General features: G+C 52.4%; 1 protein-coding gene across 1 annotated transcript; it reads left to right on the top strand.

Moving 5' to 3' along the window:
• The first annotated feature begins 14,022 nt into the window (after positions 1-14,022).
• LOC133362458 (prostaglandin E2 receptor EP2 subtype-like) lies at positions 14,023-64,209 on the top strand. The gene is made up of 3 exons (XM_061581410.1): positions 14,023-14,454; positions 17,056-18,313; positions 63,471-64,209. Exons 2-3 carry the CDS (start codon positions 17,405-17,407, stop codon positions 64,203-64,205), a joined length of 1,644 nt encoding a protein of 547 aa, XP_061437394.1. The 5' UTR covers positions 14,023-14,454; positions 17,056-17,404; the 3' UTR covers positions 64,206-64,209.
• The last annotated feature ends 7,880 nt before the right edge of the window (positions 64,210-72,089 follow it).

The following is a 72,089-nucleotide window of genomic DNA, read 5'->3' as shown; positions in this document are numbered from 1 at the left end:
ACGCACCTAAGGGGGTGGGGGGTCACACATTTGTGACGATGTGTGAAGAAGGGGGGAGGGGGGGGTTCGAGAAATGTGACGTCACATCAAAATGCGCAACTTTAAATAAATATAGACAAAACGTTCTACTTAATTAAATAAATCTTTTCTCCTACAACATCAGAGTGCAACGCCGCATTAAATACGCACTACAATGACAATAGTTTAAAGCGATTTGAAGCATGTTTTATTTTTTTTGTGACGTCATATTTGAGGTGGAGGGGGGGGTCTGACTTTTTGTGACGCCGTGTAACGAAGAGAAGGGGGGGGTCAAAAATCCTCCAAAATCGCGTGACGTCATTTATGGACGCCCCTAAGCACGCAACAAAGACACCACGAGTCGAGGATTGCGGTGCCGACAATGGAACCCGTCTCGTCGCTCCACGTTCCCGTCATCCGCGCGGGTCCGTGCGACTACAAAGACCCCGACAGCACTCGGACAGACCGTCCGGGGCGACTGCCACCCGCTGCGAAGGCCGGCACGGCACACCAAGGGGCGGGAACACCGCCACGCCCAACCGCCTTTGTCTTCCCTCGGTGGCGAGATGTTTACACATCGCACCGGGTGCTCATTCAGGGCTCTATACACACACGCGCGCGCACACGCGCAGACAAAGATCCCTCGTTATAATAGCCTGTAACAGGCTGTTGGGGCGAGTGGTTGTTAGCGAGCACCTATGAAGGCCGGCACGGCACGCAAGCGGGCGGGCAGGCGGGTGGATGGGCCAGCACCACGCCGGCCGTCTTTGTCTCCCTAGTGGCGATGCTTACACACCGCATCAGGTATTCAATTTGATGCCGAGTCGATCTAGGGGAGGCCCAAGAACGGGTTCAGATAATCGTCACCGTGGTTTTGGGTGGCCGTGAGCGGGAATCGAACTCGGGCGGCCCGGGCTCGTAACGCAGCGCGCTCACCACTATACCACCGCTCCCATGACACACGACACACACACACCGCGATATACAAAGCCGCATACAAAGCAGTTCAATCGCTCCATCTCTGGCTGTGGTCTCCCACTCGGGCGCGTTTCTCTCCTTTCCTCCGTCACCAGTCTCGTCCATCACCAGCATCATTGTCGCCGTAGTAGGCCATGTTCAATCCACTGCTGGATGAAGGCCTCCTTCCCCAGAGGCGATGCCACCAACGGCCACCTCCTCTCACGATCCTGCCGTGTCAATTAGCTCGCCCTGCATGTTAACTGTAAACTAAACTACTTCATATTTTTACCAGGTAAGGCCCCGACTGAACTACGTAACTGTTTAATCAGAAGCCAGATGGATACAAAATGATATCTCAACGAAGTGGACGTATCATCACGTGGACATTTCTAGCAGCCAAACACTCTAAACGCGTGATGTTGATTCTAAATGTGGAGGGAAAACCCCAGCGGGAACCGGAGAAAAATCCAAGCGACCACGGCGAGAGAGAAAGATACACCGCAAACTCCAAATATACAGCAGCAGGCGTCAGGGTCGGAATCGAACCCACGACCTCCTGGACACCAGGCGAGGTAGTTAACATCTCCTAGCCACCGTGATGATGATGATGAGAGAGAGACACCGCAAACTCCAAATATACAGCAGCAGGCGTCAGGGTCGGGATCGAACCCACGACCTCCTGGACACCAGGCGAGGTAGTTAACGTCTCCTAGCTACCGTGATGATGATGATGAGAAAGAGACACGCAAACTCAAAATATACAGCAGCAGGCGTCAGGGTCGGGATCGAACCCACGACCTCCTGGACACCAGGCGAGGTAGTTAACATCTCCTAGCCACCGTGATGATGATGATGAGAGAGAGACACCGCAAACTCCAAATATACAGCAGCAGGCGTCAGGGTCGGGATCGAACCCACGACCTCCTGGACACCAGGCGAGGTAGTTAACATCTCCTAGTCAACGTGATGATGATGATGATGAGAAAGATACACCGCAAACTCCAAATATACAGCAGCAGGCGTCAGGGTCGGAATCGAACCCACGACCTCATGGACACCAGGCGAGGTAGTTAACATCTCCTAGTCACCGTGATGATGATGATGATGAGAGAGAGACATCGCAAATTCCAAATATACAGCAGCAGGCGTCAGGGTCGGGATCGAACCCACGACCTCCTGGACACCAGGCGAGGTAGTTAGCATCTCCTAGCCACCGTGATGATGATGATGAGAAAGAGACACGCAAACTCCAAATATACAGCAGCAGGCGTCAGGGTCGGAATCGAACCCACGACCTCCTGGACACCAGGCGAGGTAGTTAACATCTCCTAGCCACCGTGATGATGATGATGAGAGAGAGACACCGCAAACTCCAAATATACAGCAGCAGGCGTCAGGGTCGGGATCGAACCCACGACCTCCTGGACACCAGGCGAGATAGTTAGCATCTCCTAGCCACCGTGATGATGATGATGAGAGAGAGACACCTCAAACTCCAAATATACAGCAGCAAGCGTCAGTGTCGGGATCGAACCCACGACCTCCTGGACACCAGGCGAGGTAGTTAGCATCTCCTAGCCACCGTGGCGATGTCATCGTCATCATCACCGCCCCGTATCCGCAGTGGACGTTCTCTCTGACGCCTTCCATCCCTTGACTGCCGCTCTGGTCTCGACCGTGAGGCATGGGGTCCACACGATCTCTGTCACTCCCTCTCACGGTTAAACTCCACCTACGCGTCTCTCCAGCGGCATCTTTGCTCACTTTTCTCTATTGGCGCTAAAGCAACAGCAGCAGCCCGTTTGTGATGAGTTGGATTCGTTTAAAGAATGCCTGCTAAAATCTACACCCCCGAGCTGAGAGCATCTGTCTTGTCCTATTTACCAATCTCTACGGACATATTCGTGGTGTGGCAGCGATGTGTGTGTGGCTAAGACCAGGCAATTGGAGCTGTATGGATAATCTAATTGAGCGTCGGGGGTCTAGTATCCACTTCGCTGTGAGCAAATTTACCATATAATTACCATACGATTGAGGTCTCGAAATAGCGCGTGTGTTCACGCGATTGGTTTCCAACAATGCAGGTCTTCACCATCACACTCTTGTCCTGATTAAGACGAGTGTTGGCCCGGGAGAGCCTCACTCGTGACTTGTTGTTGGAGTCGTCGTAGTGGGTGGTTCAGGTGGCGACGATGATTGCTACCGAGAGTCATTTGCGGTGTAATCTTTACATTCTCCGTGTGAGTTTGTGGGTCTCTCTGTGTGTGAGTCTATGAGTCTCTCTGTGTGTGAGTCTGTGGGCTCTCCGTGTGAGTATGTCGGTCTCCGTGTGAGTCTGGATCTCTCTATGTGTGAGTCTGTGGGTCTCTCTGTGTGTGAGTCTGTGGGTTTCTCTGTTTTGTGAGTCTGCGGGTCTCTGCGTGAGTCTGTGGGTCTCTCTGTGTGTGAGTCTATGGGTATCTCTGTGTGTGAGTCTGTGGGTCTTTCTGTGTGTGAGTCTGCGGGTCTCTGCGTGAGTCTGTGGGTCTCTCTGTGTGTGAGTCTATGGGTCTCTCTGTGTGTGAGTCTGTGAGTCTCTCTGTGTGTGAGTCTATGGGTCTCTCTGTGTGTGAGTCTGTGGGTCTCTCTGTGTTTGAGTCTATGGGTCTCTCTGTGTGTGAGTCTGTGGGTCTCTCTGTGTGTGAGTCTGCGGGTCTCTGCGTGAGTTTGTGGGTCTCTCTGTGTGTGAGTCTATGGGTCTCTCTGTGTGTGAGTCTGTGAGTCTCTCTGTGTGTGAGTCTATGGGTCTCTCTGTGTGTGAGTCTATGGGTCTCTCTGTGTGTGAGTCTATGGGTCTCTCTGTGTGTGAGTCTATGGGTCTCTCTGTGTGTGAGTCTGTGGGTCTCTCTGTGTGTGAGTCTGTGAGTCTCTCTGTGTGTGAGTCTATGGGTTTCTCTGTGTGTGAGTCTATGGGTCTCTCTGTGTGTGAGTCTATGGGTCTCTCTGTGTGTGAGTCTGTGGGTCTCTCTGTGTGTGAGTCTATGGGTCTCTCTGTGTGTGAGTCTGTGGGTCTCTCTGTGTGCGAGTCTGTGGGACTCTCTGTGTGTGAGTCTGTGGGTCTCTGTGATCGTTAGAGAGACAGGGGGCCAGCCAGTCACGGGCAGAGGAGAACAGTAAGGCAATGAGCTTAGACTTGGGCTGGGGCATGGAGTCAACAGCACGGATGGCTGGTGGGAGTGACGAGTGGGACAGCAGAGGAGAGTGAATCACCCCCTCATCCCCCACCCCCCGAGCGAAGGTTGTTGACTAGCACTGGGGAGAGAAAGGGGACCCCGAAATTGTGCTCAAACTAAAACTAAAATATGTTTTTTTTCCAGGTAAGGCCCCACTGAGCTGTTGAGCTCTTATATTTTTAGAAGCTGACCTGGCCACAAATGGTAGCCCAACAAAGAAGAAGTGGCTGATGACCGTGTGGACATAATTATAGCAGCCAAATACCCTCACGATTGGATGACGCGCGTTTAGCCACAACCACCGACCCCTGTGCCGTGGATACCTTAATAGGCACTCTTAGTTCTTTCGGTAAAGTCACGTAGGTAAAAAATGAAATTAGAATTAATAAAAAATATATGTTAATTCTAATTTCATTTTTTATTAATTCTAATTTCAAAAAGTAAAGTCACGTAGGTAAAAAATGAAATTTGAATTAATAAAAAAATTGTTAATTAAGTGTTTTTATTTATTCTAATTTCATTTTTTACCTACGTGACTTTACCGAAACAACTATGAGTATGAATCCTTGCAGTCACGAAAGCTTCAAATCTACCTTAATAGGTGCTCGCTAACAGCACTTGCCCCTGACAGTCCGTCGTTAAAGGTGGAACGGGGTGGGTGGTGGTGAGGTCATTGTGTACACGTGTGCGTGCGACATGTCCCGTTCAACACGTGCTCACCCACGCGCCCTTTCTGATCTGGCTGAGACCGGCTCCGGGAGGCGGAATGAGGCTTCGCTGCGCGGTTTGCGACCCAAACCGGGCCACCGCTAACGGCAGCGGAAGAGTCGGGGGGGGGATATTTGAGTTTCCCCCGCGGAAGAGAGCAGATGACATTCATTGTCACGGCAGCTGTCTGCGTACACAGAGCGGGGCTAATTTTGCAGGGTATTGACACTCACCTCTGTCAATATCAGCACAGCGTAGAGAAGAGCGAGACCGTGCCGGGAAGGAAACACGAATCAACTCCCGCACACATTAGTCACCACCCCCTCCTCCTCTCTCCTCTTCCATCATCATCATCCTCATCCCGCTAATGTGCGTGTTTGTTTACACGCCGAGCAAGTGAGTCGTCTCGCTCTTGTACACTCTGGGTGGTGATTCTCAGCGCCAGGTCGAAACGGCTTTCAGCGATCGAAAGGTTTTGCGTAAGTTCAAGGTCTCGACTTAACCCATCATCCCCTCCACGGGAGGCGGGCGGTGGGGTGGTAAAGTGAGTAGTACCATTTTTCGATTTAAAGCTTTCGTGACTGCAGGGATTCATCTTCCTGGTTCTTTCGGTAAAGTCACGTAGAAGGGAAATAATAAAATAATAAAAATAAAACATAATAAAATAATTCTCACGACGTTTCGGCCACAACGCAAGCAGTCGTCCTCAAGTGAAAACCAGGTCTGTCGAGGCGACGCTGTGGCCGAAACGTCGTGAGAATTATTTTATTATGTTAAATTTTCATTATTTTATTACTTCCCTTCTACGTGACTTTACCGAAAGAACAAAGAAGATGAGTAGTACCACTTTGTAGGGGGGTCAACAGTGGCTGTCCTATGGCAGGGGTTGGCAAAAACCCTGCAGGTCTTTAACCACTGCTGATTCGTGACGTTAAGGGACCACCACCCCCTCGTATTCACCACACAGCGCATTGCTGCTCTTGAAATATGGAGCGAGGTTGTTTCTACCAAATTCGAAATGAGTGGCTCATCTTGTTATATTTGGTTTGCGACCTCATTGGACTAGAACAAGGGGTGGGGAATCATTTTTCTGCCAAGGGCCATTTGGATATTTATATAACATCATTCGCGGGCCATACACAATTATCAACTTAAAAATGTGCCCGTTTATATTTGGTCAAACATTTAATTAACTCACCTCTAATGTGACGGCTGGAAATGCTTATCTTTGGTGAGACGCGTGATGTTAGCTGGTATTGATGATGTTGCTACTCGCAACTGCTTTTCCAGGTTTGCTCCAAGATTTATTGAATTTCGAGTCTCGCCTGCGGTTGCCTTGGCAGGGCCAGAGCTAATAATTTCGCGGCCTTATACGGCCCACGGGCCGGACACTTCCCACCCCTGGACTAGAACATCGAAAAACAACAACAACAACCACCAGCACCAGGATGTGGGTTAGCGACTGCGACAACAACCAGCAGCAACAAGACTGCAATGACAAGGCCACCACCACTGTCACCACTGTGGTTGATGATTGCTACAACCTCCATCAATAACAACAACAATAGCGGTCATATTAACCCAAAAAAAAGACAATAACATCTTCGCATAGCAAATGCGGCTCTTGACCGAATTCGAAATAAACGTCTCTTCTTCGACATGTTGGTTTGACAACCCCTGCCCCCTACGGGGAGACTCACTGTGGAGAATAGAAGACGTGGATAGGAGACGCACTGCTACTCGACGTTCGTGACCCCGTCACCGGACGAGCAGCACTGCAGCAACGGCGGATATAGGCAACGGCGAGAGGCTACACGGGGGATCTGTCGGGGTGTGTTTGTGCGTATCTCGGGACCGTGCGTGCGTAGCGTGTGCGTGCGTGTGACCTGAGTTCGATTCCAGCTGACGAACAGCAACAACAGTGGCGAACACGTGACCCGGTCCTGGGCCACCCCCTAGGTCGACTCAGCCTCAAGTGAGCTCCTGGTGTGTAGTAAACATCGCCCCTGGGGAGACGAAGGCGGTCGGGTGTGGTTGCTGGCCACCTACCACTTCAGGTACCGTTGCGGCCTTCATAGAGTGTTGCTCGCTAACAGCACTTGCCCCAATAGTCTGTGTAGGCTATACGAGTGGGAGAGGGAGGGGGGGTCTTTGTTGTTGTATGTATGCTCCTGTGAGCAGAAAGTCACACACAGCCGTGGGTCACTCCGGCCAATGAGGATCTCCATCCTGGTCTCTTGATTTCTCACCACCTGGTTTAAACAAATAAACTTGAACAACAAAAAATGAACTGCGACAAAGACAAAGCTTCCCTCCCACCCCCCCACCCCCCGTTTCGATTGTACAACATTGTGCTTGGGGCAAGTGCTGTTAGCGAGCAGCACCTGTGAATGCCGCGAACGATACACGAGGGGTTGGGTGACCAGAACCACGCCCGAACGCTTTTGTCTCCCCGGTGACGATGTTTACTCCACACCGCGCCAGCTACTCATTTGAGGCTGATTCTACCTAGGGGAGGCCCAGGACCGGTTCGTAGCGCAGCGCAGCGCTACCGTTCCCCACTTGGGGCAAGCGCGAGCCGCACCTGTGAAGGCCGTGAACGCGACGCGAGGAGTGGCTGCGGGGGTGGGTGGCCAGCACCACACGCACGCACGCGCACGCACGCGCGCGCTCTGCACAGGTACACAAGATAAAGATCCACTCCCCCCCCCGTATAACCTTAAACGACTGTTGGGGCAAGTGCGCAGCGCACGACAGGGTGGTGTGGATCAACACCGCGACCACCACGCCCGGCCGCCTTTGTCTCCCCCGTGCTGATTTTTACACACCGCAGCAAGTTCTCATTTAAGGCCGAGTCGACCTAGATGTAGGTCCAGCACAAACCGGTGCGAGACATTCGCCACCGATATTGTCCGTGAGCGGGAATCGTGCTGTGTGTGAGTTTGCATGGGGTAGTCGGCTCCGTAGCGTCGCGCAGTGCGCTAACCACTGTGCCACCGCTCCCCAGAATGCGTTCGAGATTTGCTTGGTGGCCAGGAGATGTTAACTCCCTCGCCTGCTATGCAGGAGGGTCGTGGGTTCCTTCCCGATCCTGATGCCTGGTGTATATTTTGAGTTTGCGGTCTCTCTCTCTCCCCGTGATCGCGTAGATTTTTCTCCGGGTCATCCGGGTTTTTCCCTCCACATTCAAAATCCACGTCACGCTTTTGAAGAATTTGACTGCTATTACTATCCACGTGATGAGAAGCCCACTTCGTTGAGCTATTATTAGTGATGGCCAGGTCGCTTCTGAAAAGGAGCGACATGGTTCAGTGGGCCTTATCTGGTAAAACATTTTACATTTACAATTGTTGAAGCGGGTTGTCCTGTACAGTACTCAATAGAACCTACAAGCGGAACTATCCATATGCACAGGGCCGCATCAAGGCACGGGGCTTTAGGGGCTGCAGCCCATGGGCCTCCGCCAGCTGAAGGGCCTCCAGAGATGAAGTGAAAAGTTATTTATGTTGTGAACGCTGAATTTTAGTTGTTGTTAGCCTTGTAAAAAAAAAATTACATTTTTCTTTAACTTTGTTTTCCTTTTGAAAATATTGCTGGGGGGGGGGGGGGGGGGCTCACAGTAGCTGTAGCCCAGAGACCTACACAATCTTAATCCGGCCCTGCATATGCACAATGATGTCAACACTGGCCATCGGGAAAACGAATGTGAAGATTGACTTCATCATCAGGCTCCCACGGGGTTCCGAACGAGAGCATGCGTCTAGTCGACTCCGTCTCTCGTCTGACACGTCTCTCATCGTTGAGTTTGGCGTTCATAAGTCCTGGATGCAACGGTGATGGTGCAGAGATGCCGGTAATTCAATGGAGACATTGACAATGTGTGCTGGGGGGAGGTGGGGGGGGTACGGCGAGTGTGGGGGAGGCGGTAGTGTAGTGGTCTTGGGGCGCTGTAGAAGAAACCCGGCGACCCAAGTTCGATTCGCGCTCACGGCCAACGCCAGTGACGATTGTCTGAAACCGGCCCTCTGCGACTCCTCGCCTAGGTCGACTCAGCCTCAAAATGAGTTATTTTGTTGCGATGTGCTGGCCGCCCACCCCCTCGTGTGCCGTGCCGTGACGGGCTTCATCGGTGCTGCTACTCACGAACAGCACTTGCTCCAACAGACTGTGTTTGTATATGTTATGTAAATGTTGCGTATTTGATGTTCATTTTGTACGTGTACGTTTTGCGTATGTTTGTGCGCGCGTGTAATTATGAGGTTGAGCAGAATGGTGGGTCATGATCATCAGCCATGCTCTGTCTGCTGCCGCATGGAGATCAATGTGATGATGTGTCCAACCTCTCTAATCCTCGTGTCTCTCTCTATCTCCCTCTCTCTCTCTCTCTGTCAGCGTCATTTCCAGCGTGCAGGTCTCTCTCCATGCTTCTTTGCGCAACTCTTTTCAGCGTTTTGTTCCATTTCCTTTTGTCAGTGTCCGCGCGTCTGATCCGCGTGTCATAACAAGTGCTCATTTAAACGACAGCAAAAAAAGCGAAAAGAACTCTCTCTTCAGGCAAACGTGGTGCGGTCCGCATGCGGTCCCTATCGTCGTCATTTTCCGTGTATTCCAAAAGTAATCGAACCTGTTTACGCTCCCCTCTCGGCGTCTCATCCCGGTACGCCCATCAATAGCGTCCCTGAGTCGGCGTGTACCTCTCTGCCATCTATCACCTGTGCCGTATCTCGGTTAGTACTCTTGGTTCTTTCGGTAAAGTCACGTAGGTAAAAAAATGAAATACAAATTAATAAAAATAAAACAATAAAATCACGACGTTTCGGAGGCAACACAAGATTCCGTCTTCAGGTGAAACGGTCACAGCAAAATATCTGTATATCCCACTTGATACAGATATTTTGCTGTGACCGTTTCACCTGAAGACGGAAGCTTGTGTTGCCTCCGAAACGTCGTGATTTTATTGTTTTATTTTTTATTAATTTTAATTTCATTTTTTTACCTACGTGACTTTACCGAAAGAACTAAGAGTATGAATACTTGCAGTCACGAAAGCTTCAAATCTAGAATCTCGGTTAGTCTCAAGTTTGTCAACGACCGTGCCACCACCTGGGTCTGCCCCGTGACCTCCCGCCGCCAGCAGTAGCTATCCTTCCGCACTCCCACGTGGCGGCCTCAAAGTGCACCTAGCTTGGCACAGGGCGCCGTGGTGACGTCGCGCCGTCAAAGTGAAGCAGATGTTTTCTTGTTCATGTTCATGTGTTTTGTTTGTTGCGGTTGCACCCGATTCAAGAGCCGAATGGCTCACAGGGCTATACCAAATAAATTAACTTGAACTTGAAGCGGTGATTGGTGGTTGTTGTTGTTGTTGTTTTTTGTGAGTGTATGATGGTGTTGATTGTGAACAACCTCGAGCGGTGGTCCTTAACCCGCAAATGCCAGATGCCCTTTCTGAAAACCGACGTGGTGCAGGCTGCGGTAAACATGAATAAACACTGACCCAGAGGGACAGATAGCTACAGATAACATACTGTCATCTTATACGTCGATGGATAGATTACACTGGTCAACAAAAAAAAAACATTTTTTTCTGGCCTGGACTTTTGCAGCTGTTTTAGACTAATTTCAGGGTGCTGATTCCAAATCTGATCTCAGATTTTCTTTATCACATCTCATTTTTATGCTACCGGCATACCCAATTTTAATTGATTTTACCCTAAATTAACTCTGTCACTTATGATTGCAAGTTGTTGCGAGTCAGTGACTGCTTTAGTGTTAAAATATGGTGCTGTATTTTTAGGATAGCGTGTTTATAATATCATTTTATGTAGATATCCACATTTATTTAATATTTTTCTTCTGCAGTTTTTATTGAAAATGCAATATTTGATATCTTTGATGCCAGATTTGGAATCAGCACCCCAAAATTACCTTAAAACCGTTGGAATACCTTATGCCAGAAAAAGTGTGTTGACCAGTGTAAGTGAAGCAGTCTTATTGTCTGTGTATTAGTTTGTGTTCTACCTACCTACATACTCCACAGCAACACAAATTATCATATTAAACTGCGATGTGTATGATAATTGTTTTTTTACCCTTCTATCTGACGCCAAAAGGCGTTATCTGGTCCAACCCATGTGAGACTAAGCTCTAAGGAAAGCTGTCTCGGGTGTGGACCAATCAACTTCAAGGACAGTGCACATTATCAGAGTTATGTTTTTTGTTTGCATTATGACTGCAGATATTGTGGTCTATGCAAACATGACTCCTCGTAAAAAAGGTGTCAGTTTTGTTGCCAGATAGAAGGGTAAAAAAACTATTATCATATTTTTTTACTGGCAAATGAGGTTCCATTGGTGCGATGTGTATTGTTACGGAGGGTCCACGTCTAACAGAGAGGTGTCAGTTGCCTATAAACATCTGGGCAGTTCAGCGTTAAGGGAGCCCGACTGCTGCTGCTGATGAGGCACTGAATGTCGAAACCAATCCAGGGTTTTGCTCGTATTGAACCAATGCTGCTGAATACTCTTAGTTCTTTCGGTAAAGTCACGTAGGTAAAAAATGAAATTAAAATTAATAAAAATTTAAATAATAAAAATCACGACGTTTCGGAGGCAACACAAGTCTCCGTCATCAGGTGGGACCGTCATAGCCAGATTTGCTGTATAACTTGATACACTTGATACAGCAAATCTGGCTGTGACGGTCCCACCTGATGACGGAGACTTGTGTTGCCTCCGAAACGTCGTGATTTTTATTTTTTTATTTTTATTAATTTTTATTTCATTTTTTACCTACGTGACTTTACCGAAAGAACTAAGAGTATGAATTCTTGCAGTCACGAAAGCTTCAAATCTAGAATGCTGCTGAAATTACGGACTCTCATACTGAGGTCCCGTGCGGCTAATGGGATGGGTCGCAAATATCGATTTTTTTTTTTTCGTAGACGCTCGGAAGCCGATGCAGAATCAGAATATTCAACACGTTGGCTTTCGCGATTGATATGATCAATGATCGAGGTTTGTGAGTTAGATCGAGCCATTAACAACTCAGAAAAATCTTGTAAATATAATTCGCGATAGTAAGTTGAATCCGAATGACATCCTGGTAAGTTTTGATGTGACTTCTCTGTTCACGAGGGTTCCGGGAAACGAGTCAATAAAATGTCTCGATACATACGCGATCTAACCCAGAAAAACCTCTTATGGATCCTGATATTTACGTGTACTGGAGGAATCCGATGAGCTATGAAGCTCTTTTCTTCACAAATGCCCAGCTGGGGCACGGGGTCAGAACGTCGCAAACAATAGCAAAACCAACGATCGCAGTGCAAAATGTCGGAGAGATAAACACTCACAAGCAACAAAAACTGCACTGTTTTTTTTTATTTTGCCAGATAAAGCCCACCGAGCTGTTAGCTGCTTTATCAGAAGCGACCTGGCCACAAATGACAGCTCAACGAAGTGGCTTACCACGTGGAAATGTGCAGCAAATACTTTTAATAATCACAAACGCATGCTTCTAAACGCCGAGGAGGCGTACAACCTGCCCGCTTGTTTAACAACACAAACCGGGTTCGACTCCTGACCACGGCTCACGCTTAGCTCAGACACCTCGGGTATAAATTCGCTTGCGAATTGTATGCACCACGTGATATTATCCATCCCCCCCACCCCCTGTATCCCGTAAGCACGTGCATTACCTAGCCACCAATTCAAGACGGAGCCTTGGTAATGAAGTGCTTAGCACGTCACGCACGAGTGGATGGTGATGGAGTGGTGCAGGAGATGAAGATGGTTGTGCTGATGGTAATGGTCGTGAGTGATTTTGGGGGGTTTCTTTTGGAGGTGTCAGCGGCTGGCGCGCTGCACTACGAAGCCGGCGAGCCGAGTTCGATTCCCGCTCACGGCCCAACGCCAGTGACGATTATCTGAACCGGTCCTGGGCCACCCCTAGATCGACTCGGCCTCAAATGAGTACCTGGTGCGGTGTGTAATAACATCGCCACTGGGGAGACAAAGGCGGCCGGGCGTGGTGTTGGCCACCCACCCCCTCGTGTGCCGTGCCGGCCTTCATAGGTGCTACTCGCTAACAGCACTTGCCCAAATAGTCGGTCAAGGCTATCCGGGGGATTTTTGTCTTGGGTGATTTGTGTGGAGCGCGGTGGTGCAGCGGTTGGCACTCCGCGTGCTGCGAGCCGAGTTCGATTCCCGCTCGCGGCCGACAACAGCAGTGACAATTATCTGAACCGGCCTCCCCGAGGTCGACTCAGCCTCAAACGAATGCCTGGTGCGGTGTGTAAAGATCAGCACCTGGGGAGATCGTGCGCGCGGTGTGTGTGTGCGATGTGTGTGTGTGTGCGATGTGTGTGTGTGCTGTGTGTGTGCGGTGTGTGCGATGTGTGTGTGTGTGCGATGTTTGTGTGCGATGTGTGTGTGCGGTGTGTGTGTGCTGTGTGTGTGTGCGATGTGTGTGTGTGCGATGTGTGGGTGTGTGTGCGATGTGTGTGTGTGCGATGTGTTTGTGTGTGTGTGCGATGTGTGTGTGTGCGATGTGTGTGTGTGTGCGGTGTGTGTGTGTGTGCGATGTGTGCGATGTGTGTGTGTGCGATGTGTGTATGTGTATGCGATGTTTGTGTGCGTGGGTGCGATGTGTGTGTGCGTTGTGTGTGTGCTGTGTGTGTGTGCGATGTGTGTGTGTGTGCGGTGTGTGTGCGATGTGTTTGTGTGTGTGCGCGATGTGTGTGGGTGTGTGTGCGATGTGTGTGTGTGTGCGCGTGTCCGAAAGAAGTGAGGGATGGAGCAAGGGTGGATGATTGGAGAGATGGATGCGTCGATGAAGAGTTGAGGGAGATCGAGAGGGGGGTAGGAGAGAGCCGGGGGAGGGAGGAGGGGAGAGGAGGAGTGAGGACGAGGAGGAGGAGGGAAATTTGGGAGGGAGGGATGTATGAATGGAGAAAGGGGGTTGGGGAGGAAAGTCGGGAGGGTAATGGAGGGAGGGAGGAGTGCGGAGGGCGAGAGGAGGGGGGGAGCTATGGGTGGATGCGCCTCTGAGTGGCTGGGTGGTAGTGGTGGTGGTGGGGAGAGAGAAGGGGACGCGGTTCTTTTTCTTCACTTCTCACTGAACGCAACCCGAGGGTCGCAAGCAACCAGTGCGGTCGACTAAAGTTCCCGTTGCAACCGCGTGCGTGCGCAACTCCCTTAGCCACGCACAGACACACACACAGCCGTATTTTATAGACACAGTCGTACAGACGCACAGTTTGCTCATATACACGTGTAGACGCAGATGCGCAGTCGCGTACGCACATACATCGACATGCATATATAGAAACACACGCACGTGTATTTATAGACACGCAAATACAAAGATGCCCCGTGTAGTCTTCTCATACCGTGAGTGAGCAACTATTAAGTGCAGAAGAAGAAGGGGGGCACAAGGGGGAGGTGGGTGGCCAACACCGCGACCGGCCGCCTTTGTCTCCCCAGTGCTGATGTATGTGCACACCGCGCTAGGTACTCGTTTAAGGCTGAATCGACCCAGAGGGGAGGCATCCGGACAGGTATAAGCACGCACACACACACATACACACAGACATACACACATACACACACACATGCGCATACACACGCACGCACGCACACATGCGCATACATACACACAGCCACTTACACACATAGAGAGACATACACACAGACTAGCGCAGACACGCACACAGCCACGCAACAGTGAGCACACTTAGCACCCACTCATGCACACACTCACGTCCGTGCCAACGCAAGCACTCAGACGAGAACACGTGTTAGCACACACACTCACACGCACACTCACACACACTGGCACGCACTCACACGCAGACTGACACGCTCACACACTGACACACACTCACAGAGTGACACGCACTCACACAGTGACACACACGCTCACGCACAGACTCACACTGTCATGCACCGACACGCTCACACACACCGACACGCTCACACACTGTCACACACTCACAGAGTGACACGCACTCACACGCTCAAGCACACACTCACACTGTCACGCACCGACACACTCACACACGCAGACACGCTCACACACTGTCACACACTCACAGAGTGACACGCACTCACACGCTCACGCACACACGCACACTGTCACGCACCGACACGCTCACACACGCAGACACGCTCACACGCACACTGACACGCTCACACGCACACTGACACATTCACACGCTCACACGCGCACTGACACATCCACACGCTGACACGCTCACGCATTGACGGACTGACAATCACATGAACACACTGACACTCCGATGCGCTCACCAATTGACACACTGATACACTCACCCACTGATATACTGACACACACGCTCACACCCTCATGCATCAACTCACACACATACTTAACACACGTGCTAAACAAACATTGTTGACCACGTCTAAGTGTGTCAGTGGCGATGTTGTCATGCGTACGCGCGCGTGTGTGTGAGTGATTAGACTGTGGGGAGCGGTGGCGCAGCGGTTAGCGCGCTGCACTACGAAGCCGGCGGCCCGAGTTCGATTCCCGCTCACGGCCCAACACCGGTCGTGGGCCTCCCCTAGGTCGACTCAGCCTCAAACGAGTACCCTGGTGCGGTGCGTAAACATCGCCGCTGGGGCGGCAGGGCGTGGTTGCCGTTCACCCAACCCCCACGTGTGCCCAACCCTGGCGGCCTTCAAAGGTTCTGCTCGCTCGCCACACCACTGGCACCAACAGTCTGTTTCAGGCGATACGGGGGGGAAGGGGGGAGATTTTTGGCTTTGTGTCATTAGACTGTCGAGCCGAGACGCGATATCTGATACCACACAAAGTGGGATCTGTAAATACAATAATCCCCGTGTGTGTTAGGTGACTCACACACACACACGCACAAAGACACAAAGATCCCCCATATAGCCCTAACAGACTGTTGGGGCAAGTGCTGTTAGCGAGCACATTTGAAGGCCGGCACTGTGGCACACGAGGGGGTGGGTGGACTAGCACCACGCCCGACCGCCTTTGTCTCCCCAGTGGCGATGTTTACACACTGCACCGGGTACTCATTTGAGGCTGAGTCGAGGACCGGTTCGGATAATCGTCTTCGGTGTTGGCTGTGAGCGGGGAATCGAACTCGGGTGGCCGGATTCTCCGTGCAGCGCGCTAACCGCTACACCACCGCTACCCCACCACACACGCGCACATGTACACACACAAAAAAGACCTCCTCTAAACCCTTAAGCCGTAACAGACTGTTAGCGAGCACCTCTTAAGGCCGGAATGGCACGCGAGGGAGGTGTAGGGTAGGTGGCCGCCTTTGTCTCCCTAGTGGCGGTGTTTACACACCGCACCAGGTACTTATTTGAGGCTGAGTTGACCTACAAATACACACCCGTAAACACCTCCCACCAGTGCCGGATTAAGCTGGTGCAGGGCCTGTAGCATATGTTATAAAGGGGCCCTAAATAAATAAATAAAACACGTAAATATTAAAACACAAATTTTTACATAGTAATGTAATTGTATTTTTGCATTTGCTATACAGCCAGATAATACTACAAATCGCTAACCTTAAACACCCAGTCGTCCATCAAAGTCGAAGGCAGTATAGTACTATAGTAATAGAGCAAGTGCAGAATCACTGAACCGGAATTGATAGCTTGAAAGTATTTAGCGCGGGGCCCTTGAAAGTGCGGGGCCCGTAGCTACTACATATGTGTAGTAGCTACTACATATGTATTAGCTACTACACATATGTAGTAGCTATTACATGTAGCTACTACATATGTAATAGCTACTACACATATGTAGTAGCTATTACATGTAGCTACTACATATGTAGTAGCTACTTTTGCTACGAGGATAATCCGGAACTGCCTCCCACCCACGCACACACCACCCGAGTGTAAGCGTGGGTGGAGTGATCCATCCCCCAGATCTTCTTGATGTAGTCAATATCACCGCTATCGTTGCTGATGACGGAGGTTGCAGCAATCGTCAACTGAAGTGGTCGTGTTGTCATTGCCGTCTCGTTGCTGGTGATTGTTGTAGCCGACGTCACCCCCATCCTGCTGTTGGTAGTGGCTCTGGGACACCATCAGCCTCCAATCAACATCCTCGCTGTCCTCATCCCCGCTTCTATTTGTATTCCCGACAGCAGCTGGGGGGGAGGGGGGGGTGAGCAGAAGTCACCACCACCAGCAGCAGCAGCTAACCTCTCAACCAACATCTCAACCAACGTCTCAACCAACATCTCAACCAATCTCCTAACCAACCTCTCAACCAATCACCTAACCAACCAAGCGAACCGATAAACGAATCTCCCACCCAACCCACCTCCCCACCGATCAACCTCTCAACCAACCAAGCGAATCGATCAACTAATCTCCCAACCCACCTCCCCACCGATCAACCTCTCAACCGACCTCTCAACCAACCAACTCGTCAACCAACCGCTCGACCTCCATCGATCCTCAACCCCCCCCCCCCCCACGCACGCATCGACCATGCCGGGCTTCGACAAGAACTCCACGTTCATCCCGCCCACCTACAACGCCACCTCGAGTGCCGTCGTCTTCACGGTCGGCGTCTCGGGCAACATAATCGCGTTGGCGCTACTCCTCTCGGCGCGCCGCGCCACCAAGCGCACCGCCTTCTACGCCCTTGTCTTCGGCCTGACGCTCACCGACCTCCTGGGTTCGTCGCTCACGGGGCCCGTGCCCCTCACCGCCTACGCGCACAACAAGACAGTGGTGGCTCTGGGCGGGCACGCTCTGTGCGGCTACCTCAGCTTCATGCTGCTCTTCTTCGGCGTCGCCACGCTCGCCATCCTCTGCGCGATGGCCATCGAGCGCTACCTCTCCATCGGTCACCCGTACCTGTACGAGCGCGTGGTGCGGCGCGCGTCCGCGTGGACGGCGATCCGCGTCTCCTACCTGCTCAGCCTGGCGCTCTGCCTGCCCCCCCTGCTGGGCTTCGGGCAGGTGAAGCTCTACGAGCCGGGCACGTGGTGCTACGTGGACATGAAGGCGAGCGGCGGCTGGGACGCTGCCTACTCGGTGCTCTACGCGGCAATCCTCGCCGCGCTCTGCCTCACCATCATCGTGTGCAACGCGTCGGTGATGCACGGACTCCTGAAGATGATGAACAGGAAGAGGAAGCGGAGCCTCCACGCGGCACCTGCTTGCGGCAACGCCGCGCCGCGCTTTTTGAAGCAGCAGCAGCAGAATCATCAGCATCAGCAGCAGCAGAATGAGAATGATGAGGACGAGAGCCATCAGGTGGGACGGCACGTGGCGGTGGCGGCGCGGGTCTCGTCGAGCCGCAGGAGGATCCTGCGTGGCGAGGAGGCGAACAACCTCGTGCTGCTCGTGCTCATCACCATCACGTCGCTCACCTGCACCATCCCGCTCACGGTAAACGTGTCGGACGCTGCTGCGCTTGCGCTGTGGTGGCGAGCCACGGCGGTCGTCTTGGTGGTGGTGTCGGTGGTGGTGGTGGTGTCGGTGGTGGTGGTATCGGTGGTGGTGGTGTCGGTGGTGGTGGCGTCACTGGTGGTGGCGTCAATGGTGGTGGTGATGTCACTGGTGGTGATGTCAATGGTGGTGGTGATGTCACTGGTGGTGATGTCAATGGTGGTGGTGATGTCACTGGTGGTGATGTCACTGTTGGTGGTGATGTCACTGATGGTGGTGTCAATGGTGGTGGTGATGTCACTGGTGGTGATGTCAATGGTGGTGGTGATGTCACTGGTGGTGATGTCAATGGTGGTGGTGATGTCAATGGTGGTGATGTCACTGGTGGTGGTGATGTCACTGGTGGTGATGTCAATGGTGGTGGTGATGTCACTGGTGGTGATGTCAATGGTGGTGGTGATGTCAATGGTGGTGATGTCACTGGTGGTGGTGATGTCACTGATGGTGGTGATGTCAATGGTGGTGGCGTCAATGGTGGTGGTGATGTCACTGGTGGTGGTGATGTCACTCGTGGTGATGTCACTGTTGGTGGTGATGTCACTGGTGGTGGTGTTGATGTCACTGTTGGTGTCGCTGGTGGCGTCACTGGTGGTGGTGATATCACTGCCAGTGATGGTCACTGGTGGCGGTGTCACTGTTGGTGATGATAACTGGTGACGTCACTGGGGGTGACGTCACTGGTGGTGATGGTAATTGGTGACGGTGTCACTGTTGGTGATGATAACTGGTAATGTCACTGGTAGTGACCTCACTGGTGGTGATGATAACTGGTGGTGACCTCACTGGTGGTGACGTCACTGGTGGTGACGGTAATTGGTGGTGTCACTAGTGGTGACGTCACTGGTGGTAATGGCACCCAGTGACGATTACTCTGAGCCCAGCCTCAACCGAGCACCCGGTGCGGTGTGGCAGAGTATCTCCCACTGGGGAGACAAAGGCGGCCGGGCGTGGTCTCAGCCCCCCACCCTCCCTCCCTCCTCTGCCCCCCACGTCGTGTTCCCATGCCGCCCTTCGTCGGTGCCACTCGCTCACTAACAGCACGTGACCCCGACGTCTGCACAGGCTGCACGGAGGATCTTTTGGTATGGGGAGTGGTGGCGCAGCGGTGAGCGCGCTGCCCCTGCGAACCCGGCGGCCCGAGTTCGATTCCCGCTCGCCGCCTCCAACACCCGGTGATAATTATCTGCACCGGTCCTGGGCCTCCCCTAGGTCGACTCAGCCTCAAATGAGTACCGGGTGCGGCGTGTAAACATCGCCACTGGGGAAACGAAGGCGGACGAGCTTGGCTTTGGTCACCCCCCCCCACCCTCGTGTGCTCATGCGGGACTTGCCCCAACAGTCTGCTCACGCTATACGGGGGAATTTTGTCTTTATTTTTGTGGGTTCCGGCCTTCATAGGTGCTACTCGCTGACAGCACTTGCCTCGACAGTCGGTTAATCATATACGGGACATCTTTGCCTTTGGTGGTTGGTGATTTCGTGATGATGGCGACGACGACGACGATGATTATTTCGTTGGTTTCCTCCAGGAGAGTCTCAATCAGTTTTGGTGACTATTCAAGGAGGGTCTTGTCACGTCTTCGTCGTCGGGGGGTGGGGGTGGAGGGGGTGGAGGGGGCAGGAGGGGGCAGGAGGATGGGGATTGCTATCGATCTGTCGTGATTATAATGACAATTATCGCTGTCACCATCAGCGAACACATCGTGAGCATTGTCATCAGCTAAATAAGATAAATCAATTAATCATTATGACGCGAATCGATTGATCATAGCCTACGTCATCTGTCCGTCGACATAATCGATTCTTCATCGGAATCGTCGGAGTCGAATCGTCATAATTCATTCATCAACATCAGCACCACTACCCTCATCAGCAGCAGCAAATCAATTGATTCATCGTCATCGATTCATCCTCACGAGGGTGCCACAGGCCGCTCTTTCCCGGCTGCATCGCCACACCTCACCGGATCACAGTTATCGAAAAGCTGATGTCACAGATACTGCGCTAAGCAGAAGGGTCGTTACCCGAAACGTTGCCTATTACATGTGTTCACGTTTAAGGCCACACACAAAGTGTTATTGATGCGCAACGTGTTGATTTGGTTTCATATTATTATGGTATGTATATATATTTCATTTCTTTTACCAGGTAAGGTCCACTAAGCTGTGTAGCCCTTTTTCAGAAGCGACCTGGCAGTCACAAATGAAAGCTCAGCGAAGTGGCTCACGATCATCGTGTGGAAATTCGTAGCAGCCAAATGCCCTAAACGCGTGACGTTGATTCTGAATGTGGAGGGAAATCCGGAGGACCCGGAGGACAAATCCACTCGACCACGCTGAGAGAAACACCACAAACTCAAAATATACAGCAGGCAGGCGTCAGGGTCGAGATGGAACCTACAACCTCCTGTACACCAGGCGAGGCAGTTAACATCTCACCACGGAGAGAGAGACACGCAAACTCAAAATATACAGCAGGCGTCAGGGTCGGGGTGGAACCCACGACCTCCTGTACACCAGGCGAGGCAGTTAACATCTCACCACGGAGAGAGAGAAACACCACAAACTCAAAATATACAGCAGGCGTCAGGGTCGGGATGGAACCCACGACCTCCTGTACACCAGGCGAGGTAGTTAACATCTCACCACGGAGAGAGAGACACGCAAACTCAAAATATACAGCACTCGTCAGGGTCGGGATGGAACCCACGACCTCCTGTAGACCAAGCGAGGTATTTAACATCTCACCACGGAGAGAGAGACACGCAAACTCAAAATATACAGCAGGCGTCAGGGTCGGGATGGAACCCACGACCTCCTGGACACCAGGCGAGGTAGTGCTACGAACTGACGTCTCGTTCGGTGCATCTGCTGCTGCTCTGCGCGGTTGTTGAGGGCCAATGCCCCTCGCCCAGAAGTCGCGATGCCGTCTCCTTGCGATGGGATCGCTGATCCATTTGCCGTGCGGTAAAGCGCCGCTCCCCGCTGGTGCGGCTGGGACTGTCTGTGAGAGGCGCTGATCGTGCGTGCCACCAGGGAAATCGCACGCGACACTTAGAAGTGTCAGGTGCGCGATCACTCACGGGTCAAATGTGACAGCCAGTAAAGTGTGTGTGTGTGAGCAGGGGGGGGGGGGGGGGTGGTGGTGGTGTAGCGGATTGCGCGCTGCGCTACGGACCTGGCGCGTAAATGAGAGATTATCTGAACCGGTTCTGGGCCACCCCCAGGTTAACTCGGCCTCAAATTAGTACCTAGTGCGGTGTGTAAACATGGCCACTAGGGAGACAAAGGCGGTCGAGCGTGGTGTTGGCCACCCACCCCCTCGTGTGCCGTGCTCGATAACAGCACTTGCCCCTACAGTCTGTCCAGGCTATACGGGGGATTTTTGTATTTGTTTGTGTGTGTGTGTCAGTGTGTGCCGGCCTTCATAGGTGCTACTCCCAAACAGCACTTGCCCCAACAGTCTGCTCAGGCTATACGGGGGATCTGTGTCTTTATTTGCGTGTGTTACGGCCATTGTAGGCACTTGCCCCGACAGTCTGCGCGGGCTATCGGGGGGATCTTTGTCTTGTGCGTGTGGCTCGTGCACTCTCAACCCCACTGACCTCAATTCAATTCCCTGCCACGGCTAACATCGGCGGCGAGTGATGCATGACGCAATCCTGGGCGCCCCCATCGCCATGTAACCTACTCACAACCGACGGGTACAGTTTGGTAACATCCGGAGGGCATTCGTCCAGCAGTGGTCCAACAATAATAACATTTTATGAGTTTAGCACGTAGGCTTTCGCGACCAATCACATCCTCGTGAATGTATCGTGACGTTGTTTCATTATCGTATACTGTGGCCGCGTCGTTCATCTTCGTGGCTGCGTATCCTGTCGCTAAAACGGGCACCGCTTTTTGTGGGAGGAATTGACCCCATTGGAGAGCCTGTGGCTCGCCCCGCTCGCCATAGGAACGTGGAATTTTCCACCAGCCGGGGAGATGAGCACCAGCGCACGTTGATGAAGTGGCAGGTCCATAGCTGACAACGCGTACGGTTGAACCCCGTATTATTGTACAGGGAAATTGAGTTTTCAGGTCTATACAGCGTACAGCCGTTGCAATACGCAGCAAAACACATTGTCCATTTGTTTGAGTTTCTCCCTTGTGATGGGACTTTGTAGGATGAACGTTGAGATTTATAAGGGACACGGGGTGACCAACACGATTTGAATTAGTCTGTAATAAGATAGGGGGCACTGATAAGGGGTTGACAAAGTGGCAGGTCTCGCAATAACCCCGAGTGAATTTCCAAAAATATTTTAAATATTTACGGCGCCCAGTAACACGCACGACACTCCGTTCACCATGAGGTCGTCCGGCGCCGAGGTCGGTGATAGAAGGGGGTGCTGAACGTTCAGCAAACGTTCGGCAAACGTTGGGCAAACGTTGGGCTAACGTTCGGCAAATGTTGGGCTAACGTTCGGCAAACGTTGGGCTAACGTTCGGCACACGTTGGGCTAACGTTCGGCACACGTTGGGCTAACGTTCGGAAAACGTTGGGCTAACGTTGGGCACACGTTGGGCTAACGTTCGGCACACGTTGGGCTAACGTTGAGCTAACGTTGGGCTAACGTTCGGCAAACGTTGGGCTGACGTTCGGCAAAACGATATCGGCGTGTGCGGCGTCCCCTAGCGGTACGGTGGTGAGGGCGGCACCGCGTGCTTGAGATTGGATTTCCCTGGGCCAGCGAATCGAGGCCAGGGCACGTGGATTGGAGGTGCAATGCGAACCTCACCGCTGCGCCACGCCGCTCAACCACACTGAGCGAAGCGGCTCTGCTACAAGGAACGGCCACGGCCCAAAGTTCGTCAGCATTGGAGGCAGTTACAGGGCGTTGAGTTACAACATAGAGAGCCATGGAGTTGCATAGGGATCCATATGATTACACAGAGATCCTGATATGATAATTGGTTTTTTACCCTTCCATCTGGCAACAAAACTGACACCTTTTTTACAAGGAGTCATGTTTGCATAGCCCACAATACCTGCAGTCATAATGCAAACAAAAAACATAACTCTGATAATGTATGCACTGTCCTTGAAATTGATTGGTCCACACCCGAGACAGCTTTCCTTAGAGCCTAGTCTCACATGGTGTTGGACCAGATGACGCCATGGAGTTGCATAGGGATCCATATAATTACACAGAGATCCTGATAGTTACATAGACATCCATAAAGGCATCTGGAGGCACATAGAATTACATATAGAGCCATAGATTTTATATAGTTACATGTAGATACATAGATTGTATCTGAAGACACGTAGTGATACGTAGATATCCATAGAGTTACATAGAGATCAATATAGTTGCATAGAGATGCATAGAGTTACATAGAGATCCATAGATTTTCATAGGGGTCCATAGAGTTACACAGAGATCCATAAACGTAAATGGAGATCCATGGAGTTACATAGAAATCCATAGCGTTACATAGAGGGCTACGTAGAGATCCATGGGCTGCGAGTCAGACTCAGACTTTATTATTTTAGCTGTTTAAGGCCCCGTTGAGCTCAGCTGCTCTGTGACAAAGGGCGAGCACAGACCCCAGATGCGGTGTTCTGGCTGAGCATTGCACCATGGCACCCGGCTCATCACAACGACACCGCAAGGCAGAGAGAGAACCATTCACTCACACAATACACATTCACTCACAACACACATTCACTCTCACAACACGCATTCACTCACGCAACACACATTCACTCACGCAACGCATATTCACTCACACAACACACGTTCACTCACACAACACGCATTCATTCACACAACACACATTCACTCACACAACACGCATTCATTCACACAACACACATTCACTCACACAACACACAACACACATTCACTCACACAACATACATTCACTCACACAACACACAACACACATTCACTCACAACACATATTCACTCACAACACACATTCACTCACACAACACGCATTCATTCACACAACACACATTCACTCACACAACACGCATTCATTCACACAACACACATTCACTCACACAACACACAACACACATTCACTCACACAACATACATTCACTCACACAACACACAACACACATTCACTCACACAACACACATTCACTCACACAACAACGCATATTTCCACATTTCTTTCACAAATAGGATGGACGGGGTGACGGATGCATGACGAAGATGATGACGACGAGTCGATGGATGGGGCTTGCACGTGTTCGTAGTTGGGAGGGTGGGTGGGTGCAGGAGGATTGGGGGGGGGCAATTATATTTGGGGGGTGGGGGGAGGATTTTGGGGGGGGGTGTTGCGAGCCATCCGTGATGAGGGCTTTCAGGCGACGAGATTTCACGGCCCCACGCGCCGGTCGCTTCTGCCAAATAGTTCTATAGCTCAGTGGGCCTTACCCGGTTAAAATTCAGTGTGTTTAGTTTAGAAAGAACCGAGAATATTTTTCGATTTAAAGCTTTCGTGACTGCAGGGATTCATCTTCTTGGTTCTTTCGGTAAAGTCACGTAGAAGGGAAATAATAAAATAATAAAAATAAAACATAATAAAATAATTCTCACGACGTTTCGGCCACAACGCAAGCAGCCGTCCTCAGGTGAAGAACAGGTCTGTCGGAAAGACAGCGTTGTGGCCGAAACGTCGTGATAATTATTTTATTATGTTTTATTTTTGTTATTTTATTATTTCCCTTCTACGTGACTTAACCAAGAATATGTTTAGTTGAGATGGTTGTGTCGATGGTGGTGTCGCCGCTTGAGGCAGTGGCGATACACGTGGGGGGAGGAGGAAAACTGGAGCACCCGTAAAAAAAAACACCCCACGCCCTGCGCGAGGGGACAACGCTCTATCCCCGCACAGACGGAGTAAACAGCTGGGGAACGAGTCCACTTGCTGTACCACCGCCTTCTCGTGGCAGAGGCAGAGGCTACGACGGGAGTTTCACGACATCCGCCGCGTGTGCGATGATCCACCAACACCTCGCTGGCGCTCACGCAGCTGGACGACTCGCGGACATCCGTTAAAAGAGCTTCATAGCTCATCGGATTCCTCCAGTCCGAGTGAAGATTCTGATTTTTGACAGCGACGGGTTACTCAACTCAAAACGAAACAAGTTTATTTTTAGTTTACTAGGTAAGGCCCCAGTGATCTTTGTAGCTCTTTTTCAGAAGCGACCTGGCGGTCACAAATGATAGCAACCAACGAAGTGGCTTATCACGTGGAAATGCACAGCATATTTAAATCCTATTTCTAAATGTGGAGGGAAAACCCAGAGGACCCGCAGGGAAATCCACACGACCACGGGGAGAGAGACACCGCAAACTCCAAATATTCAGCAGCAGGCGTCAGGGTCGGGATTGAACCCATGCACCTCCTGCATACCGGGCGAGGTAGTTAACATCTGGCGAGATGTTGACTACCTACGAGATGTGGTTGAGACCAGGACCATAGCTGGCTGCCTGCATCTCCCCAGCTCTGATGTTGATGCATCGCACCACGTGTTGATTTAAGGCCGAGTCGACCTAGGGTGGGGATGCCCGCAACAATTTCAGATAATAGCCACTGACGTGAGCCGTGGCCGTGGAATCGAACCCAGGTGGCCGGCGCCTCTTGTTCCTGCACAAGAGAAGATGAAGGCAAATATCTCCCCCCCCCCACCGCCCCCCGCGTAGCCCACACACAGGCTGCTGTCTGGGCAAGCGCCGTTAGCGAGCACCTACGGGATGTCGCCACGACCCGGCCGCCTTTGTCTCCCCCGGAGCTGATTACACAAGCGCACGAGAAGGTGGTTGTTGTTGGTTGATGTGGGGAATCGCACCCCCTCCCATCTCCCCCACCCTCCCATCTCTCCCCCCCCTCCCATCTCTCCCCCCCCCCTCCCATCATCCCCCCCCCCTCCCATCATCCCCCCCCTCCATCATCCCCCCCCAATCATCCCCCCCCCTCCCATCATCCCCCCTCCCATCATCGCCCCCCTCCCATCATCCCCCCCCTCCCATCTCTCCCCCCCCCCCCATCTCTCCCCCCCCCATCTCTCCCCCCCCCCATCTCTCCCCCCCATCTCTCCCCCCCCCTCCCATCTCTCCCCCCCCCTCCCATCATCCCCCCCTCCATCATCCCCCCCAATCATCCCCCCCTCCCATCATCCCCCCTCCCATCATCCCCCCCCCCTCCCATCATCCCCCCTCCCATCATCACCCCTCCCATCATCCCCCCCTCCCATCATCACCCCTCCCATCATCCCCCCTCCCATCATCCCCCCTCCCATCATCCCCCCCTCCCCATCCCCCCCCTCCCATCATCCCCGCTCCCATCATCCCCCCCTCCCATCATCCCCCCCTCCCCATCATCCCCCCCTCCCCATCCCCCCCTCCCATCATCCCCCCTCCCATCATCCCCCCTCCCATCATCTCCCCTCCCATCATCCCCCCCTCCCCATCATCCCCCCCTCCCCATCCCCCCCTCCCATCATCCCCCCTCCCATCATCTCCCCTCCCATCATCCCCCCCTCCCATCATCCCCCCCTCCCATCATCCCCCCCTCCCCATCATCCCCATCCCCCCCCATCCCCCAGCAAAGTAGGTGGTAATTCCTGAGAGTGAATTAGTCACTAATGCACCTCTGAGGGTTGTCAGCCCAGAGAGGCGCTGATTGCAGGAGACACGCGTGGCGGTGTTGGCCTCTGTAATTGGGGATACCAATCGGCGGGGAGGGGGGGGGGTTGGGGGGGCTGGAGGGGTTAGGGGGGTGCATCGAGGGGGTACTTTCGCGTAATTTAATAAATCAACACGCAAGGCAGTCACTCGGTGTCTTCTCCTCGTGAAAGTAAAGCGACGTTTCGGTCGGTCGACCTATCGGGGCTTCTGAGTCTGTGTGTCGCCGTCGTCGTTCCGTGCCCCCCCCCGCCCCACCGCTCCCGCAGTGGCGATGTTTACTACACCGCACCAGGCACTCATTTGAGGCTGAGTCGACCTAGGGGGAGGCCGAGGACCGATTCAAACAATCGTCACTGGCGTCGGGCCGTGAGCCGGAATCGAACTCGGGTCGCCGTGTTCTTAGGGCAGAGGAGACTTGGGGCAGTCTTCCACGATTAGCGGGGCGATGGTTTCTCTGTACCTAGAATCCGAATTCGTGTCACATTCTCCAAATTTGCCAAATGTCGACCCTGGCGCCGACACGCAACCAGGGCCTGCTCTTGCCAACAACGCCAGGGGATTCTTTAACGTCCACAGAGTGTGGAGCAAAGGCAGCGCCTGCTAGTAGCAAGCGTGTGTGTGTGTATTATTGAAATTCTGTCGCACCGTAGTCAACCGTGCTGGTACTGTAGTCGTAGTAGTATTCCAGCTGTTGCACAAACCGCAGTAATAATTCTAGATAAAAAGTGTGCCGTTCCTGGCCCTTCCCCCCTCAACCATTATATATACGGGGAGGTATTTCTTGTGATCTCTCATTTACTTGATACAGCTGTCGTGGCTGTGACGGTTCCACCTGAAGACGGAGGCTTGTGTTGCTTCCGAAACGTCGTGATTTTTTATTTTGTTTTATTTTACTTTTATTAATTTACATTTTTTACCTACGTGACTTTACCGAAAAAAACCTAAGAATATGAACCGCAGTAATAATCAGGATGGGCGACCGCTGGAGTCTAACCGCGAACACAGTGTTCTATTTATGAATGAGGTGGATTGATGATGATTGATGATGATGATTGATTGATGATGATGAGCACGTGCTTTATCTGGGAGGAGAGGATTAATCATCGCAGATAATGACGATGGTGATCATGACCACGTGTTTGTATTTGTGAATGAAGAGGCAGAAGTAACGCTGATCGTTGTCTTGGTGATGAACACGTGTTTGTATTTGTGAATGAAGAGGCAGAAGTAACGCTGATCGTTGTCTTGGTGATGAACACGTGTTTGTATTTGTGAATGAAGAGGCAGAAGTAACGCTGATCGTTGTCTTGGTGATGACCACGTGTTTGTATTTGTGAATGAAGAGGCGGAAGTAACGCTGATCGTTGTCTTGGTGATGACCACGTGTGTGTATTTGTGAATGAAGAGGCGGAAGTAACGCTTATCGCTGTACTCGTGATGACCACGTGTAGTATTTGTGAATGAAGAGGAGGGACGCTGCTCGTTGTCTTGGTGATGAACACGTGTAGTATTTGTGAATGAAGAGGAGGGACGCTGCTCGTTGTCTTGGTGATGAACACGTGTAGTATTTGTGAATGAAGAGGAGGAACGCTGATCGTTGTCTTGGTGATGACCACGTGTAGTATTTGTGAATGAAGAGGAGGAACGCTGATCGTTGTCTTGGTGATGACCACGTGTAGAATTTGTGAATGAAGAGGAGAAACGTTGATCGTTGTCTTGGTGATGAACACGTGTAGTATTTGTGAATGAAGAGGAGGAACGCTGATCGTTGTCTTGGTGATGACCACGTGTAGTATTTGTGAATGAAGAGGAGGAACACTGATCGTTGTCTTGGTGATGACCACGTGTAGTATTTGTGAATGAAGAGGAGAAACGTTGATCGTTGTCTTGGTGATGACCACGTGTAGTATTTGTGAATGAAGAGGAGGAACGCTGCTCGTTGTCTTGGTGATGACCACGTATTGTATTCGTGAATGGAGGCAGGAGAGAGGTGATGGTTGTGAGTTGGATTCTGACAATCATGTACCTTTGAGTCCCACCCCATCCCCCGTATGACTTTATGTATGTTGAACTCTAGTAGTAGGTTTTTACCCTTTTAAACTGGTACAAAACTGACACGTTTATTCAAGGCATCATGTTTGCAATAACCACAACACAAGTAGTCAAAAAAGCAAACAAAAAGAAGCAACTCTGATAATGATAATAATATGCACTGTCCTTGAAGTTGATTGGTCCACACCCGAGACGGCTTTCTTTAGAGCCTAGTCCCCATTGGTGTTGGACCAGATCACACCAGAAGGCGTACAACTCAAACACAGTGCAATATCAGAGTATTGAGAGCTCGGGGTAAGCATTTACTCTATGAGATCTCTTTTACCAGTGGCAAAATATAGTAGTAGGTTTTTACCCTTTTAAACTGGTACAAAACTGACACCTTTATTCAAGGCATCATGTTTGCTTTTTAGACTACTTGTGTTGTGGTTATTGCAAACAGGATGCCTTGAATAAAGGTGTCAGTTTTGTACCAGTTTAAAATGGTAAAAACCTACTACTTTATTTTGCCACTGGTAAAAGAAATCTCATAGAGTATGTTGAACTCCTTTCGCACCGTACGTTGCCAACAGTGCCAATAGGAGGTGCGGTGAACGACCAACAAACTAAACAACAAAAAAAATTGATTCCAAAGAGAAACGAGGTTGTCAATCTAGATGATGATGATTTGAACGCGCCGTAGCTCCAGTGGGCTTCCTAATAACGACAGGAAGAGCGTTCCAGACGGCCGCAGAAGCGCATTTGAAAGCGCGCGATACGGTGGCCGCCGTCTTTGTTCGACGGTTTGCCAACAACCGCCACACTCCTCCTCCTCTCCCTCACGCCCTCGGGTGCTGTCTGCTTCCTTGCCTATGGGGAGTGCGTAAGTGGGTGAGTGAGTGATGTTCCCTCGCTCACTCCGCCTTCCCCGGACACTCCACTTTCACTCCCCCCCCCCCGCCTTGCTAAGGCGAGATGACTCATTAAGCGAATTGGTCGAACATCCCGGCCCATCGTACTCCGAGTTGAGAGTCTTAATTGGTGACCTCTTGACCCCGTGCCATTTGTGCCAGCCGTGTGGGTGTGCGTGCTCGAGGTAATTGATGTAATTGAGGGGAGCGGTGGTGTAGCGGTTAGCGCGCAGCGCTACGAACCCAGAGACCCGGGTTAGATTCCTGCTCCCACGGTCAACACCAGTGGCCATTATCTGAACCGGTCCTGGGTCTCCCCTAGGGCGACTCGGCCTCAAATTAGTACCTGGTGTGGCGTGTAAAAATCGCCACTGGGGAGACAAAGGCGGCCGGGCGTGGTGTTGGCCACCCACCCCCTCGTGTGCCGTGCCGGCCTTCATAGGTGCTTACTTGCTAAGAGCACGAACCCCCGTATAGCCTGTAACAGACTGTTGGGGCGCTGTGAGCGAGCACCTATGAAGGCCGGCATGGCACACGAAGGGGTGGGGTGGGCAACACCACGCCCGGCCGCCTTTGTCTCCCTTGTCGCAATGTTTTTACACACCGCACTAGGTACTCAATGGAGGCTGAGTCGAACTAGGGAAGGCCCAGAACCGGTTCAGACAATCGCCACTGATGTTGGCCGTGAGCGGGTCGCCGGGTTCGTAGCGCAACTCGCTAACCGCTAAACACACACGCACACAGACGCACACACAACAACTATCGCCATTCGCTACTAAGTGGCGGTGACGTCACCAGGACGCTTGTGCCAGGCTATGTGCACATTGAGGCCACGTGAAGTGTCGAACGCCCGCTGGCAGGAGGTCACGGGGCAAACCCAGGTGCCACGGGTCGACTGACTTAGATGTTTGAGATGAATGGCCGATGCACCACCTGTGCCCCCGACTGTGCTAACTTGCTGTGCTTTAGCCACCCGGCGCTCCGCTCGTTGTTGTGAGCGTCGCTCCTCCGCCCTCCGTTGTTGTTGGAGGGCGACTGCCTCCAACTGCCCAGTAGCGTCCTTCACGAGCCTCTTCCACGCACACACATACACACGCACTCGCAAACCCGTGACGAACATTCAACCAAATTTGACACGTGGAGTCCCCTTATAGCCTGGCTTGAACTAAGTCCACATGCTGATTCGATAGCTAAAGGAACCAGATGTGTCCGAGAGCCGCATTCAGCCAGGCGGGCTTGGTGGGGGCGGGGGTAAGGGGAGCTCGTCAGCTCGCGGGGAGAGATGCAAATGAAATCGGTCATCGTTTAGGGGCTGCCCTGGGTTAGTGGAGGGTTCGTATTTGTCAACGCGTTCGGTCGCATCGCAATCAGAAGTTGATCTCTCAATTCCAGATTTTAAAAAAAACGCACGCACTTAATAATGACAATGTATTTGGTCATGATCACCATCGTCATCATCCGCTATGATCAATCATCTCCTCCCAGTTAAAGTTAAAGCACGTGCTCATCTTTCGATTTAAAGCTTTCGTGATTGCAGGGATTAATCTTCTTGGTTCTTTCGGTAAAGTCACGGAGAATGGAAATAATAAAATAATAAAAATAAATCATAATAAAATAATTCTCACGACGTTTCGGCCACAACGCAAGCAGCCGTCCTCAGTAGTGACTAATCCCATATCTGCATTTCCCATAAATATGCTAAATTCCTCTAGATATGCAAATTATTTTGTCAAGGCGCTCTTCCCCCTACAACCCAGCTTAAATATACGCTCCAAGCGTGGTGGTGTTTCATTCAGACGCTGTCTTCCCGACAGACCTGTTCTTCACCTGAGGACGGCTGCTTGCGTTGTGGCCGAAACGTCGTGAGAATAATTTTATTATGTTTTATTTTTATTATTTCCCTTCTACGTGACTTTACCGAAATAACCAAGAACACGTGCTCATCATCATCAATCAATCCACCTCATTCATAAAAACATTCACACTGAAACTTCAGTGATTGTGTAACGACGCCGACACAAGCCCCCGCCCCCCACGTGCTTTACTAAGAGCCTTTATTGTGGACACCAACAACTCAATTCCCCCCGCCCAGGCTTTGGTTCTTCACGCGCGAACCTCCAACCGTTCCCTCCCCCTCGTGCTCTCCCCATTCTATATTCCCCGAGCCCCTCCCCCGACTTTCTCGAAGGTTCGCTCGCCCCCATTTCCCTCAGCCAATCCCCGTCCTCCTCCTCTCTAAACGTTGTCAACTGTTGCTCCCCCGACAGTCAACTCTCGTTTCCCGCCTTTCACTGTTTCAAAGACTCGTCCCCATCGGTTTAATTCTCTGACCCTCACCAATCCTCGTCGAGGCCTCTCAGCGCCAATCCGAGGCCTTGACACGCAAAGCTGACTGGTCCGCAGAGGTCGCAACCGGGTACCCGATACCCGTACCCTACCCGATACCCGGCTACCCGTACCCGGGTACCCGTTTGCGACCCTGTTGCGGCCGGGTACGGGTAGGCCATGAGTCACTGGTGAGTAACCGTTTGTCACTCATTTCCCAACGTCTTGTCTCTTCTCACAATTCAAGTTCCTAGAATCAACCCACCCGCGCCTGCAACATGGCTTCATCCCAGAGGTCGCAATCAGGTACCCAATACCCGTACCCTACCCGTACCCGGCCGGGTACGGGTAGAGTACGGATACGACCCTGGTGCGGCCGGGTACGGGTAAGGAATCAAAACCCGTTTGAGACCTCTGCTGGTCCGTCTGCACGCGTGGCATGTCGGGTAAGTGGGTTCGTTGTTTTCGGTGTTTACGGTTGCAACGATAGAGGCAGGTTTAAAGGACAGAGATGGGGCAGAATGGAGATGTCAAGAGACGAACCCGGGTGGGTGTGGTTCCAAACACTTTGGGAGTAGCTGCATTAAACGATTTTGATCAAAATTTTGCGTGTGGATCTATTAATAGACGTGGGACCTTTTTTGCCAGTATCAAAGTGTTGAAGAGTTGGCGACGACTCACTCAGAGACGGAGGTAAGGCTTTCGCCAAAGGTTTATTACAGATTCTTAGGTTTTTTCGGTAAAGTCACGTAGGTAAAAAATTTAAATTAATAAAAGTAAAATAAAACATAAAAAAAATTCACGACGTTTCGGAGGCAACACAAGCTTCCGTCTTCAGGTGGAACTGTCACAGCCCGACAGCTGTATCAAGTAAATGAGAGATTATATTTTATTTTACTTTTATTAATTTACATTTTTTACCTACGTGACTTTACCGGAAAAAACCTAAGAGTATGAATCCTTGCAGTCACGAAAGCTTCAAATCTAGAAGTTTATTACAGACTTTCACTTTACACAAGGGTATACAACTTCTTCCCAGGGGTTAGGGGTCCTACACTGAGTCCTGCCACACGACCCTACTCTGTCTGGTCCCAGCCCGGCTAGCTCCGGTCTCTCTCTCTCGTGTCGGATCGGGGACTCTGCCAACTCCACCGACCGGAGAGAGAAGCACCTCTACGGCTACCACCAGCTTCTTTTCAGACTCACCTCTCGATCCCTTTACCCCTGGTTCCCGCTTTACCCTCCTACCATTACCCGTTCCCACAGTGACCCCGCTTTCGTCACGGTGTCTCCCTTAAATACTCTAGGAGACGTGACGTAATTGAGCCGCCCAGCGCGCATGACGTCACGTTCTTGGACGTCATCGCACTGGACGGCACACATGACGTCACGTCCCCATACTACTCTACAAAAGTATGAAAAATAATAATTGATTTCACCCTTTTTGGAAATAAAACAGGAGGTGTTAAGATGTTCAAACACTAAATGGAAACCTTTTTGCGAGGAATCAAGTCCGCATTAACCGCACGTACTTGTGGTGAACGTGCAAACATGTTCTGATGATGTTTGCGTTGAATTTGAAACTGATTGGCTTACACCAGAGATAGCGGCCTCAGTTCTGGCCTAGTCTCGCTAGTGTCCGGCCAGAGAACGCCAAAAGACGAACAGTACAAAGGCAATGCACGTATCAGAGCATATACAGAGTTTTTCAAAATTTGGACCCGATTTGAAATCGCTTTATCTCTGCAACCACGAACCGCCCATGAATGAAACTCTTACCACTTGAAAGGGCGGGGCATAGAGAGGGCGGGGCATAGAGAGAGTTTCAAATGATGACCGCTGGATGCCTCTCCCAGCGCACAAACAGCCCTTAGCCTCAGTCATTCGCAAGAAGGTGACCCCGCAACACACAAGGGGCGTTGTGCGTTCTGCGGTTCAGCAAGACTGAATCCGTAATTGCGGTGCAGCGTGCGTTTGAACGACGTTTTGGCATCGATCCGCCAATGTCAATGAGCATTCGTCGTTGGTACCGACAATTTGAGGAAACGGGCTGTTTGTGTAAGGGGAAGAGCACGGGACGACCACAAACCTCAGAGGAAAACGTGAGAAGAGAGGCGTTTGGGACGAATTCAACTATCGTCTCGATGTTGTCCGTACAGCTGGTGGAGGGCACGTAGAGCAGTTATAAAATGGTTCGTAAAACTTGATCACTCATTAAACCGTTTGTAACTTTTAGTGTAATTGTAACATGTTGCCATCGTGAAATATACTGCTTTGCAATTGGGTCCATGATTTTTAAACACCTTGTATAGCTCGGGGTGAGCAGTTATGTAATCATCATCCCATGACACCTGTTTTATTGGCAGAAAAATATAAAACCTCTTCTTATTTTTCATATGAATTAGACAAATCAGACACCCGTCGCTGATTTTTGTTCATGATTGTCCAATGGGAACAGATCCATGGACAACAGACAGACTTGTAAGTGGAAATATCAGTCCGCGGTCTAACCCCAAAATCTATTCACTGTTGTTATCTTTATTGTGACTCCTGCCATGTCCATACGGAATCATCATCAGAGTTTCCCAACGACGTCTCGTGAAAATAGTTCAAAACGAAAACTACAACGACTTAAAAAGAAATAACAACAATTGCCAATACTAGACAACAATGCAAGAGCATCGATCCAAACGAAACAGAGTTACACCCTAGCAATCAAAACAAGCCACGCTTCTGACTTCTAAAGCACACGTCATGAAGAAATGGCTCCTGCTTTAATCGCATTAGCTTTCGCCAAATTCAATGCCGTGCAAAATATTACCTCCTTCTAATCTTTATTTTCGCAGGAACTCTGCAAAGTTATTGATCGGATAAAACTTGTCCCACCCCCCTCCCACCCCCCTCCCACCCCCCTCCCACCCCCTCTACCCCCTACCACCCCCACCCCAACGATTGACCGCTCATTTAAATAATAAAATCGAAGTCATGTGGCCGATGTAATTTTGCCACGGTTTCTCTGAGTTGCGTGCTCCAGGACGTGGCAACAATTGGGTCGACCAAGTTTGCCGGGCCATTAGTCGGCATGGGCTCACCGCTCATCCGTGTCATCTCCTCCGTGTGTTAACTCCCTCGCCCGGTATGCAGGAGGCCGTGGGTTCGATCCCGACACTGACACCTGTTGTATATTTGGAGTTTGCGGTGTGTGTGTGTCTCTCTCTCTCTCTCCTCGTGGTCGCGTGGATTTTTCTACCGGTCCTCCGGTTTTCCCCTCCACATTTAGAATCGGCATGCGTTTGGAGAGTATTTGGCTGCTGTACATTTCCACGTGATAAGCCGCTTCGTTGAGCTGTCATTTGTGGCCAGGATGCTTCTGAAACTGCGCTATGTAGCTCAGTGCGCCTTACCTGGTCAAATGAAAAATAGTTTATATTTTAGTGAATTCATTTCACGAAACGGATCGCCGTGGTTATCAGCTTGTAGTCCGTGGGAGCCTTTTTTCACTCGAAAAGAAAATGATATTGTTATTTTATTATTATTGCCAGATTAAGTGGCCACAGTGAATGGCAGTCGAATGTGGAATAAATAAGTACAAATTCCGCATACAAAAACAACGACGCCACCATACAGCCCTTAACATACCGCTCGGCCGAGTGCTCTTCGCGAGCACCCACGAACACAGACAAAGACAAAGATCCCCCTATAGCATTGACAGACTGTTGAGACAAGTGCTGTTAGCGAGCACCTAACGGATAGCCGGCACCGCCCACGAAGGGGTTGGTGGCCAGGACCACGCCCGCTATGCCGATGTTTAAACAGCGCACCAGGTACTCATTTGAGGCTGAGTCGACCCGCGCGCACACACACACACGCTCTCTCTCTCTCTCCCACGCTCGCATTGTTCCGCCGAGCGAGAGAGCGCGCATCGCGTGACACCGGGGTCCGCATTCCCCGAGCAAAGCGTGGGCAGAGTGGACAGAGAAAGCGTGGGACAAAGCTCCCCCATATAAGCTTTGGGGCAAGTGCTGTTAGGGTGGAGCGCCTGTAAAGGCTGGGCACGGCACACGTGGAAGGATGGGTGGCCCGGCCTCCTTTGTCTCCCTCGTGGCGATGTTTCATACAGCACAACACAGGCACTCGATTGGTGTTGGTGGCCGTGAGAGGAAATTGAATTGGAGTCGTCGGGTTCGTAGCGCAGCGCGTTAATCGCTTCACGACCGCTTACCAGGACAAAGACAAAGATTCCTGGTATAGCCTTAACAGACTTTTGGGGCAAGTGCTGTTAGCGAGTAGCACATATGAAGGCCGGCACGGCACGCGAGGGGGTGGGTGGGCCAGCACCACGCCCGACTGCTTTTGTCTCCCCAGTGGCGATGCTTACACACCGCACTAGGGTACTCATTTGAGGCTGAGTCGACTTGAGGGGAGGCCCGGGACCGGTTCAGATAATCGTCATTTGTGTTGGCCGTGAGCGGAAATCGAACCCGTGTCGCCGGGTTCATAGCGCAGCGCGCTAACCGCTACACTATCACTCCCCACACACACACAGCGCTCCAGTCATCACGATCCCATCAACCCCAACCATTTATTTGACTTTGTCTTTATTGCCTCTATTCGTGTCTCCGCACGAGGTACCCGGAGGTGGTTGTGGTGATGGTGGTGGGGGGGGGGATTGATGGTTCACATCAGGGCTGCTCCACGGCGGCTCTCCCAGCCCTGAGATCACAGAGAGAGATCAGAGGGAGACACTGTGGGTCGGAGGCGGTTGCATGTCTGGGGGAACCAGATGGCGTCTACGATCCCAAGGGGAGGCCGTGCACATGGACAAAGATCCCTGCGTAACAGACTGTTGGGGCAAGTGCTGTTGGCGTGCAGCACTTGCACACGCACACACGCACAGGCTCATGCACCCAAGCAGACACACACAAGCACAGGCTCATGCACCCAAGCAGACACACACTCTAACACGCACACGCTCATGCACCCAAGCAGACACACACACGCACACGCACATTCTCACACGCACACGCTCATGCACCCAAGCAGACACACACACGCACACGCTAATGCACCCAGGCAGACACACACTCTCACATGCACACGCACACACACACGCCAATGCACCCAAACAAACACACTCTCATAGGCACATGCAAAGACAAAGGTCCCCACGTATAGCCTTAACAAACTGTTGGGCCAAGTGCTGTTGGCGAGCAGCACCTATGAAGGCCGCAACGGCGCACGGGAGGATGGTTGGTCAGCCCCGCGCCCGGCCGCCTTTGTATCCCCAGTTGCGATGATTAGACACGGCACCAGGTACTCATTCAAGGCTGAGTCGACCTCGGGGAGGCTCTGGACCGGTTCAGATCATCGTCACCGGTGTTGTTGGCCGTGAGCGGATGTCGAACTCGGTTCGTCGTGTTGGTAGCGCGGCGTAGCGCTAACCGCTGTGCCACCCACCGCTCGCTTGAGACGTCGAAGGCACACACACACGCGCGCGCACGATCATCCTCGTGCGCAGAGAGATGCCTGTGTGTGTGTGAGTGGACTTTAATGGGGGTTCGCTTACAGCACTTGCCCCAACAGTCTTCCTCTGCCTGCACGGGGAGATCTTTGTCTTTGAGCGTCGGTGCAGTAGTGAGCGCGGCGCCGAGTTCGATTCCCGCTCACGGCTACCGACACCAGTGGGGGTTATTCGAACCGGTCGTGGGCCTCTCCTAGGTCGACTCAGCCTCAAATGAGTACCCTGGAGCGGTGTGTAAGTTAAACATCGCCACTGGGGAGACGAAGGCGGCCATGCGTGGTGCTGGCCACCCACCCTCTCGTGTGCCACCGTGCCGGCCTTCACAGGTTGCTACTCGCTAATGGCACTTGCCCCAACAGTCCGTTGAGGCTGTACGGGCGATCTTTGTCTTTGTGTGCGTGCCCCCTTGTGTGTGTTTGTAGGGAGCGGTAGTGTAGTGGTTAGCGCTACGCTGCGCTACGAACCCGGCGACCCGAGTTCAATTCCCGCTCACGACCAACACCCAGTGACGATTATCTGAATGGGTCCTGGGCCTCCTCTAGGTCGACTCAACCTCAAATGACTCCCTGGTGTGGTGTGCAGTAAACATCGCTACTGGGGATACAAAGGCGGTCGTGCATGGTGTTGGCCACCCACCCCGTTGTGTGCCGTGCCGGCCTTCATAGGTGCTCGCTAACAGCACTTGCCCTTACAGCCTGTTGATGCTATACGGGGGGGGGGATATTTGTCTGTATTAATGAAGGTGAATAAACAGGCAAGGCTTTGCGAGTTAAAAGACGGAATAACCCAAACTAAATTAATCTCGTGCATCAGCGGCCTTACAGACGTCACCAACAACATCATCAGCAGCAGCAGCGTCACCAACAACATCATCAGCAGCAGCAGCGTCACCAACAACATCAGCAGCAGCAGCAGCGTCACCAACAACATCATCAGCAGCAGCAGCGTCATCAACATCATCAGCAGCAGCAGCGTCATCAACATCATCAGCAGCAGCGTCATCAACATCATCAGCAGCAGCGTCACCAACATCATCATCAGCAGCAGCGTCACCAACATCATCAGCAGCAGCAGCAGCGTCATCAACATCATCAGCAGCAGCAGCAGCGTCATCAACATCATCAGCAGCAGCGTCACCAACATCATCATCAGCAGCAGCGTCACCAACATCATCAGCAGCAGCAGCAGCGTCACCAACAACATCAGCAGCAGCAGCGTCACCAACAACATCATCATCAGCAGCAGCAGCAGCGTCACCAACATCATCATCAGCAGCAGCAGCAGCGTCACCAACATCATCATCAGCAGCAGCGTCACCAACATCATCATCAGCAGCAGCAGCAGCGTCACCAACATCATCATCAGCAGCAGCGGCAGCGTCACCAACAACATCAGCAGCAGCAGCAGCGTCACCAACAACATCAACATCATCAGCAGCAGCAGCGTCACCAACATCATCAGCAGCAGCCGCATTGCCGTCACAATGCGGTGTGGAATCGTACAGCGGCGTCTCGGTGTCACCGTGGCGTCTCGCGAAGCTGGCCAGAAACGGCGGTCGTGTTTATTTTTACAGTCCCTCCAGAAAAACGCGGAGTTTTTTGGTGATTGTTGCGGGCAAAAATCGTTGATTATGCGGCACGTTTTCTTAAAAAATGCGATGGAATATGCGGGATATTTATGCAATTTTATGCGATTAAATTGTGTTTGTAGGGAGCGGTAGTGTAGTGGTTAGTGCTACGCTGCGCTACGAACCCGGCGACCCGAGTTCAATTCCCGCTCACAACCAACACCCAGTGACGATTATCTGAATGGGTCCTGGGCCTCTTCTAGGTCGACTCAACCTCAAATGACTCCCTGGTGTGGTGTGCAGTAAACATCGCTACTGGGGATACAAAGGCGGTCGTGCATGGTGCTGGCCACCCACCCCGTCGTGTGCCGTGCCGGCCTTCATAGGTGCTCGCTAACAGCACTTGCCCTTACAGCCTGTTGATGCTATACGGGGGGGGGATATTTGTCTGTATTAATGAAGGTAAATAAACAGGCAAGGCTTTGCGAGTTAAAAGACGGAATAACCCAAACTAAATTAATCTCGTGCATCAGCGGCCTTACAGACGTCATCATCAACATCATCAGCAGCAGCAGCGTCACCAACAACATCATCAGCAGCAGCAGCGTCACCAACAACATCATCAGCAGCAGCAGCGTCACCAACATCAGCAGCAGCAGCAGCGTCACCAACATCATCAGCAGCAGCGTCATCAACATCATCAGCAGCAGCAGCGTCATCAACATCATCAGCAGCAGCGTCATCAACATCATCAGCAGCAGCGTCACCAACATCATCATCAGCAGCAGCGTCACCAACATCATCAGCAGCAGCAGCAGCGTCACCAACATCATCATCAGCAGCAGCGTCACCAACATCATCATCAGCAGCAGCAGCGTCACCAACAACATCATCAGCAGCAGCAGCAGCGTCACCAACATCATCAGCAGCAGCAGCAGCGTCACCAACATCATCATCAGCAGCAGCGGCAGCGTCACCAACAACATCAGCAGCAGCAGCGTCACCAACAACATCAACATCATCAGCAGCAGCAGCGTCACCAACATCATCAGCAGCAGCAGCGTCACCAACATCATCATCAGCAGCAGCGTCACCAACATCATCATCAGCAGCAGCAGCGTCACCAACAACATCATCAGCAGCAGCAGCAGCGTCACCAACATCATCAGCAGCAGCAGCAGCGTCACCAACATCATCATCAGCAGCAGCGGCAGCGTCACCAACAACATCAGCAGCAGCAGCGTCACCAACAACATCAACATCATCAGCAGCAGCAGCGTCACCAACATCATCAGCAGCAGCGTCATCAACATCATCAGCAGCAGCAGCGTGATGAACATCATCAGCAGCAGCGTCATCAACATCATCAGCAGCAGCGTCACCAACATCATCATCAGCAGCAGCGTCACCAACATCATCAGCAGCAGCAGCGTCATCAACATCATCAGCAGCAGCAGCGTCATCAACATCATCAGCAGCAGCGTCATCAACATCATCAGCAGCAGCAGCGTCATCAGCAGCAGCGTCATCAACATCATCAGCAGCAGCGTCACCAACATCATCATCAGCAGCAGCGTCACCAACATCATCAGCAGCAGCAGCAACGTCACCAACAACATCAGCAGCAGCAGCGTCACCAACAACATCATCAGCAGCAGCAGCGTCACCAACATCATCATCAGCAGCAGCAGCGTCACCAACATCATCATCAGCAGCAGCGGCAGCGTCACCAACAACATCAGCAGCAGCAGCAGCGTCACCAACAACATCAACATCATCAGCAGCAGCAGCGTCACCAACATCATCAGCAGCAGCCGCATTGCCGTCACAATGCGGTGTGGAATCGTACAGCGGCGTCTCGGTGTCACCGTGGCGTCTCGCGAAGCTGGCCAGAAACGGCGGTCGTGTTTATTTTTTAATTTTACATCGCGAGAGAGAGTCAGTCACTCATGAGCACTCCATGTGAGTCGAAGGGGGGGGGGGTGGTTTCTCCCCTCCCCCGTGTGAGTCTACGGTGTCTCTGTGTTAGTCTAAGCTACTCAATTGAGGCTGAGTGGACCTAGGGGAGGCCCAGGACGGATTCAGATAATCGTCACTGGTGTTGGCCCTGAGCGGGAATCGAACTCGGGTCGCTGGGTTCATCGTGCAGCGCGCTAATCACTACATGCGCACCTACATACACACACGTACACACACGTACACACACATACACACACGTACACACACACACGTACACACACACGTACACACATACACACACATACACACACACACGTACACACACATACACACACACACGTACACACACATACACACACATACACACACATACACACAACAACAACAACCGCCATTCGCCACTAAGTGGCGGTGACGTCACCACGACGATTGTGCCAGGCCAAGTGCACCTTGAGGCCACGTGAAGTCTCGAACGCCCGCTGGCAGGAGGTCACGGGGCAGACCCAGGTGCCACGGGTCGACTGACCGAGATGACCGAGATGACTGGCTGATGCACCACCTGTGCCCCCTACTGTGCCAACTTGCTGTGCTTTAGCCACCCGGCGCTCCGCTCGTTGTTGTGAGCGTCGCTCCTCCGCCCTCCGTTGTTGTTGGAGGGCGACTGCCTCCAACTGCCCAGTAGCGTCCTTCACGAGCCTCCTCCACTGAGGCCGATCTTGACACCGCTGGTACCAGTCATCGGCAAGTCCACTCAGCTCCACGTCCTCCTGTACCACATCACTCCATCTCTTCTCTAGTCCGTGCCGCGCCCGTTTAGCCCCCTCGATCCGGCCGAACAAAATCTGTTTAGGCATGCGGTGGCTGGGCATGCGGGCTACATGACCCAGCCAACGCAGCCTTGCCTGCCGGAGGAGCTCACCGATGGGACTTTGCCCAGATCTTTCAAGGATTTGTGAGCTCCTCACATAATCCAGCCTGGTTAAACCCAGGGTGGATCGTAGGCAGGCCAGCCTAAATGTTTCCAACACGTACACACACATACACACAAGCAAGCACGCGCCTGACAATGGACACAAAGACAAAGACACGCGTACATCGATCTTCCACTCTCTATTCCTATTCCGACATTCACACGACCTTAGCTTATCGTCTTCGTCATCATCGCTGGCCGCCTCGTGCGTTCATTCATTTCGTCCGCTCGTCTGTTTGTCGGCGGGATGAGTCCGCGTGCGGCCACGCTGCCTGCCGAGAAACACTCCTCTCAAGAGTAAGAAACGCTCCTCTCGAGAGGAAGAAATTATCCTCTCGAGAGGAAGAAGAAACACTCCTCTCGAGAGGAGTGTTTTTTCCTCCTCTCGAGAGGAGTGTTTCTTCCTCCTCTCGAGAGGAGTGTTTCTTCCTCTCGACAGATGAGTGGGTGTGGTGGTGGTCGCAGTGGTGGTGGTGGTGGTGGCAGGGGAAATGCATGATGGAGGCAGTGGTGGTGGTGGTGTAACTGATGTGGTGGTGTCACTGGTGGGGAGCGGTGACGCAATGGTTTGCGCACTGGAGGATGATGACGAGGAGGATAAGGAGGAGGAGGAGTTCGATTCCCCCTCACGGCCAACACCGGTGACGATTATCTGAGCCGGTCCTAGGCCTCCCTTAGGTCGACTCAGCCTCAAATGAGTACCTGGTGCGGTGTGTAAACTTCGGCACCGGGGAGACAAAGGCGGTCGGGTGTGGTGCTGGTCACCCGCCCCCTCGTGTAACCGTCACTGTAGGTGCTGGTGGTGTAATAATGGATATAAATCGGCCTCAGCATCATCAATGGAGCAGGCCCCCGTTCTGAAACGAGTCTTGACACTCAAGAAGGACTGTCGTGGATAAATAAACAACATCGGGCGTGTGGCAAATGTTCTTATTAGGCGAGAACACGTGCAGAGGCCTCGTGCCAATTTAAACAATAGGTCGCTCAGTAAATGCGTGAAATTTGTATGTAGATTATATATATCTCTCTACAGTATAATGAAAAGGCCATGGAACTCTTCACGGCAACATTGCGTTCGCAAGCAACAGGGTGGAGAGCGATGTTCTGTGTGTTCTGTGTTGTGTTCTGTGTGTCGTGTTCTGTGTTGTGTTCTGTGTTGTGTTCTGTGTGTTCTGTGTTGTGTTCTGTGTGTCGTGTTCTGTGTTGTGTTCTGTGTGTCGTGTTCTGTGTGTTGTGTTCTGTGTTGTGTTCTGTGTTGTGTTCTGTGTGTCGTGTTCTGTGTGTTGTGTTCTGTGTTGTGTTCTGTGTTGTGTTCTGTGTGTCGTGTTCTGTGTGTTGTGTTCTGTGTGTCGTGTTCTGTGTGTTGTGTTCTGTGTGTCGTGTTCTGTGTGTTGTGTTCTGTGTGCCGTGTTATGCGCCTTGCGCGTGTGTAGTGTGACACTGACAGTATGTTTAATAAGTGTGAGTGTGTGTGTGACTGTGAGTGAGTGTATGTGTGTGTGTGACCTCATCTCTTCGGGCTACGCGTCACTCTCCCGCAGTCTTTCCCTCTAAACAACCACAGACCACTTCGACCCAATCCCCATCCCTGCGAGTGATGATTCGGGGTTCAAATGACCAACGATTGGCGGCCCATATCATCGCGTGTCTGGCAGATCGTTCCATGCGGCAGAAGCAGCAGCAGCTCTGTACCAGTGTAGTGTTGTAAGGACGGACTCCTACACTTCTTTATGGCACACACTGTTTATTATCTTAATACACCGTCCCTATCACACTAAGGGGTATATGGTCCCCTCACCCGTTACCCTCAGAAGGTACAAGCCTCCGGACCTTGCAGGCTATCTAATCTCCCTGCTCTCCCAACATCCTCTGGCTGGACCTAGGGGATCTCTCCCTGACCACTGGTTACTCTGAGCCCTAGCCCGGATAAGGGCTGGAGGGCTTGGTCCAGGGTCCTAGACGTCTTCGGCCGACTTGGGTCTTCGTGTAGCAGAACTCTTTCAGAGCTCTCAGCGCTCTGGCTTTTATACCTGTTCGTGGCCGGGTTGTCCAATCCCCGGACACCTTGTGGGACCCTCTGATTGGTCCTTCCCAATCTGGGTTTGGATCCTACCCTACCCCATTTGACCCTGACCGTTTGATTGAGCGGGACAACCTTGTTTACGATCTGCTCTCTCACAGTTTGCGAACAGCGAGTAGTTAACACCACTACACCTGCATGAGGGTGCTTACTGGCGGGGGTGATGGATGGGGGGGGTGTCACCTACATTGGCATGATTTTGACACTGCAGAGTACAGGTATTGTTTGAGTATCACCATCCACGAGTTGTAAGAGGTGGCATTAAAATATCTACATCTGTCGGTAACGGATGGCCATTGAGCAACAGTCATCCCCATAACGGTCCCTGTAGCATCGGCATTCCCTACCCCCTACACGCCGATGTCAATCCCTTCGCATAGGTGGCCGGGAGTTGCTCCAAGAACCCGATCCCCCACTGGCTCCCAATCCAATCCCGGATAAATGTCATAGACTGAACCCTGGCTACTTCTAATCTCTCTCTACTCCCCTCCACGCACTCTCCTGCCTCTCCTCTCTCATTTCACTCTACTCCCCTCCACGCACTCTCCTGCCTCTCCCCTCTCATCTCACTCTACTCCCCTCCACACACTCTCCTACCTCTCCCGTCTAATCTCACTCTACTCCCCTCCACGCACTCTCCTGCCTCTCCCCTATCATCTCACTCTACTCCCCTCCACGCACTCTCCTGCCTCTCCCCTCTCATCTCACTCTACTCCCCTCCAGGCACTCTCCTGCCTCTCCCCTCTCATCTCACTCTACTCCCCTCCACGCACTCTCCTGCCTCTCCTCTCTCATCTCACTCTACTCCCCTCCACACACTCTCCTACCTCTCCCGTCTAATCTCACTCTACTCCCCTCCACGCACTCTCCTGCCTCTCCCCTATCATCTCTCTCAACTCCCCTCCACGCACTCTCCTACCTCTCCCCTCTCATCTCACTCTACTCCCCTCCACGCACTCTCTTGCCTCTCCCCTCTCATCTCACTCTACTCCCCTCCACGCACTCTCCTGCCTCTCCCCTCTCATCTCACTCTACTCCCCTCCACGCACTCTCCTGCCTCTCCCCTCTCATCTCACTCTACTCCCCTCCACACACTCTCCTGCCTATCCCCTCTCATCTCACTCTACTCCCCTCCACGCACTCTCCTGCCTCTCCCCTCTCATCTCACTCTACTCCCCTCCACGCACTCTCCTGCCTCTCCTCTCTCATCTCACTCTACTCCCCTCCACGCACTCTCCTACCTCTCCCCTCTCATCTCACTCTACTCCCTTCCACGCACTCTCCTACCTCTCCCCTCTCATCTCACTCTACTCCCCTCCACGCACTCTCCTGCCTCTCCCCTCCCATCTCACTCTACTCCCCTCCACGCACTCTCCTACCTCTCCCCTATCATCTCACTCTACTCCCCTCCACGCACTCTCCTGGCTCTCCCCTCCCATCTCACTCTACTCCCCTCCACGCACTCTCCTACCTCTCCCCTCTCATCTCACTCTACTCCCCTCCACGCACTCTCCTGCCTCTCCCCTCCCATCTCACTCTACTCCCCTCCACGCACTCTCCTACCTCTCCCCTATCATCTCACTCTACTCCCCTCCACGCACTCTCCTACCTCTCCCGTCTCATCTCACTCTACTCCCCTCCACGCACTCTCCTACCTCTCATCTCACTCTACTCCGCTCCACGCACTCTCCTGCCTCTGCTGCGGACGACCATTGCCCGGTGGGTGGTCGCTCGTTCTCCTCTGCTGCCCCTAGGGTCTGAAAACTCCAATGTGTTACAGCGTCTAATGATGCGTCGCATTTAGACGCTACGGCATACGACCCCATATCGCAATGTAATTGAATTGTATACAAGGCACATTTGTGTCTGCATGAGTGCGTGTGTGTTTGTGTGCAATGTGGAACGGGATTGCAGTGGTTAGCACGCTGAACTACGAACCCAGCGACCCAAGTTCGATTCCCGCTCACCGCCAACAAACCAGTGACGATTATTTTATCCAGTCCTGGGCCTCCCCTAGGTCGACTCAGCCTCAAATGAGTACCTGGTGCGAGGGGCTTGATACTGACCACACCCCCCGCCCCCCTTCGCGTGCCGTGCTGACCTTTAGAGGTGCTGCTCGCTCACAGCACTTGCCCCAACATTTTGTTGAAGGCTTTACGGGAAGGGTCTTTGTATGCGTGTGTGTGTGAATGTGTGTGAGTGTGTGTGTGGATGTGTGTGAGTGTGTGTGTGAATGTATGTGTGTGAGTGTGTGAATGTGTGTGTGAGTGTGTATTTGTAAGGCCTGACATTATGTTCTCCAGTGCGTGTGTGACCCTGTGAATTCAGGCATGAGTGTGTGTGTGTCACTTGCGTGTGTGTATGTGTGACTTGTGCGAGTGTGTGTATGATTTGAATGTGTGTGTGTACTGTCGTGTGATTGTGAAATAGGAGCGGTGGCGAAGCGGTTCGCGTGCTGTGCTACGGATCCGGCGACACGAGTTCGATACCCATCCACGACGCGAGGAACGATTGTATGCACCGGTCCTGGGCCTCCCCCTAGGTCGACTCAGCCTCAAATTCGTACCTGGTGCGATGTTTAAATCATCGCCACAAGGGATAAAAAGGCGGCCGGGCGTGGTGCTAGCCACGCATCCTTCCTCGTGTGCCGTGCCGGCATTCATAGGTGCCACTCGCTAACAGCCCTTGCCCCAACGGTCTGTTGCAGGCTACACGGGGGATCTTTGTCTTTGTACGTGTGGATAGGTGCCACACGCTAACAGCACTTGCCCCAACGGTCTGTAGCAGGCTACACGGGGGACCTTTGGCGTTGAACGTGAATGAGCGAGTGCGAGTGAGTGAGTGTGATTGTCCATCTGTCAGTGTTTTAATGGACTGCGTGTGCGTGTGTATTTGCGTGAGTGTGTATTGTTTTAGCCTCTGTGTGGTTATGTGTGCGAGTGTATACACGCGCGTGTGTGTGTGCACGCATCTGCGTGTGTGTGCTTGTGTGTTTGTAAGCGTGACAGCGTGATTAATCCTGAAAGTCACAGTGTGTATACAAGTATTTTGGTGTGGGTGTGTGTCCGTGAGTACACGTGTGTGTGTAGCCGTGTGAGTCGCGGTGTGTGTGTGTATATATGGAGGAGCGGTGGTGCAGCGGTTAGCACGCTGCGATTTAATCCTGGCGACCTAAGTTCGATTCCCGCTCACGGCCAACCCCAGTGACGATTATGCGAACCGGTCCTGAGCCTCTCCTAGGTCGACTCAACCTCAAATTAGTAGCTGGTGCGGTGTGTAAACATCGCCACTAGAGAGACAAAGGCGGTCGGACGTGGTGTTGGCCACCCACCCCCTCGCGTGCCGTTCCGGCCTTCATAGGTGCTCGCTAACAGCACTTGCCCCAACAGTCTGTTAAGGTTATACGGGAGATCTTTATCTTTGCATGTGCCTATGAGAGTGTGTGTTTGGGTGGATGTGCGTGTGTGTGCGTGTGTGTGGGGGTGCATGTGCGTATGAGAGTGTGTGCCTGTTTGGGTGCGCGTGTGTGCATGTGCGTATGAGAGTGTGTGTCTGCTTGGGTGCGTGCGCGTGTGTGTGCATGTGCGTATGAGTGAGTGTTTTCCTTGCGTCATTCATTAAGTACGCATGATGAATGGAAGCACGTGGTGAGCAAATGGCTCATTTATCTCTCAAGGCGAGATGACCGCGGGCGAACAGGGGGCCTGACCAGGACCCGATGCTCCAATCTCAACCTGCAGGACATCTCAGCAGCCGGGACAGCTGAATGGGAACGCAATCAACATATCGCAACGGTGGCGAGATGTTAACTCCCTCGCCTGGTGTGCGTGGGGTCGTGGGTTTGATCGCGACCCCGGTGATCTCGTCGTTCCATCTCCGCGGGGGGGGGGGGGGGGGGCGTCGTTTGATTTCTCTCGCTCTCTGCCCCCCCATCTTTGGCTGCTATTCCGTTACCAGTCTCGACCATGGGCCATCGTCCCCTCGAGGACCACATCACCTCCATCGTGACTTCTCGTGGCTCCACGGATTCCCCCTTTCGGTCGCTCGGTGTTTTTTTTTTTTCCGAAGCGCGCACCCCTGCGACTCAATAAATATCTACAACCTCGTAACACCGTCGCACAGGACACGTGGAGCGGAGTAGAGAGAGAGTCAAGGAGGAGGGAGGGGAGGTTAGGACGGACGTGTGTCCACCAACCCCCCCCCCCCCCCCCCAGAGAAGAGGGTATGGCTCAAGATGAGCAGCAGCGAGAGAGGAGGAGAGTAGGAGTAGGAGGAGTGAGTGGAGAGAAGCAATGGTCAGCCTCCTGTACAGGTGCTCGCTGACATCAAAGGTCTATTAAGGCTGTAGAGAGAGTCTTTGTCTTTAGTGGTGGTAGTGGAGGTCGTGACAGTGGTGGTGGTGGTGGCGATAGTGGTGGTGATAGTGGTGGTGATAGTGGTGGTGGTTAGTCTCGGTGACACGCTGTTACCATCGTCCAGGATGGCCCCGCTACTTTGAGATGCTCGGTCCATCCCATGTCTTGCTCGGCTTGGCTGTAAACCCACGACACGAAGGGCGACAATGAGACGAGAAACGGTCATCGTCATCGTCCACCACCGCCACCACGAACCACCTCATCCTCCTCTTCCCCCATCATCACCATCATCATTCCCATTGTCGCTCCGTGATGATTCAAAAACGTGTTTCGCGATTGTTGTTGTTGAACACGGAACCTGAGAAATGAGCCGGATGAAGGATAACAGATGCACGGGGGGGCTAGGGGCGTGTGGGGGGGTCTAGGGGCGTGTGTGGGGGGGGGTGGGAGGGGGGGCATGGAGGCTGATGAGGAACGCACTCGGCGTGGTCTCACCGCGCCCGCGACTTTCACCTCTCCACTCTCTCTCTCTCTCTCTGTTGTTGTTGTTGTGTTGTTGTTGTTCTGTTGCCTCTGTTTGCATCCTCGAGACCGCGGGGCGATTTCCTGGCCTCCTCGACACCCCCCCCGCCCCCCACCCCCCTAGCCCCCCCCCCACACGCCCCTAGCCCCCCCCCACCCACTTCGTGCCCGCTCGGTTGAGGCTCCGTGTCTCGTTTATTTGTGCGCCTCTTTAACTTTCCTTTGGCGACCTCGGCACTGGAAGCCCCGCAGCCTCGGGGAGCAATGTGGGAGGGGAGGGGGGTGTGAAGGATTGGCGAGAGCGGCAGGTCCGGGGTCAAACACAGGTCAAAGCCAACATGTCAAAATCACCGCCACTACGACGCGTCGCGGGTTGCCGACTTACCACCTGGATTTGACGTCTGTGTGTTGGTGGCAGCAGGAGTTGATTCGCACTGAGATCTAGAAACCGGGTGTTGCTCCGTGGAACTTTTCCGCGGTGCGGTGTTGATCATTATACGACCCTGGTGCTTGGCTGAGAGAATGTGTCTGGGTCTGGTCTGCGGTGGAAAAGGTGGCGGATCCTTACCACTCGCTCGCCAACCCACTCGCTCAATTAGCCGCTCGTTCACAAAACAGCTTGCTAAAATTTCACCCGGTCATCCACCCACCCATTCACTCATTCACCCACCCCCTCACTCAGTCACCCACTTAATCACGCATCCAGTCACTCACCCACTCACTCGCCCACCTACCCACCCACTCACTCAATTACCCACCCGTTCACCCAACCACTCACTTATTTCACCTCATCATCCACCCACTCACTCATTCACCCACCCCCTCACTTACTCACCCACTTATTCACGCACCCACTCACTCACCCACTCACTCCCCCACCTACCCACGTACCCACCCACTCATTCACCCACCCACCCCCTCACTCACTCACTCACCCATCCACCCCCTCACTCACTCACCCACTTATTCACGCACTCAGTTACTCCATCACTCACTCCCCCACCTACCCACCCACTCACTCACCAACCCATCCACTTAATTATTCCCTCGTTCATCTAGCCACTCACTCATGTCACCCACTCATTCACCCACCCCCTCGCTCACTCGCCCACGTATTCACTCACCCACGTATTCACTCACCCACGTATTCACTCACCCACTCACTCACCCACTCACTCACCCACTCACTCACCCACTCACTCACCCACTCACTCACCCACCTACCACCAGCCACGGTTGCCACCTGTCCTGGTTTGACCTGAAAAAGTCCAGGAATCGGCGTCTGTGTTCTGGCAACGCGAGTTGATTTATAACCGAGATCTGGCAACCGGTGTTGCGTGTGCTTAACTTCATCGGAGTAAACAAGCACAGTTGTTCATAACAAACCCCGCCGTGATGACATCTGTCCGGGGTTGTCTGCGACCAAAGTCGTCCTTGGAAAAATTGTCCCTTCAGGTCAATGGGCGCGCTGATGGTAGCGGTGGTTGTGGTGATGGTGGCGATGGTGGCGATGATGGTTGTGGCGGTTGTGGTGGAGGCGGTGGTGGCAGTGGTGGGTGGTGATGATTGTGGTAGCGGTGGTGGTAGCTCTGGTGGTGTTGGCGGTTAGCGCGCGGCGCTACGAACCTTGCAAACCGGGTTCGATTCCCGCTCACGGCCAACACCGGTGACGATGATCTGAACCGGTGCTGGGAGTGTCCTAGATTGACTCAGCCTCGAATGAGTACCTGGTTACGGTGTGTAAACGTCGCTCCGCGGGAGAGACAAAGGCGGCCTCTTAAACTCAATGGGCTTTACTCGGGAGACAAACACAATGCTGATTACGATTCTGTAAAAAAAACAACAACAACAACACGTGGCAGATCTTTCCCGCACGCCACGCACAGCGACTTCGCTTCCTTCCTTCTGCTCGAGCCCAGAGCCGCCGCGACCCGCACCGCGCTCACCCCGCGCCTCGTAGATGTTCGCGGTTTGAATTCCCACGTCCGTCCGCCCCTGGATAACACTGCGGGGTCTATTTAGCGTCAAATACTTTCCGGCGCGTCGTCGACTACCGCGGTGGAGAGCAGAGTGGGATGGATACGCAAAACGGGACGACGATGAGAGAGAGAGAGAGTGGAGATACAAAGAGGGATAGAGGAGATGATAGATGAGAGAGATAGGTGAGAGAGCGGGAAAGGAGAGATAGAGAACAAGAAAACACATTCCTGCGGAGGGAGCTGATAGGAACGTTGGGTTGCTCGGTCAATGGCCAGGGTCAACGGCGGTGTGGTGTATTCCGCAAATATGCCCGACTGTGAGGGCGGGCACAAGCCGGCGTGAGTAGGTTAAACGTTGAGTTTTATAAGGGCACCACGGGGTGACCAGCCCCTCCCCACCCAGCCCCACCCCTCCCACCCTCCACCCAGCCCCACCCTCTCTATCCAGCCCCTCCCCACCCTCCCCACCCAGCCCCTCCCAACCCTCCCCACCCAGCCCCACCCTCCCCACCCAGCCCCTCCCCACCCTCCCCTCCCAGCCCCTCCCTACCCTCCCCACCCAGCCCCTCCCAACTCTCCCCTCCCCACCCAGCCCCACCCTCCCCACCCAGCCCCTCCCCACCCTCCCCTCCCCACCCAGCCCCTCCCCACCCTCCCCTCCCCACCCAGCCCCACCCCTCCGATTTTTGGATTCACGACGCACGGACGGACACAATAATCCCCTGTGGGCTGGTGTAACCAGGAGGTTCCTACCAGTATAAGGAGTGGGTTACCTGCAGGCTCTGGAGCCGCATGTGGCTCTTTAAAGGACTGCCGCTTCGTGGCAGTTGTTTATTGAGTACCACCGCCGTCTCGTATTCACCCACGTGTGCATTCTGCGGCTCTTGAAACACAGGGTGCTTCAAAAACATTTGAACACCTCCGAGAATTTGCAACAATAACCACGAGAAATGCGCTGCCTCTGGGCTCTGGAGACCACCTGGTGAAGATTCCAGGCACGCGTTGACAATGATGGTTTTTTGAAGCTACATACATTTGTTATCACGTCACGGTGTATTATTAATTATCCGTTATTTTTCCATAAAAAACGATAGTCCCATATAAGTGTTAAAAAAAAATAAGCACCCTATATTGAGAGTTTTTTTTTATATATTTATACCGAATTCGAAAAACGTAATAGCTCTTCATGCTATGTTAGTTTCCGACTCCTGCGTGTGAAGTGGGACAGGAGATGAGGAGAGAGAAAGATGAGACGCATAGAGGAGAGAGATGTAGGAGATACGGAGAGAGATGAAAACAGAGGGCTTTTCCGGCTCCCCAGCATTCGAAGAAGACGTGCACATCACCGACATGTGTGTGGTACGCGTGCTCTAGCCGGAGCCGCGCCTTAAGCAGGCCCCTGAACACTGGAAGCACATAGCAGGCGTCAGTGGCAGAGAGAGAGAGAGAAGTGAGAACAGGTAGAGAGAGTTGTTGAGCTTTAAACCACTTTTATTGCTGCCAGCAGCGAAAGCACTGGAGCCGATTTCGATGCAAAGTCACATCGAGCACAGCGTCACGCGCGCACGTCACAAACGCTGCCTGCGCGTCACGTGGCGCGTCACGTGACACGTGACGCTGCCACGTGGCACGCGCAACGCAAACACGGCGTCGTCACGCCACGTCGCGCCACGCCACGTGCGACTAAAGAGCTCGTTAAACAACAAAAAGGTTAAAATTAAGAACGCCGTTTGCGCTGCCGCAGAGGGCTCCGCCGGCCCCCTCCCACCGCTCAAGATGCACGAGCGCGTGGGGCGCTGGGGTGGCGCTGCGCGTGCTCCAGCTGGAGCCGTGCCTCGAGCAGCCGTCAGCGTCGCCTCGCAGGGTCTCTTTCCTGGCCCTTGTATACTGTCGTCTTCGCTTGGGCGCGGCGAGATCGTGGCGCCTATTAGCCGGGTAAGGCACGACACCCCCGTTTTTTAAACTGCTGTTGTAAAAAGGCACCGCCAGTCTCCTGAACATGGACACATCACAAGCCGGGACATTGGGTTGGGGCCAGATTTTGTTACCCTGGCTTCGAAGACCACGCACAAGAGTTCGGTGCCCCTGGGGAGATTTGGCCAAGCCTCACGGCCGATGGCGCAGAGAGAGATGGGAGTTGGGGAGATACAGAGAGGAGAGAGAGAGTGAGCGCAGGTGAGCGATGAATAATTGTGTAGGAGAGAGAGAGATGAGCGAGACAGCCAAGTGAGATAGAGAAGCAAAGCCGTGGTAGCGAGAGACGCGAGGATAATGGAGAGAGCGGATATGTTTTGAGAGGAGAGAGAGATAGAGAAAGCCATGGGGGGAAGAGTGAAATGAAGGAAAAGAATGAGAGAGATAGCGAAGTGGGAGAAAGAGAGGGGGGGGAGCAGGAAGGAGCGAGTGAGAGAGAGAGCAAATGGAATAGAGAGAGCTAAGGGGAGGGGTGTAGGGCCCCCCCCCACCGTGCCCCCCCCCAGCCCCCCCCCCCGGTCCCCCCACCCTGGATGTCCGCTGCGCTTATTTAAGCTGCGCAAATGAAATAAACCTCGCGTTACCCGCGCGGGAGAGTAGCGGGGGGGAGGGGGCTTAGGGGTGAGGGGGGGAACGCGAACCCCCCTCCACCCCCCCGCCTCTCTCCCCCCTCATTAATCACCTCTGAGTGGCTTAATGTGTGGCCTGAGAGACGGGAGGGGGGGTGGGGGCTGGCGGGCGGAGGGGAGGGGCTGGGTCATGGAAAGGATGTGGGGCGGGTGATGGTGCTCGGAAGGTAAAACGAAGTTCAGGGTTTTGGGGGAGACTAAGGGGTGGGGGTGGGGGCGGTGGTGGTGGGTGGGTGGGGGGAGTTGAATGGTGGGGAGGGAGGAGGGGTCGAGGGGGGCATTTGAGGTTACAGCAGTAGCCCGGTTAACGTCGGGGATGCGTTCCTGAAAGGCGCGGAGAGGAATATCGTCAGCGTCGGAATCTTGATTTAGACTGCAGGAGGGGGAATCCGATGAGCTATGAAGCTCTTGTTTTTTCACGCGTGTCCAGTAGGGGACGCGGGGTCAGCACGTCACAACGACGTCAATCGAAGCGATTTACAGGGTAGTCGTTAGTGGTGGTGGTTGGTGGTGATGGTGGTGGTTGGTGGTGGTGGTGGCGGAGGCTGAGAGGCGACGGGTAACGAGAAAGGGCGGGCGATGCTGTCTGTGAGCGACGTTCATCGGCTAGCGGTGATGGTGATGATGCCAGCGGTGATGGTGATGATGCTAGTGGTGATGGTGATGATCTTAGCATTGATGGTGATGATGCTAGCAGTAATGGTGATGATGTTAGCGGTGATGGTGATGATGGTAGCGGTGATGGTGATGATGTTAGCGGTGATGGTGCTGACGGTAGCATTGATGGTGCTGATGCTAGCGGTGATGGTGCTGATGCTAGTGGTGATGGTGATGATGTTAGTCGTGATGATGGTAGCAGTGATGGTGCTGATGCTAGCGGTGATGGTGCTGATGCTAACGGCGATGGTTCTGATGGCAGTGCTGATGGTGATGACGATCGTATCCTGTGCGTAATGCGAGCCGCGTGCATTTCCAACATCACAACCCAACACCCCAGGTGATGGTAGCACCGGCTGGAGTCTCACGAGAGAGACAGAGAGAGACTTTGACTTTTAAACAACTTTTATTGCCGCCGGCAGCAACAGCACTAGAGGCGATTTCGATATGAAATGCACAAAGTCACCAGCAAACAAATTAAAATAAACGCTACAAATCCACGCGCTGTGGCGCTAAAAGCACCGCGCACAACACGAAAAAAAAGCCACGTGGTGGTGGTGGTGGTCATCGCGCACGCCACGGTGACGAGCGAGCGCTTCAGAAGGTGAACACGAGGGTGCCGTCCACGCTGGTACAGAGAGGGGCTTTTCCGGCTCCCCAGCGTTCGAAGAAGACGTGCACATCAGCGACATGTGTGTGGTATGCGTGCCCCAGCCGGAGCCGCGCCTTGAGCAGGCCTCTGAACACTGGAAGCACAGAGCAGCCGTCAGTGTCACCTTGCAGAATATTTTTTCTCGTTCTGTACACCGCCATCTTCGCCTGAGCACAGGCGAAGTTGGCGAGGTCATGGCGCTTGTTAGCCAGGTAAGGCACCACCTCATATACGAAGCAGCTGTTGTAGAAGGGCACCCCCAGTTTCCTGAAGATGTCCCCCAAAAGGCGGAACATTGGTTTGAGCCGCTGGCAGTGTAAGTACTAGTGGGGCAGATCCTCCCTGGCACCGCAGGAAATGCACAAGTCTGTTACCCCCGGCGAGATTCGGCTGAGCCACACGGCCGATGGCAACGTGCCAACCTCCATTGGAAGTCACCGCAGCGTTTGGCTACGGGAGACTTGTACATGAGAGAGAGAGAGCGAGAGACAGAGAAACTGAAAGAGAGAGAGGGAAAGTGAGAAAGTGCGAGGGAGAGAGCGCGCGAGAGAGAAAAAAAAACGTGAGAGCACGAACCGCTGTTGCGTAAATTCACAGCAGGAATCACTCGGACAGGAACTCGGCTCGCCGGAGGCAGTGGCCAGGTGTTGGATCTCAATCCCCGGAATCAGGCGGGGTGGGGGGTGGGGGGATCCGGGCCCCCACCCCTCACCCCCCCCGAGCACTCCGCGACTAATGAACCGGTTAACGAGGAGGGAAGAGCGGTTTTCACGACCTCCTGACTCCTGTCACCTTAACCCCATGAGCGCTCTTCCCCCGGCTAACCTCGTGAATTCGCACGGCACTCGGTAGGGGGAGGGGATGGGGTGGGAGGGGAGATGTCTCCACTCACCTCTCCCCGGAGTTGTAGTTGTTGCAGTTGTTGTTGTGATTCGCGAGGCGTGTCAAACGTACGCACGTGTCTTCTTGGTTCTTTCGCTAAAGTCACGTAGAATGGAAACGATGAAAATAATAAAATAAAACATAATAAAATAATTCTCACGACGTTACGGCCACAACGCAAGCAGCCGTCATCAGGTGAAGACCAGGTCTGTCGGGGAGACAGCGTTTGAATGAAACAGCCCCACGCTAGGAGCGTATATGTAAGCTGAGTTGGAAGGGGGGGGGGAGGGCGCCTTGACAAAATAATTTGCATATCAAGAGGAATTTAGAATGTTTATGGGCATATTCATGGGAAATGCAGGTATGTGATTAGTACTACTTATGCCCGTGCATTATGCAGGGTCTAGCAGCATCAAAGGGAGGGGATAGGGGTGTTGAACTTCTTCCGCAACCGTGCCAATCGAAGGTGCGCGTGGATGGTGTTTGTGTGGGGAGGAACAACCAAACTAAGCGCAACAAAGCCGTCTTGAAAGAAGTGAGCTCTTTCGATCGAAAAAACGCGGCGTTGTTTTTTTTTATTCTAAAGCATGAGTTCAGCGGGCCGCGTGGGGGTGAGCTTCTAATCGATGAGGGCACTCTCGCTCCTCCTCCATCATCCAAGGTCTGATGTCCGTTGCACGTGCTAACTGAAGAAGGGCAATCCCCCGAAACGTCGCCTGTTGTGCGTGTTTGTATGTATATGTACTTATTTTCCTTTGAAGGCCACAACGACAAATATCCACCACGTGTATAGCCTGTAAGAGACTGTTTGGGGCGAGTGCTGTTAGCGGGTGGCACTTATGAAGGCCGGAAGGGCACGCGAAGGGGGTGGGTGGCCAGCACCACGCCCGGCCGCCTTTGTCTCCCTTGAGGCGATATTTGAGGCTGAGTTGACCTAGGGGAGGCACATGACCGGTTCAGATAATCGTCACTGGTGTTAATCGTGAGCCGAAATCGAACTCATCTCTTCCTCTTCATCATCCTCATCATCATCATCCTCATCATCATGATCCTCATCATCATCATGATCCTCATCATCATGATCATCATCATCATCATGATCCTCATCATCATGATCATCATCATCCTCAATTACATCATCATCCTCATCATCATCATGATCCTCATCATCATCATCCTCATCATCATGATCATCATCATCCTCATCCTCTTCATCATGATCATCATCATCCTCAATTACATCATCATCCTCATCATCCTCATCATCATCCTCATCATCATCATCCTCATCATCATCCTCATCCTCATCCTCATCATGATCCTCATCATCCTCATCATCATCCTCCTCGTCGTCGTCGTCGTCGTCATCATCATCATCCTCATCATCATCATGATCATCATCATCATGCTCATCATCATCCTCATCATCATGATCATCATCTTCATAATCCTCATCATCACCCTCATCATCATCCTCATCATCCTCATCATCTTCATCATCCTCCTCATCATCATGATCATCATCACCCTCATTATCATCCTCATCATCATGCTCATCATCTTCATCATCCTCATCCTCCTCATCCTCATCATCATCCTCGTCGTCATCATCATCCTCCTCCCCTCTCGAGGCGACGAGGAGCACAACTCTTCTTGCTCGCAGACGCTCTCGCGCGAGGGCAGCAATAAATAATGTATTTAGCGTCCATCTAATCATTTATTTATTTTGACAGCTGAGCTTCTCATCCGGAGGGCGACCGAAACCCCGGTGGCCTCAGGCTGGGCCGCATTGTAGCGAGCGGACGAGAACGATACAGCGGCAGCGTCAACAGGACCACGTGTATCTCTACACCCACCACTCTGCTCCTCATCACTCCTCACAGCGTTCAAATGCGGGACAACTCCAGCTGGCGCGCGTATTTCTCTCTGTCTCTTTGTCTGTCTCTGTGTGTGTGTGTGTCTGTCTCTGTCTCTCTCTCTCTGTGTCTCTCTCTCAGTCTCTGACCTCCAGTGGAGATTGGCACACTGCACGATGCCATCGGCCGTGTGGCTCAGGCGAATTTCGCCAGGGGTAACAGACTTGTGCATTTCCTGCGGTGCCAGGGAGGATCTGCCCCACCAGTACTTACACTGCCAGCGGCTCAACCCAATGTTCCGCCTTTTGGGGGACATCTTCAGGAAACTGGCGGTACCCTTCTACAACAGCAGCTTCGTATATGTGGTGCCCTACCTGGCTAACAAGCGCCATGACCTCGCCAACTTCGCCTGTACTCAGGCGAAGATGGCGGTGTATAGAATGAGAAAAATGATGCTGGAAGGTGACACCGACGGCTGCTCTGTGCTTCCAGTGTTCAGAGGCCTGCGTGTTCACCTTCTGAAGCGCTCGCTCGTCACCGTGGCGTGCGCGATGACCACCACGTGACTTTTCTTTCGTGTTGTGCGCGGTGCTTTTAGCGCCACAGCGCGTGGATTTGTAGCGTTTATTTTCATTTGTTTGCTGGTGACTTCGTGTATTTCATTTCGAAATCGCCTCCAGTGCTTTTGCTGCTGGCGGCAATAAAAGTTGTTTAAAAGTCTAAGTCTCTCTCTGTCTCTCTCGCTCTGTCTCTGTCTCTCTCTCTGTGTCTCTCTGTGTGTGTCTGTCTCTCTCTGTCTCTCTCTTTCTTGCTCATATTTATTCCGTCGATGTCACCGATTCTGAACTTTCCATTACTTGTCTACCCTAAGAGCCGCTCTCCATACTGCTGTTGCTGATGCTGTTCATGCGGCTGGTTGAAGTAGTGGCGGTCATGGTGGTGGTTGCTGTGGTAGTAGTGGAGGCTTAAATTTCGATTTAAAGCGTTCGTGACTGCAGGGATTCATCTTCTTGTTTCTTTCGGTAAAGTCACGTAGAAGGGAAGTAATAAAATAATAAAAAAATAAAACATAATAAAACAATTCTCACGACGTTTCGGCTACAACGCAAGCAGCCGTCTTCAGGTGAAGAATGAGACACTACCAAACTAGGAGCTTATATATAAGCTGCATTGGGGGTTGAAGAGCGCCTTAACAAAAAGAATGTGCATGTGAAGAGGAATTTAGCATATTCATGGAAAATGCGTAGGCGTTGGGCGGGGGGGTGTCAAAGTCATATTATGCCCATGCATTATGCAGGATCAGCAGCAACCAAGGGGGGGTGCAGGGATTAGCAGTAACAAAGGAAAGGAATGTTAATGATATGTAGCTGCAGTTACTCAACAACCACGTAGAAAACTAAAGTATAAACTACATAAAAAACTAAAGTATGAACTGCATCGCACCATCAGTATACTTACTATACTCTATAATAAGCTGAGTTACTAACAGCAAGTAATACATTACAATTCTACCTCGTAAAAATTCTATAATATGCTTCCATCTAAACCTTATTCTCTTATATCACACGAGCATATACCGTACTATATACTGCCATAGATAAACCCAACATTAAATTATATACTGTATTGCTGTAAACCAACCTATATCTTATACATTTAATATAACACTATGTATTATTCTACACACCCTAATGTGTATCGAAATGGTTTATTACGTCCTTCCAATGATTGCTGAGCCAGAATCCATCTTCTCGGTTAAAATTGTCTCTGTGTTTGTATATGTGGATCGCCTCATGAACGAATCTCTCATGATAGCCAGATGGCTTGCAGAGAACCTCTGTCTTGGAGAAGTCGATATCATGTGAGCCCACTGAGTTGTAACAGTGATCTGCCACGGCTGAGGTGTTTGTCCTACCGTGTTTCAGGTCAGCTTTATGTTCACGGATGCGGTCCGAGAAGTAGTGGAGGCTGTTGTGGTGGTGGTGGCAGTGGTGGCGGGTCCGTGACTGTGCAGTCACGTGTGTCGTCAATGCACCGACCCACATGGCAGTGTGCTGGTCGTTGTGCCACTAATCCACCCGTGGTTTTATCTAGATATATAAAATGTATATGTAACGATGATTGATCAAAGCCGATTTTGACTCCACACGATACGTGACCATCGAATGCTTCACATTGCGTGTCCATGCTGACACGTCCTTCCAGCGCCGCCTCCGTGTCTCCTCCTCTGCTTGGTCGCCCACTGGGGGCCTCTCTGCGGCCGAGCTTGGCGACCTGACCTGCTCCTCCTCTGCACCGCACACCACGCGTCCCACCCATCACCTCCTCCTAGTCCCAACCTCCCAAGTTGCCGACCCCATCCTCCTGCTCCTCCATCCTGCACACCACGCGTCTCAATCCCCCCGCCCCCACCCCTCCCCCTTCCCCCTTCCCCCCCCATCACAGCCCCCCCCCCCATCACAGCCCCCCCCCCCGCTCTTCCTGATTACATCTGCAACACTCGCCTGCCCGTGATGAAAAGGGTATTCAAGGTTGCGCCCACTGCAAAGAGAAAAAAAAAACCATGTAGCAACAATAATAATAATGCGACGAATAATGGAGTTCTTTTTTACATTTTGTGCCGGCTCAATTATTTTGAGAAAGCAAAATAAATAGGCACCGAAGCGTAGAAACAAGAGATCTATAAACACGGCGGTGCTGGATGCGAATCTTTGCCCGAGAGCTCCCCGATTCGCCCTTCGCTCCCGCGAGGTCGCATCAAGAGTTTCCGCACCATTACCTCTCTCCCTCCCTCCTCCCTCCCTCCTCCTCCTCCCTCCTCGTCACCGGCTCAATCGCTCACTCCTCGTCCCGCTTGCTCGCCCGCTCCGCTCGTTAGGCGACGATAGCGACACCGGGGTCAGCGCCGCCATGAAATCCCTTCGGAGCTGTGGGGGCGCCGGGGTGATTCGGGGTTCAGGAGGAGGGGAGGGATGTGGAAGGGGGGGGTGGGGGTGTTGTGGGAGGTGTAATTGCAGAGTCGGGACTGCTGAAAAATCTTGGGCTCGAATCTGGATTCCAGGCTGCACATGAACGGTTGGAACCGGGGTCCTCGGTGCAGTGCGAGTTGGGAATCTCGGCACAGTCGCCGATGAATTTCAAAGAGGCTCGTGGACTCACAGAGACGCCCTTGGACTCACGTAGAGACTCACTGACTCACATAGAGACCCATTGACCTGCTTAGAGAATCACGTAGAGACCCATTGACCTGCTTAGAGACCCACAGACTCACATGGAGACCCATTGACCTGCTGAGAGACTCACTGACTCACATAGACCCACTGACCTGCTTAGAGACTCACAGACTCACATAGAGACCCACTGACCTGCTTAGAGACCCACAGACTCACATGGAGACCCACTGACCTGCTTAGAGACCCACAGACTCACATGGAGACCCATTGACCTGCTGAGAGACTCACTGACTCACATAGACCCACTGACCTGCATAGAGACTCACAGACTCACATGGAGACCCACTGACCTGCTTAGAGACCCACAGACTCACATGGAGACCCACTGACCTGCTTAGAGACTCACAGACTCACATAGAGGCCCATTGACCTGCTTAGAGACTCACTGACTCACATAGAGACCCATTGACCTGCTTATAGACCCACAGACTCACATGGAGACCCACTGACCTGCTTAGAGACTCACATAGAGACCCATTGACTCATTGACCTGCTTAGAGACTCACAGACTCACATGGATGCCCACTGACCTGCATATAACTCACAGACTCACGTAAAGATCAATTCACCTGCTGAGAGACTGCTGAAAGAGACCCATAGAGGTGCATAGAGACTCACAGACGCGCACGTAACAGGCACGTGCTGTTTGGCGTTGTGTATCGTCGTGTGGTTTTTGCAGCCGCATCGAGGGGTACCTCACTTACCTCGCACACATTTCGACATTTCTCCTGCACAGTATCCATGTCGCAGCCTGGATCTTAGCCCCGCCCCCCGCCTCCCACCTCCTTCATTGAAAGGCTTGGGGGGGGGGTGATGTGTGGAAGGAAACCAGGGCTCTCGCATTGTGTTGGAGGCTGCCAGGGAACTCTTCCTTAACCCCCCCCCCCCCCCCCCGTAACACGCACACCGTAATAATAATAAAGTAGCCACTATTCTGGTTTGCGAAATGGAATTTCCGCACTTGGAGGCTGAGAGAAGAGGAAGTGCTGGGTATTTCTCTAGGCGTGCGTGCGTGCGGGGTTGAGAGATTTGTTTTTTTTTATTGGCTTATTTTTTTGTTTGTTAAGTTTTACTTTTAAAGTTTTTACTTTTTGCAAAACAAAAAAAAAATCTCGTTTCGCTCGTGCGTCCTCGTCAGAGCACGGCCACTGCTGTCTGCAGTGGAGGTGAAGGTGCAGCCCCTGCAGTTGCCCTCCTCGTGCCACTGCCGGCGGAAGGAACCTCCACCAGAGGGAGCTCGAGAGAGAGAGGGAGCCTCCCTCCTCTTGGCCTACTCTTCCGAATAGGTTTTTCCCCGTTGTCTGGCAACAAAACAGCTGTGTTAAGATCTTCTTCTTGGTTCTTTCGGTAAAGTCACGTAGAATGGAAATAATAAAATAATAAAAATTAAACATAATTCTCACGAAGTTTCGGCTACAACGCAAGCAGCCATCCTCAGGTGAAGAACAGGTCTGTCAGAAAGACAGCGTCTGAATGAGCACCACCAGGCTTGGCAGCGTATATTTAAGCTGGGTTGGAGGGGGAAGAGCGCCTTGACAAAGAAATTTGCATATCAAGAGGAATTTAGCCTATTTATGGGAAATGCAGGTATGTGATTAGTATTACTTATGCCCGTGCATTATGCAGGATTAGCAGCATCAAAGGGAGGGGATATGATGTTACAACACCAAACTGAAACCTTTTACACGGTGTTAGATCATAGGACGCCAAAACGCCTTTTGGCGTCCTCTGATCTAACACCACTTTGAGACGAGGCTCAAAAGAAAGCTGTCTCTGGTGTGGACCAATCAGTTTCAAGGAGAATGCATATTGTATCAGAGTATGTTTTTTTGTTTGCATTCTGACCACAAGCATTGTGGTTAATGCAGTAACATGATTCCTTGTAAAAGGTTTCAGTTTGGTGTTTTAACACCTTAACACAGCTGTTTTGTTGCCAGAAAAAAGGGGAAAACCCTATCCTCATATTTGTGTGCCGGCAAAGGAGGGCCCATGATGTAGCTCCTCTTCTTCCTCTTCCTACTCCTCTTCTTACTGTTTCTACTCCTCCTACTCTTGCTAATCCAACTCCTCCTACTACTATCCCGACTCTTCCTCCAGCATTGATAGAGCCAAGCAATCCTGACTCTCCAGCTGCTGCTGATGAGACACTGGAGCGTCGAAACTGGTCCAGACTTGAAATGACTCACTCCGCAGGAAAGTCCGTGTTACTGATGGGATGTGTACAATTATTACTCGTGTTCTTGTTGTTGTTGTCGTCCAGCTCACCACATTTCGCGTCTGTCTCCGTCCCGCCTCCTACCAGATCCGCGCCTTCATCAACGCGAGCGGCGCTCCGGCCAACGAGGCCCTCGACCTGCTGGGCCTGCGCATGTACACCATCACGCCCATCCTCGACCCCTGGATATACATCTTCTGCCGCAAGTCGCTGTGCCGGCGGCTCTGCGGCCGCTGGGCCGGCTCCCGCGGCTCCCGCGGCTCTCGCAGTTCCGGCGGTGGCGGCGTCGGACGCGGCTCCGGCCTCGGGGGCGACGCGGCTCGACGCCGACGGCTCAGCGGCTTCGAGCCCGATCAAGAGACGACGGACGCGGCGCCCTCGGTCGTCGCCGCCGCCGCCGCCGATCGCTCACCGTGCTCCACCTCGTCGCTGTCGCTGGGGCCGAGGGGCGAGAGGCACCAGCAGCAGCAGCAGCAGCCGCTCGTCAACGGAGGGGCCCCGAAAGCTCCGGAGGGGCCCGCGACGGCGCCGACGGTGACGCCGAGCGGAGGAGCCGCCACGGTGGCCGCGGCCGGTGGCCCAAACGCCGTCACCGCCACCGCCGCCACCGCATCGCTCAGCCGTCGCCACTGCCTTAGCGACAGCCGCCGTGACGACGATAGCTACGACGACGGTGACGACGAGGGTGACGATGGTGATGATGGTATTGTTGATGATGATGAGCACGGGATGGGCCGTGGGGATTCGGGCGACGAGCTGGCGACGGTCGTTGCCATCGTGGAGGCGGAGGAGTCGAGGCGAGTGCCGGCGTTGACCACGTGATCTGCCCGGCGGGGGGAGCTGATCGTGGCTCGTGGCGTGTCCGCGTGCGGGACGTTTTCGTGTTTTAATTTAAATTTGTGGGTTTTTGTGTGTGTGTGTGTGTTTTTTTACGCTAAAAAAATATTCAATTTTTTTTCAGGGTTGGGGGGGAGATGGGTGGGGTGGGGGGGAAGAAAAACATCTATAAAGTGATATTAATAATAATGTAAACAATAATAAAGGCGCGGCCCCTGCAATTGCCTGCTCGAGCCGACAGAGCCTCCCCCCCCCGCCCCCACCTCCAGAGGAGGGTACTTGTGGGTCTACTTCACGCACGCTGGCCAGACGTCTCCCGGTAGGTGTGAGTACCCACACTTCTCCCCACCCGCAACGCGAACCTCGCCTCGTCGGGCCAAACCGGCGTAACGCATTGAAATACCGCTGGCTGGGGCAGAGGGCCGGGCCACTTTCGAGGGCTACTTCCCTTGGGGCTTCGCACCTGCCACGCCGGGGAGATATTCTTAGGTTTTTTCGGTAAAGTCACGTAGGTAAAAAAAATAAAATTAATAAAAGTAAAATAAAAAAACCTAAGAATATGAATACTTGCAGTCACGAAAGCTTCAAATCTAGAATTAACGCCGGGGAGATCTGATCGGAACCGGCGGCTTCTCTGGATCGCAAGTCCCAAGTGTGCTGCTGGTGACGCGGCGGTTAGCACGCTGCGCTATTAAGCCGGCGACCAGAGAGGTTCGATACCCGGCCACGGCTAACATCAGTGGCGAGTGATGTCTCAACCAGTCCGGGTACCCACACCCTCCCCCCCCACGACTCCTCCAACCCTGTCTTCTGTCTCCAGTGCACACTGACCAGCGCGGTGAAGTACGCTCATCAATCCCCGTGAGCGACAACAGCGTGGGAGGGAGGCCTTCATCCAGCAGTGGATTGAGAAAGGGCTGTCAGTGTATTAGTGTTATTTACATCCAGCGCGGGTGAAGCTGTGGTCTGCCATCATCATCGTCGTCGCCGCCGTGTGTACGGGGTAGACACATTTAGTACCACCTCGTGGGAAGTCAGCAGTGACTGCGTCATGTGGATGGATGGACTGGCCGCCGCCATGAGAATGTGGAATTCCCCCGCACGGGGGCTCTAGGCCTCTAGGCCAGCAGTGGGAACGGCGGCAGAGAGCGTGGATGATCTAGGTCTCCATGGGCTAAGCCAGGGGTGGGGAACCTTTGTTCTGCCAAGGGCCATTTGGATATTTATAACATCATTCGCGGGCCATGCAAAATGATCAACTTAAAAATGTGCCCGTTATATTTGGTCAAACATTTAATTAACTCGCCCCTAATGCGATGGCTGGAACTGCTTCTCTTTGGCGAGACGTGTGATGTTAGCTGGTATTGATGATGTTGCTACTCGCAACTGCTTTTCCAGGTTCGCTCCTAGATTTCTTGAATTTCGAGTCCCGCCAGCGGTTGCCCTGGCAGGGCCACACCAAATTATTTTGCGGGCCTTACACGGCCCGCGGGCCGGACATTCTCCACCCCTGGGCTAAGCGAAGTTAAGCCTGGCTATTGTTTGGATGGGCGACCACACCTTACATGTGCCGTAGACTGCTGCGTGGCGACCGCTGTGTGTGGCAGTGGAGTCGTGCTATACTGCACTGTGCTCCCACGTCTATGCTCCCCGCCCTTCACCGACACGCGCTGACCTGCGCGGTGAGGCCCTCATCCAGCAGTGGATTAACTAACGTGGCCGTGCATGTGCAGGCAGATCTGCCGGCGCGCCTTCCCTGCAAGCAAAGTTTGGAGTCTGCGTTCAAAGCGCTCATTTAATTTGCGTTTGCAAAATCAGTTTTGTGTCAACAGCAACAATTCGTAACTTATTTCTGTTCGGGGGTCAGATCCCCTGAACTAAATGTGTGTGTTGTACATCCCTCCACCACCCGACACGTACAATTACAGGGTGTTTCAAAAAAATGTTAACACTCACATGGGACTATCGTTTTTTTATGCAAAAATAACGGATAATAAAAATAATAATACACTGTGACGTGATAACAAATGTAATGTTAATAGCCTCAAAAAGTGAACGAGTCTCCCACTTGTTCGCCATCGTTGTCAACGCGTGGCCTGGAATCTTCTCCATGTGGTTTCCAGAGCCCGGAGTCACATTTCATGTCGCATTGTTGCAAATTCTCAGAAGTGTTAAAAAAAATTTGAAGAACCCTGTCATATAAGTTGTCACGTGACGAACAAACGCGCCCAAATGATTACCGCCTCAGCCACAGAATCATATTCAGAATTTTTATAAACACTGGAGGAATCCGATGAGCTGTGAAGTTATTTTTCACAGATGTCCAGGAACAACAACAACAAACACAACACAAACAACACGGTAGCAGCGGCAGGCAGCAGCAGCAATAAAAATAAAACATAATAAAATTATTATGTTTTATTTTTTTATTTTATTATTTCCATTCAACGTTACTTTACCGAAAGAACCAAGAAGAAGCAACGGTAGTGTTTGCAGAGAGATCCGCACACATTTTTACAATTGCCGATACAATTCTATGGCTGTGTGTCGGGTGGAGGTGGGGTGTACGACACACACACACAAGTTTTTACTTTAATATTAACGTCAACGCCAACAGCAGCAGCCGCAGCATAACGATTATCAGCGTGAGCGATGATGATGATGGTAGTCGTAGTATTATTGTTTTTTGGTATATCGCTGGTCATATTTGCAGTATTTATTGCGTCTAGAAAACTCGAAATATGGAAGCCAAGTCATCGTTTCTGATATGGAGCGATCTCTGGGAACGAAGCAAAGCACCGACGTAGAGCAGAGCCCCCCCCCTCCCACGCGTGCCCGATTGAAGGGTAAACACATTTTATTGTGTGTGTGTCGCTGTGTGTGTGTGTCGCTGTGTGTGTGTGTCGGGAGCAGTGGCGCAGCAGTGGCGTAGCGCTGCGCTACGAACCTGGCGACCCGGGTTCGATTCCCGCTCACGGCAAACACCGGTGACGATTATCTGAACCGGTCATGGGCCTCCCCTAGGTCACCTCGGCTTCAAATGAGTACCTGGTGCGATGTGTAAACATCGTCAAGTGGGAAGACAAAGGCGGCCGGGCGTGGTGTTAGCCACCCACCCCCTCGTGTGCCGTGCTGGCCTTCATAGGTGCTCGCTAACAGCACTTGCCCCAACAGTCTGTTAAGGCTATACGGGGGATCTTTGTCTTTATGGCGCAGCGGTTAGCGCGCTGAGCTACGAACCCGGCGACCCCCGAGTTTGATTCGAGTGGCGCATATCTGAAGCGATGGACATTCCCGCTCGGTCAACTCAGCCTCGGATCAGAATCTGCGGCACTGGGTGGTCACTGGGGAGACAAAGGCGGCCGGGCAATGCTGTGTGTTGGGCACACATCTCTCCCGGCCTTCGTCAGTACTCACTCTCAGCACTTGCCCAAACCGTCTGTCTGGCCTGTATGGGGAACCTTTATCTTGCGTGTCATCGGCGCTCGCTAACAGCACTTGCGCACGCCGTCTGTTCAAGGCTACACGGTGGCTCTTTGTCTCGAGCTCTGCGTAGTGAGCCGCTGCGTACGGCGCGAAGGAAGTTCAACGCACGCGCAAACGGCCAAGGGCACGTCCACGGAGGAGAGATGGAGCGATGAGACGTGGAGGCGGCTAGCTTGAATCGTTAGATTGTGGCGTTGGCTTGGGAGGATGCCTTCGTCCAGCAGTGGAATGATCATGGCTAAGGGTAAAGGCCGTGATGATTGTGATGAGCATCACGACGTGCGGACGGTCATCGATCCCAGTTTTCTGAGTTGTCCCTGTGAGGGCAGTGATGCTGCTGCTGCTGCTGCTCGGATCGGGGAATGGAACAAAAAACAGACGGAGACGTTGCATTCCATGCGCCTCGACTTGGCACGAAGAAGAACGTCGGACGCAGCATCACAACAACATCAATCACTTCACAACAACATCAATCACATCACAACAACAACAAAACCCAGAGGGCTGAGCACGGGGTTCAACTGGCGAGGTGGAGGGAGCGTGCCACCATCGCCAACATCGTCAACTTCATCATCGCCAACATCGTCAACATCATCATCGCCAACATCGTCAACATCACCATCGCCAACATCGTCAACTTCATCATCGCCAACATCGTCAACTTCATCATCGCCAACATCGTCAACATCATCATCGCCAACATCGTCAACATCATCATCGCCAACATCGTCAACATCATCATCGCCAACATCGTCAACATCATCATCGCCAACATCGTCAACATCATCATCGCCAACATCGTCAACATCATCATCGCCAACATCGTCAACATCATCATCGCCAACATCGTCAACATCATCATCGCCAACATCGTCAACATCATCATCGCCAACATCGTTAACATCATCAAAGTCATCATCGTCATCATCATCATCATCATCGCCAACATCAATTAACATCATCATCATCGCCAACATCGTCAACATCATCATCGCCAACATCGTCAACATCATCATCGCCAACATCGTCAACATCATCATCGCCAACATCGTCAACATCATCATCGCCAACATCGTCAACATCATCATCGCCAACATCGTCAACATCATCATCGCCAACATCGTTAACATCATCAAAGTCATCATCGTCATCATCATCATCATCGCCAACATCAATTAACATCATCATCATCGCCAACATCGTCAACATCATCATCGCCAAAATCGTCGACATCATCATCGTCATAATATTGGCTATCGGCATCCCCATTATCAGGTATTAATTTGAGGCTTGGATCAACAACAACAACCGCCAATTGCTACTCAGTAGCGGTGACGTCACCACTGCGCTTGTGCCAGGCTAAGTGCACTTTGAGGTCACGTGTCGCTGTGCCGAAGGGCGGATGTCAGAAGGTCACGGGGCAGACCCCGCAGGTGCCACGTGTCGACTGACTGAGACGACTGGCAGATGCGCCACCTGTGCCCCCTATTGTGCCAACTCGCTACGTTTTATCCACACGGCGCTCCGCTCGTTGTTGTGAGCGTCGCTTTTCCGTCATCCATTGTTGCTGGAGGGCGACTGCCTCCCAATTGCCCAGAGGCAGCGTCCTTCACGAACCTCCTCCTCCTCAACAGAGGCCGATCTCGACACCGCTGGTACCGGTCATCGGCAAGTCCACTCAGCTCCATATCGGTCCATCTCTTCTCCAGCCCGTGCGGCGCCCTTTCAGCCCCCCCTCTATCCGGCCAGACAGAAGACGCTTGGGCGTGCCGTGGCTGGGCAAGTGGGGGGGGGGGCAGCTACAATGACCCAGCCAACGCAGCCTTGGCCTGCTGGGATCGTACACGGACGCACGCACGCGCAGGAGGGCCCCTTCATCCGATCGCGATCATTAACCCGTTTTCCCCCTCCTACCCCCCCCCCCCCCAAAATATATAAATAAAAAATCCTCCGTTGCCTGCACTTAGGATGACCGGAATGCGATCCATCACGGAACGTCTGTCTAACGTTTGGGCCCTTCTCCCAAAGAGGCAAGGAATGTATTCCATAAGACGGGCCTTGGGGAAGTGGGGGCAGGGATGGGGAGGGGGGGTACGAGGGGGGGGGGTACGAGGGGGGGGGGGTGGTGGTCAATAAATAAATAAATCGCGCTCGTGGCTCGCGTGTGATTTCTCCACGAAGCGTAAAGCCGGGCTCGGCTTACGGAAGCCACTTAGAGGAGGGAGAGAGGTTTGACCAGAATATGTATAGGGAGGGTCGAAAATAAAATAACAATCCGAGACGTCGAGTGAGAGAGAAGCGAGAAGGAATCCAGTGGCGGTGGCAGGAAGGGGCTTCTGGAATTCTCTTTTTAGCTTCATTCTTTTATTTTCCACGCCGCGGCACTTAAACGAGGGGCCCATTATACGGCAGATCGTGGAGAGATGTGAAACTCAGCCGTGGCTCTGTGGTTAAAGTAAACAAAACAATAATATCTGCGCCCTGTGTGTTTATATTATATGAAGCGTATATATATCACCCGATGGGAACGGTAAGTGTCGTGGATAGCGTGCTGCGCATGGGCTATGCACGCAGCGAAAACGAGTTCGATTCCCGCTCACGGCCACCAACACCAGTGACGAATATCATCATCACCCAGTAGTTAGACAACCTTGTCTAACCACTACCACCACCACGTGGTTAGACAACCTGTCTAACCACCAACACCGCCACCACGTGGTTAGACAACCACCGGTGGTGAGACGGGCGAGCTCACTCACTCTGTGTCGGTCTTCTCTCGTGACTCACCTGTTCCACCTGCACGTCCACACTTCCCATCGTCGTGTGACCCAGTGGGACTCTGCACTTGGCAGTATTTCTAGTTCATAGCCTCGTGCATGGTGCACTGAGACCACCGGATGAATTGCGCCGTATAAATGTAAATAATAACAATTATTACCACCGTCATCATTATTATCATCATTGCCGGAGCTCCTCACGCATCGCTACGGCTCCCTAAGTCAGACGGATGCGCTCCGAACGCAGCCTCAAAGCGGCGAGTTGATTCGTCTTCTCGGTTCTTTCGGTAAAGTCACGTAGAATGGAAACAATAAAAATAATGAAATAAAACCTAATAAAATAATTCTCACGACGTTTCGGCCACAACGCAAGCAGCCGTCATCAGGTGAAGACCAGGTCTGTCTCCCCGACAGACCTGGTCTTCACCTGATGACGGCTGCTTGCGTTGTGGCCGAAACGTCGTGAGAATTATTTTATTATGTTTTATTTTATTATTTTTATTGTTTCCATTCTACGTGACTTTACCGAAAGAACCAAGAAGACGAATCCCTGCAGTCACGAAAGCTTTAAATCGAAATTTGAGTTGATTCGTCTTCATTTGCTTGGAGGGCGGGTGGCGGAGGCAGAGGAGTGGGGGGTGAGGATCGGCTGGTTTCAATAACAGTAACGTTGTTGTTATTTTATATAAGTTTTGATTTTGTTATGTATATATATAAAGTCGTGTTGGTTTTCGGGCAGCAAACTTTCCGCCGCTGAGAGTAGACCGCGTGCAAGCACGGTGGCGAGCAAGATGACCAAAATGCGAAGTCATCAGTCAAACTGAATATGATTCTCCCGGTGGTGGTGGTGGTGATGATGATGGAGTTCGTGGTGGTGATGGAGTTTGTGGCGATAGTGGTCGTGGTTTATTTTCAAACCTTGACCACCGTGGATTTGATGTATGTGTAAAAAAGAAACGTGCCAAAATCATGGAAAATATAGCTGTGAAATATCCCTTTGCTCTCTCTTTTGCCCCCTCCTTCCACCTCCTCCTCCTCCTTCCACCTCCTCCCCACTCCACACTCATCTCCCATCCACTCCGATGCCCACGATAATTTATCTCAGCTGATGGGTGAATCTCCGGGAGGGAGGAGGGGGGCACAGAGAAATTCACATTAATTAAATATCCCATCGATCTCTAGATTAAACCTGGCCCCACGCTCTTCACACCTCCTCATCAATGCCTGTACGTGAATTATGCGCTATTCCAACGTCGGTTTTTTTTTACACTCAAAGACAAAGATCACCCGTATAGCCTCAACATACTGTTGGGGCAAGTGCTGTTCGCGACCCCATATTAAGGCGGCCAGCACCACGCCCAGCCACCTTTGTCTCCCCAGTACTAATGTTTACACACCACATCAGCTACTCATTTGAGGCAGAGTCAACCTAGGGGGAGGCCCAGGATCGGTTCAGATATTCATCACCGATGTTAGCCGTGTACAGGAATCGAACTCGGGTCGTCGCCGCATTTTCAGCACCACAGCGTAACCGCTGCACACAAAGACAAAGATCCCCCGCATAGCCTTTCAACAGACTTTTGGGGCAAGTGCTGTTAGCGAGAAA

Source organism: Lethenteron reissneri, chromosome 8 (genome assembly GCF_015708825.2).
Source record: "Lethenteron reissneri isolate LAM-NWPU_2019-01 chromosome 8, ASM1570882v1, whole genome shotgun sequence".
Classification (NCBI taxonomy): Eukaryota; Metazoa; Chordata; class Hyperoartia; order Petromyzontiformes; family Petromyzontidae; genus Lethenteron; species Lethenteron reissneri.
The sequence above is the reverse complement of the archived record's forward strand: the minus strand, read 5'-3'. Positions and strand labels throughout refer to the sequence as shown.

What these genes read in the sequence shown, in the direction of transcription:
- LOC133362458 (XM_061581410.1), top strand. Translation starts at nt 17,405, where the DNA reads ATGCCGGGCTTCGACAAGAACTCCACGTTCATCCCGCCCACCTACAAC. An exon ending in CCTGCACCATCCCGCTCACG is followed by an intron (nt 18,314 to 63,470) that starts GTAAACGTGTCG and finishes GCCTCCTACCAG; the next exon opens with ATCCGCGCCTTCATCAACGC.